Source organism: Bidens hawaiensis, unplaced genomic scaffold, assembly GCF_021521415.1.
Source record: "Bidens hawaiensis isolate Kalapana, Puna unplaced genomic scaffold, B.hawaiensis_p1.1 tig00025558_1, whole genome shotgun sequence".
Lineage (NCBI taxonomy): Eukaryota > Viridiplantae > Streptophyta > Magnoliopsida > Asterales > Asteraceae > Bidens > Bidens hawaiensis.
The window spans coordinates 164,006-236,094 of NW_027494080.1; the positions used below are offsets into that span (position 1 = coordinate 164,006).

General features: G+C 35.5%; 1 protein-coding gene across 1 annotated transcript; it reads right to left on the bottom strand.

The window, feature by feature from the left end:
- Positions 1-34,867: 34,867 nt before the first annotated feature.
- On the bottom strand, positions 34,868-35,673 carry LOC143571739 (uncharacterized). The gene is made up of 2 exons (XM_077057080.1): positions 35,364-35,673; positions 34,868-35,253 (listed from the first exon to the last, which is right to left on the bottom strand). The coding sequence occupies exons 1-2, from the start codon at positions 35,671-35,673 to the stop codon at positions 34,868-34,870; spliced, it is 696 nt and encodes a 231-aa protein (XP_076913195.1).
- Positions 35,674-72,089: the final 36,416 nt, after the last annotated feature.

Sequence of the window (72,089 nt, forward strand, 5' to 3'; positions counted from 1 at the left end):
AGGTTGTAGTTAGCCTTGAATAAATGTGATTAAAATTATAAGTTGTAACAACATTAAAAGATAACTTTCAACACTATTTATGCTATTTTAGTTCATGGTTTTTAACATAATTTATTATATGATGTTTCAAGACCATTTATGAGCATTTGTTTTTTTTTTTGATTTTATGGCTTCACATGGATCTTTTAACACCATTAATAATATTTAATTTATTGCTTGGTATGAAGATGTTTATTTCCTAATGTTTCAAGTTTTTTTAAAGAAAATTTTGATTTCATGGCTTGACGTAAATGATCAATGTGAATTATTTTAACCATGTGTTTCAAGTGTTAATTATATTTTTAGTGAAATCAAATAAAGCGCATGATTCACTCTAATAATTGATAAAAGTTGCTTATTTGAATTACATGGCTATCATATAATTGCATGACACATAAGAAATTTAAAGGAAAGTAGCATGCTTATAATGCCTACTTATTTGAAAAATTAAATTCTGGTCAAGGCATGACACTCGACATGTGAGACTCTAACAGTTTCAATAAAACAATTTCCACTGTCAAACCTTAAATCTGCTCTTGAACTAGTAAGATTGTTAAAGAGTATACAAGGTTTGAAACACCCACCATAAAGGTTGTGTGATGATAACACACTCTCTAAAGTGAATGTGATGATAAATGATCAATGTGAAGATCGTGATCATGTACATTTTATAAGAATTATAGTGATGCTATCAATCAAGTTAACTTTCAAGGTTTGTAATCCATTCCGTGAAGTAAATGTGATGATATAATAATCGGTGTAAAGTATGTGATCATGGTTATAATAAATGATGTCTTATATTCTAGAAAATCTTAAAGATACTTACTAAGTTTCAAATATAGTCATATATATGGTTATGACATTAAAATCGTGACAAAAAAAATCTGATATGGAATATCTTCATTGTAATATCCCACTTTCGATGATAATAATAAAAGAATTTCGTTCATTTAACAACGTGTCGTTATTCATTTTAGATCTAATAAAATATTGGAGCGCGGGCTTGGACCTTAAAAGATGAAATAAGGGACGGTGATGGATGGGCTTAAGGGTATATAAACCCCTTAAACCACCCTAAAACCCTCATTCTTATCTCTAAGCTTCCATACACTCTCAAAAACACACACAAACACCTTCCTTTATCTCAGACCAAGATCCGGAGGAAAAGACCCGAGCTTGTGGGTGTTAGAGGGTCGTGACGAGAAAGACATACACCAAGCTTAGATCGTGTTCGTGAAACCGATTCGTTTAAGGTACGTTCTATAACGAAAACTAGTTCGGCTAGTTTAGTGTTCCTAGATCTGTATATACATGGTAAAAATGAATCAAATGCAACGATTCCCGTTGAAGTTCATTAACATCTGTTGGGGTAATTGATCAAACATTGAGTCGTATACTTATATCGATAAAATGCACCATTAAAACATGATGTTTGGATGATTTGGGTTTGTAGGGGCTGGGTATACGAATCCATTGATACCAAATTCGTGTTATTTCGTCAAGATTTGAAGGTTTATTTCAAATCTAATATTGGTTGACTGTTTGGTGTTCTTGACGATTTTGACATTTACAACCTGAGTCAAAGATTGGATAAGTATTGGTATTCTTTCGTTATGAATAGAGAATGACTGATCATTCATTACACAGTCATAACAAATATGTAACATCCTACTTTTGGTTATAATAATAAAATAAATTTCGTCTATTTTATAGCGGGTCGTTATTGGTTTAGATAAATAGGATATGAGTTGGGCTAGTGTTTGGGTTAAATGGATATGGGTTATGGACTTGGGTTATAAGGGAAAGAAGGAAAGACCATGGGCTTAAGCCCATGATCCATAATTATATGAGCCTTAATTACCCATTTAATCATTCATTTCTCACATATTCCTTACACCACCAAAACACACGCTTAAGATCTCTCTCTAGTTCTCTTCTTTCCTAAGCCGAAATCAAGAAGAAAACCGAACACCGACCCGAGGTAATAATAATATGATGTTTATAAACTTAAAACCGTTAGATTTAGTCACGAAACGACGAGCCGACACTGTTAAACCGTTAAGTTACGAGATCCGGGTATTATCGGGTATAAACCGAACCTAAGATGAGCTTAGGGGTCACCCTAGCTCAGATCTGGATCAAACGGGATGAAAAACGGTGAAAACGGTGCTGAAACGCGTTTTTCCGGCCACCGCCCGGTTTTCCAGCACGGCGGCGCCGGAAAGACGGCGCCGGAAAGGTGGCTGGGTATTTTAGGATGTCTGACATTCTCTGACAAACCCTACCCTAATTCGTTAACGAACTAAGGGTGATTCGCCAAGTAATTCGTTAAATAAAGCATAGCGAACTAGTTCCAGTTCGTGTTCAATTTGTTAAGGGAAAAATAATGAATCACCCTTGATTCGTTATAGTTATTCGTTAAAGGAGATGACGAATTGGAAGGTCCAATTCGTTATATGGACTGATTCGCTATGTGAACTGATTCGTCAAAGGACCAGTTCGTTATAAGGTCCAGTTCGCTTAATAACCAGTTCGTTAAAGGATTCAATTCGCTACATGGATCAGTTCCTTATGATAACCCAATTCGCTAAGACCAAAGTAACGAACTAGAGAGTTTAATAAAATGACAGAATAGTCCCTGGACTTAGAAAAAGAATGAATTAATTACAATTAAGCCCTTGAACTTCTGAGTTAGCGAATTAAATAATGATTTAAAATCCTAATGGAAAATGTGTCAGCTCGACCCCAGCCAGGGGCTCTGCCCCTTGGACCTGCTAGGGGCTGCCGCCCCTAGACCCCGCTGCCAGGGGCGCTGCCCCCGGACCCCTGTCCGTTGAGGGTTATAATTGGACTAGAAACGTGATATGGGTAGTGATAGATGATTGATATGTGTGATTGTTATACAGTTAGTCGTGCACAACTGAAGAAAGGAATAACTATTAACGGTGAACGTATACTCGATGTGATTAGTTAATACACTTATCCTAAGTGATAAGTGTATGCCATATATGTATTATGTGAAATGTATGAATGATTTCTTGTCGGTACATGAACGATCTTCGGAATTGCATGTACTATCAGGAAATGGTTGATATTATATGTATGATGTTAGATGAAGAATGAATGATGTATGTATGTGCGAAACTTACGATTATGTATATAGAAAGCATGTTAAGGAGGTATTGAAGGAAGGGTATCGGACCCTAATAATATTCGAGGATGGAGGGTACCAGACCCTAATAATATCCGAGGATGAAGGGTGACCGGACCCTAATAATATCCGAGGATGAAGGGTGACCGGACCCTAATAATATCCGAGGATGGAGGGTACCGGACCCTAATAATATCCGAGGTATGTAGGGAGAATGCTCTTTATAACGTAAGGTTAGTTATGATTGTGTATGATGAATGATAGACAGGTTAAGTATGTAATACGCACCTTCGGGCACGTTTATGTGTATGTAAAGTAAGTCTTGTGATTAACTAGAACTCACTCAGCTGACTTTTAGTATGCACGCAGGCAAATAGGTTGAGGCAGCTCGCATGATTGAAGACACATGGCATGGAATCGAAGATATTGGCATCTCGAAGAAATGTTATGATGTTTTTAAAGACTATGTTTTATGTTTAAATAACTACGGATGTTCGTTAAGACAAGATTTGACAGCTATGTAATATGTTATGGTTGAAGTTTTCTATTCCGCGTAAAGTTTTAATTAACTATGATATTTAGAAAGTAGGGTTACCGGTAACGGGGCCTTACAAAATAGGATACATTCGCGTATCTTTATAACGAATAAACCTCCCATTCGTCTTACAGAATTAACAAATGGCATTCGTCATTCGTTATTCATTCATTCGCCATGAGGATACATCAAATAGACCATTCTTTATAGATACATTTGTGTGCTCATGTAATGAATGAGCCTTTCATTCGTCTTAAAGAAATCACGAATGGCCTAATTCATTCGTTACTCATTCATTCGTCTAAGATCAAACCATTCGTCATCACGAATGTGATAACCAATAAGGCTTAACCCGAGGCTATTCGTTATAACGAATGGAATAACGAATAAAATATTTATTTAAGAATTTTAATGGAATTTTTGTTAAGGACTGTTAAATGGCTCTACCAAAGGCCATTCGACCCCAGCCATGGGCTCTGCCCCTTGGACCCTGCTAGGGGTTGCCTCCCTTAGACCCTGCTGCCAGGGGCGCTGCCCCGGACCCCTGTTCGTTGAGGATTATATTAAACTAGATATACAATATGGGTGGTGATAGTTAATTGATACGTGTAATTGTATACAGTTAGATGCGCCCAGTTAAAGTGTAACACCCTGGCTAAAACGGAATACACCCGAGTGTGATGTACAGATTGCTCAAAAACACATGTGACACTATTAAGTGACAATATTATCATTAATTAATTTAAAATCAAGTACACAAGTTTGTAACTAAAACTACAAAGAAAATACAAGAACAATTAACAACTTGTCCATTTATTAGTATAACCTAAGTGCTAGTGACTTCATCTGTTTCATCCTCTAATAAAGGTACCTGTAACATATATATAAAATAATGTCAACTAACTTAATAGTTGGTGAGTTCACACAGTTTAAATAATATATAAAAACCATACAATTCCATGAAAACTTGTGAAAAACACATAAGGGTTCTTTACACTAGAATCAATGGTACATGAGTGTAAAGAATAAATGAAGGTCTTTTCCAGTTGGGATTGCGCACCAACGTACTCAGATCGGAGTCCCTTTTCCACTAGAAACAATGGTCCATGAGTGCAAAGGGGGGGCGTATGATCATACTTATCGAAGAAATCCATACACGTAGTATTTGAGCAAGTAACAAGTAAACACACATGTCCATGATGCGAATTGTAGTTTGTAAATAATAAATAAACGAAATTGAATCTTTGATAGGATATATATGCTACCCCCAAAATAGTTAAAAAAAGGGTAAAAATGGGGTGTGAGAAACTCACCTTTGAATTGGAATGACAAACTTGAAAAATGAAATGGAAAGCGCGTTATATGAAACCGAAGGATCGAATCTCGCGAGCTAAAATTATAAACACGATAATTACTAACTAAGTAATGGAAAATAAAAGGTTGGTTTTAAGGTTCGTGGACTTTTGTTTATGTATATATTTTTACTTATTTTATAGTATTGTAATATTAAGGTTTAACGGATTTTAACGATTTATTATTATAATATTATTTATAAGTTTTATACTAAATTTGTATATAATAATGTTACAGAATTTTAGCGTACCGGTATGATTATTAGTATAAGTGTTTGTTGATTTAGAACTTATGAAGTTACAACGACACTATATATGTTATCTATATAATTATTTAACGAGTTTTAACGAGCGTATTGGGTTTGTAAAAGTTGATATGTGAAAGAAAATGCTAACGGAAATTAAACAAATTTTATTTATTCATAAAACTAATTTTATTTATTTTGTATGATATATATTTAATTTATTATAACTAATAAAAATAGTTTTCAAAATAAAATAGAATGGGCCTGTTGTGACCCGGGTTCGAACCCGGGTCTCCATGACCACACATAACATACCCAACCACCGGACCAAACAGATTTTGTTGTTAAAAGATGAAATCAAATAGTTATAAACACAAACCCAACTTCATCTTCTTCACATAAACCCTAGGTTTTCAAATCTCCAAAACTATTCCAAATTTGATTGATTTAGGTTAGGGGTTTTGTTAGACGGCCAAAAACAATACTAATACATATTAAAATTACCTTCCAAGGTTATTATTTGACAGAGAACCATATTTTACACTCGGAGTGTGATGATAAGAACGAATTGATGATATAAACGAGTTTGTTAGTGTAAAATTATGTCTGTAGCACGTTTACAGGAGATTAGGGTGCTATTTATAGCCTCAACTAATCCGTTGGGTGATTAAATCGAGTTATTGAGATTTTAATATTATTCGACTGTTTGGGATTAAATACGAGTTAATTAGTTTGTAAATGACGAAATAAATCACAAGTTAATGTTTATAATTATTGGAGAGATCGTTTGGGATGATTAACGGATCAATACGAAGGTCAAACGTGGCTTTTAGAAGGTCACCGAAAATATTACGCCGCCACCGGCGGTGCCCCTGCCGGTAAAACGTGGGAAAGAAGGGGGAAGGGGCTGGGTCTTTTATAATTATTATTATTATTTTATATTTTGAATTAGTTATACATTCAGCCCCTGGAGTTTTACATTTCTTTTTAAGTCATAACTAAACTATTGTATAACTAAACTATTGTTACCATTTGAACCTTTAACTTTAGAATGCTATAACAATGACAAAGAAGTTTATAAGCTTAAGTATTTTTCGTATTATGCCTGAATAGTTCGGGACTCGTTTAAGTAAAACTTTAAATATCGGAGTCTTGTAAATTAAAAGAAACGAATAGTAAAGGATTGAATTATAACTTGAATTATCGAGAATATTGTATAGATAATAAACAAATTATACAAATACATCGAGACATCATAAGACGAAAATTGAAATCTATATTTATGTAAATACATATATCTATAAATAAAAACCGAAATTTAAAACGGGTCGGATTTTCGGGTTGAAAAGTAACAAATGTTACAGGACGTACTACTTTTAGAAATTTCGTCCTGAAATTAAAATCAAAATAAAATTTAAAAGCGAAACAACTATAATACGGAGTTGTTAGAAGTTTTAACAATTTTATATATTAAAATAAAGTAACGCCGATCTTTGAATGACCCGAAAGAACGTTGTCTGAACCAGGTAAACGATGTTGAAAACAAAATAAACAAGGTAATGAAATTTAAAGAATGAAAACATTTGAATTATGAACATCATAATATTTAATTGAAATAATGGGGTTGAGAATCACGTGGTAGGTAAACGTAGAATTTAACCAACGAAATATGATCATGTAAATTGATAACACATTGGGTTTGAGATAGCTTAGATAAACGAAACTTTTAAGTATCATAATATAATGATGTTTAACAAATGAAAATCCCCAATAAAACATCGACGTAACCAATGGCAACGTTGAGATGAATAAACAATTATATCTTACCAACATGTAAATTAATATTAACTTGAAATAAAATGGATAAACGAAATTTTAATATTAAAATATTAAAACCAATTAAGTTTGTGAAAATAAACATTCCAGTAGTAACCTTGAGTTTATCAAAGTAAATACTTGAAATTTCGAAATCAATATAAAGCGTTTGTTCCAGATTGATGAAATTAAGAACAACAAAATGGTTTAAATAAAACTTGAAGTGAACCATAAATACACGAATAAACAAAATAATTTGTGTAAAAATATAACATAATATAAACTCGGCATGTAAATGGGACAAAGTCCCGATTATAAGTAAACGAATTCGTTTAGAGAGAACTGGTCACCGATAGTAAAGTGTAGAAATAAAATGAAAATACGGTTTCTATTAAGTAACTATGTACACATACATGTTCATAGTCCCAATTTCCACTTAACGTTGATGCGAAATTGGCCATAGATCACAAGATTTGAAATAACAAACGTAAATCGATTTAGCAAAGCAAATAAGTATGATGTACGAATATGGATCCAAGATCAATGGACAATCAAAATAAACTACGTAAACAATATTCTAAAGAAGTGGATGTAAAACTCACTTTGGGTAAGTTCGAAACATACGTGAAAGAGAAAATAAAGAAAAGTAAACGTAGCTTGCGATGGTTGTCTTCTCAAATGTAGGTTTGTTTGTGGCATGAAGGTTGACGTAAGAGATGGTGCCATGATTTCTTAGCCGAAACACACTGGCGTTAACGAAGGGGAAAGTAGGGAAGGGATGCATCATATATTTTAATTTATGAACATCGGTTGTAAATCGTGGTGTTTTTATATCTCATGGTGAAATAAGATTATTCTATTTTAGTTAAGCAAAACGTTTTTAACTAGCGCTAAAACTTGAGAATTTTATGAAATCCTTAACATAAAAATAAATGTTTTCTTTTGGCCAGCGGCCTAGGAAAAAGATTGTCAGATAACCTGACTTGTTGAATAAAATATAGCCTCAAAAGGGCTTAAGATTTGTTTAAAACAAAAAGTTTACTTTAAATACGGTTTGAAATAATAATTACATTATTATTAGAGGTGACGATAATACTAGTAATAATAATATTACTAATCATAATAATAGTAAAAATATTATTGAATAAAAAAATACTTTCAAAAGGGCTCAAAACTTATTTGAAGAAAATATTTTACTTTAAATATTATTATATAATAGTAGTGACGATGATACTAGTAATAATAATATCCTAATACCAATAATAATAAAAAAAATATTAACAATTGTAGGTTCCCAGCCGGATCTACACAGGAGTATCTCGTAACACGAGGGTGCGGAATCCCCTACGTATACGATACGAGTGCTAACACGATGAACACGTAAATCACACGTAAACACACGAATATAAAGGAATACTTGTTATATTGCAATGACAATAACCCCATACGTCAAAACACGTAACACCTAGGTTACAAAATACCGCCATCAAAAAGTCTTGTCTAAATGAGCCGAAGTTAGGGTACGTACATATAACACGACAACTTCTCCTAACATGCTAGGCGAAGTCGTCCTAACTTCGCTATCCCAAGTTCGCTAAACACTAAAGCAAACTAACACGTTCAACACAAAACGAACAATGTAACGATTACAGACACAAATAAAACACGAGATAATGAACTACTGGCATTATGCACCAACATACTCCCCCTTGGCAGTAGCTTCATATCTCTATCATCTTTCTCGTGTCTTGTAATCCAAAAAGGATGCACCGTCCGTCTTCAAGCATGAACTCCCTATCTCACACAGACAGAGACTACCCTCTGGTACTTCTTTGCTTCGTCTTTCCACGCAGGTATATAAAAAATCTTCTTGTCGTTTAGTACCTGCAAGTCAGCTTGAGACAAATTAACCAAGTGCATTGGATCATACACTCTCAAGATCTCTTATTCGTCTTCATCTTCCATCACAGCTTTAGTAATTTGGCAGTCAACAAACCACCACTTGAGATCCTTCAACACATCCTGGGGCATAAGCTTCATAGGAACATCTTTCAAACACCGAATTGGCTTGTATTTCATCACCATCCAGGGCTTACCATCAGCCCGCATACCACGTTCCTTGTCTTCAATCAGCTTCCCCTTCTGAGGCTTCAAAAGCTCAAACTTTTTCTCCTTAATGCTCTCCTTCTACACGATCTTCCCAACCCATCTCGCAAAATCATCATCACTTCTATTTACCAATCTCAACCGAGCCAAATCTTTCACCTCGCACTCAGGAAAGGTGTTGAGCGATCTCAATGCCTTATTAAAATACTGAACCCCATCATATCGCTTAATCACAAACAATTTTAGCTGTTCATCATACAACCAGCAAATAATACCTTTCTTCGATTCAGCATAGCCCTTGATATTGTAACTTTTCTTGAACATTGTAGGTACCACTGGCTTCTTTGTCTTGACGAACCATTGAGCACAACCTTCTTTCCATCTTGGCTGCTCTTCCCATTCAGAATCTCCTGACACATTTTCTTCTTGAACTACATTTTCTTGATCAACACCTGGAATATCGTGCTCAACCTTATCATCAATTATCTCTCCTTCCTCTAACCCACTGTATATCTCTATCTGTTCACCAATTCTCTAAATCTCACTAGCCGTCAGCACATCATCACCCAACTCATCCTCATTATCCACAACCACCACTGTGTCACCACCTGTACTGCCTGATGGACCAGCAGACTCCCCCCCTGAGATGTGAAAGTCCAAAGATTTTGTTAAGTTCTTGGCAACTCACCACCTGCATCTTTCGATGCATTGGGATCATCGTCTCTGTCTTGTCTCTTCTTTGTTCTCAGCTCATCACCTTTACAACTAGTCTCCCCCTGAGATGTTAAGAACTGTTTGAGAGCATCAAAAATTTTACCCTGTTCGATAAAAAGTGAAGATTGAATCTGATTCTCAGCCAGGAGCCATTGAATAGCTTGTGTCTGAATGAGATTTATCCTCGACTGCTCAGCAACAACTCTTTCAAGTGCTGCAATCCTCTCAGAGTCAGACAGGGTGGCATCAAAATCAAACCGCATGTGAGAGATATCTTGAGCATAATGCGGTGGAATTCCCAAGCTTGCTGGAATATCAAATGTAGATTGAATAGAAACCGTGGGTGGCAAAGAGACGGATAACCCAACAGTCGCTACCAGCGTGGATTCAACAAATCTAGCAACCACCTCTGATGGAGTAAGAGTAGGAGGTGGTAAAGAAAAAATCTCTGGTGTAGACATCTGTACCGTAGAAGGAGCTATACTAGATGGTGTAGACACGACCATCATTGGTACACTCGAGGATACTGGCAGTTGATCTGACGAAGAGGGAGGTAGCATAGACATACCCGATAGCAATGGTGGTGCAAAATGGACAACACTTGAACTTTCTCCAGCTTTGGCCCTCTTTGATCTACGTACAAAGCAATACAGCTCATCCTCATAATCTGACTCACTATCATCAGAATCCTTCTTTCGTTTTCCTTGGATCCTTTCTTGAGCAACAAGAACACGATGTGCTTCCACCGCGTCATCAGTGGAAGAATCAGATAATGTTTCCTCTGAATCCTCCACGGAAGCAATAGACGGTCCCACAGATGGACGAACTGTAGAATCATGCATAGCAGTAACATCACCCATCGAGGCTTGAATTTCAGCAGGATCAAACCTATCCATATCAAAGAAACCTTGCCCTCCAAAGACAATCTCAAGATCAACCTGTTCTGCTGGGGCTGCAACAGGATCAACAATAAGAATTTCTTGAATAAAAGGTAGTGGTTGAACCACAGGAGGTGGTTGATGAATATGAACTTCTTGAGGTGCTCAATCATTAAATCCATCCTCGGTGGAGCCACGTAATCCGGTTTGATAAGGTACCCACATAAAGCAGTATGTCTCGGACGTAGCTCAGGCTTGCTACGTGCACTAGATGACCGACATTGTGCAAAAATTCTCTTATTGATGCTCTCCACGTAAGAGATAGGACGATGTTGTGGCAGATTGGGAGCAACATGATTGAGAATCATCTGTAGGAATCTTGGGTACATCAAAAACCGTTCCCGTGCCACTGCGCGTCGCTAACGATCGATCTCATAAAATACCATCTGACTGAAACTGTAAGGCATGTTGTAAGTCAATGCAGCCATTGCAGATTGCATCGTCGCACCCATACCATCTAAACCAGCCTTGCGACCAGACATGCACACAATCATCACGTACATCAAGAGCCGCACTGATCTAACAAAAACCCCTTTCGCCTTTGAGAATCTTCCAAAGGACCTGAATACCCCATACGAAGAAACGCTCCATTTATGAAAGTAGCTGAAAACTCAGTAGGGTCCCAAGTCGTTTCAACCCCGAACTGTAAAGCTTCCTTGATCTGATTAGCCGAGAATTGTACCACTTGATTGTTCACAGTAGCACGCATAACTGGAGGTTCAACCCAACAGTCATATTCAACTGTCCTTCGAAAGTCTTCAATATTCGGTAGAGATATCGGTAGAGTAGTTGTAATGGCATGAAATATACGTGAGTGAATGAGAAACGAGATGATCTCACGAAAGTCATCAGCTCCTCGACCATCCAGATCCAAAGTGATATACATGTTGTGACCCGGAAAGAACTGTCTCTTATCACCGTCACCTTCGTCACCACCTGTACCACCAGCACCAGCCACAACAGCCAACAAAACGAGCTAAGTTTGGTAATTGATGCATACAGCTTAGAACTTCGCTGAATGACATGGGCGAAGTTGTGGTATTGGCGAAGTTATTATTTTCGCTGTGAATATATCTTCGCTGTATGCAACACTTCATATTATTCAGGTAACATATAATAAACTAATTAGAGCCTCAACACACAAGTACAGCAGCGAAGATAGACTGAAAGGCAGGTGACAGTGCAGCGAAGTTGTCTTAATGGCGAAGTTACGTTTAACTTCGCAGCTTAACTAGATTAAATCCAGATCCTTGTTATATGGACAATCAGGCAATGATCGCTTATATACGACAATGCGATTTAGGTTCCGAACAAACATTTATCCTCAAAACAATCTTTAATCAATTAGAAATCGTGTCATTAGGGTATGTTAATAAAGCTGATTAAAACATAACATTGTGGAACAGATTAACAACCAAAAGATATGAATTATGACACAATAGATGCCAACGAACCTTAATATCAGACGAGAAACTGATAAAAAAGAATTTTGAGTATAGGGTAAGTTCGCCGAGGGTTTAAGAAATAATGGTTTGACTGATTTTGACCTAAAGTTCGCCTTTTATAGTTTAAGAAAAACCCAGAGGCGAAGTTAAGTTAACTTCGCCCTCTTGTTAAGTTCTCTAGGAACATAAGTTCTCCCTAATCAACTTCGCGATAGTGAAGTTAATTTTTAACAAATCGATTAAAAACGAGTAACCAAGATTTTAAAGAAGATAAACCATAAAACAAACTTCATAACAAATATTAAAAGAACGGGATCAAATTTCATTCTTGTAGAAACCGGCATGCTTTTAGAAAAGATCCGAACAGGAATCATACTGATTAAGAGGCTGTCACACAGATCCATGTTCAGCGGTATTATGACATAGAGAGACAGGTTGTAGGCAGGTATAAAACTTAGTATGGTTTTCATTGCTTCTGTGATACGGATTAAGTTCAATTAAGCTCAAAATTTAGATGGACATCACTTGAGAAATTGTGATGCCTCCTATCTATTCTCAAGGCGTATTTGGCTTTCCCCAGATCACCCCGATTTGACTTCGACCCGTAGTGTCTGATCAATCAATATTCACGTATTGGCTTTCCGATCTTTCTGATACTTTGAATTTGCTTTCTTTATAGTTAGTCGCTGCCTCTTCCTTAATATTTGACAATGAATAATATTCGTAGGCTTAACGATACTAATAAGGTTTTTTTTAATGGAATACTACTGCAAGTCCCGAATCTGGATCACTGCAGAAACAAAATACTATCTTCGCGAGGATCAAGACACTCACGGGCTCGTGTATGACTGGGTAATCACTTTTCTGCCTATCATTCGGAGAGATATATGTGGAGACATGTACATTTCAAAATGACTCTCCACAGTAAATCGAGTAGATTTAGTTTGTATCACTTCTACTTTTACGCACCATAGAAAGCTCCCATAACATACAATGACTGTTCTAGAGTCTTTTAGGCCTAATTACTTCACCGGTTAGGCACACAAAAACAATTTATCTATCACTTTCCAAGGTTGGATCAATTTTCACATTTAACATCAATATTGAAACTTCTTGCGAAGTTATTGACTGAAAAAGTATATCATTTCCCCCAAAAAAAATGTTAAATTCAAACGCACTGAGCAATTCAAAGTCTTTAGGTAAACGGCTATCCTGAAGTTCCAGTGGATCAGCAGGACCAACAACATACGAATATGTGTCCCTTCAACTCAGTATGATCGACATAATTCTCAGCGAAGGAATAAAAACTCATCATTAACCGCCCGGTCGCTTTCAGTTATTAGGTTAATGGCTATCCTCATAGTCTACACGTAGATGTAAGGACCAAACATATTCATTCATATGTCCTTCAAACTTGAGCCACCGACATAGTTTTCAGCGATAGTTATGTTTTTTTTAATAAAAACAAATGGAAAACAAGGTTACTCGGGATTGATCATCCAATTAAGCTCAACAAGGTTTTGAAAACGGGATCGGTCAAACGCTTTTGTAAAAAGATCGGAAAAATTATCCAGTGAATCAACCTTTTCAAGCACAATTAATTTCTTCTCAGCACAATCCCGTATGAAATGATGACGAATGTCGATATGTTTAGTTTTACTATGTTTAACGGGATTGTTAGTTACTGAGATTGCAGCAGTGTTATCAATGCAAATAGGAGTTTGAGTGAAATCCAGACCATAATCGCGCATTTGTTGTTGTATCTATAAAACCTAGGAGCAGCAGTTTGATGCTGCCATGTATTCTGCTTCGCAGGTGGATATGGCTACAGAGGTATGCTTCTTGCACTGCAACGACACCAATCTTCCTCCAAGAAACTGACATCCATCGGTTGTTGACTTCCTGTTCTGATTGCATCCTCCATAGTCAGAGTCGGTGTATCCTTTTGAGTACCAGAGACCCAACTTAGGCTTTCCTTTAAGGTACCGCAAGATCCTCTACACTCCCTTCATGTGCGATTCCTTGGGGTTGGCCTGAAAACGAGCACAAAGACAAACTGCAAACATAATGTCAGGCCTAGAAGCAGTTAGATACATTAAAGAACCTATAATTTCCCGATACTGAGTGGGATCCACATCTTCATCACTGTCGGAATCAGCACCAAGTTTGTGGTTGACGCAGATTGGAGTGTCAAACGGGGTACTATCGTCCATCTTAAAGCGCTTAAGCACATCGTGAACATACTTAGTTTGATGAATGAACATGCAATCCTTCTTCTGATCTACCTGTAATCCCAAAAAGAAAGTTAATTCACCCATGGCGCTCATCTCAAACCTCTTTTTAATGACTTTTTCAAACTCTTGACACATAGAAACTCTTGAGGCAGCAAACATAATGTCGTCCACATAGACCTGGACGAGAAGAAAATCACCCCCTTTTCTCTTTACAAACAAAGTACTGTCGATCTTCCCTCTCTCAAACCCATTCTCTAGAAAGTAATCTGACAGAGTTGCGTACCAGGCTCGTGGTGCCTGATGTAGGCCATATAAAGCTTTGCTGAGCTTGTACACATGGTCAGGAAAGTCTGGGTTAGAGAAACCCGGAGGTTGTTCGACATATACCACTTCATCGACTTTTCCATTAAGAAACGCACTTTTAACATCCAGCTAAAACACTTTCATCTCTTTGTGTGCAACAAATGCCAGGAACAGTCGAATTGCCTCCAATCTTGCCACAAGAGCAAATACTTTGTTGTAGTCGATTCCTTCTTGTTGATTAAACCCTTTGACTACTAATCTTGCCTTGTTGCGAATGATTACTCCTTTCTCATCTCTGTTTCATTTGAATACCCACTTCGTACCGATAGCATTCACATCTTGTGGTTTTTCTACTAACTGCCATACTTCCATTTTGTCAATCTGTGCCAGTTCTTCCTGCATGGCTTCTACCCAGAGCTATCCTTCAGTGCCATTTGATAATTCTTTGGTTCAATCTGGCTAATGAAACATGCATACAAGCATTCATATATAATACCAGTGTCTTTAATGCTTGCATATACACATGTGTTTTCATCCAAACTTCTTCTAGTACGCACACCGTCAGAAGGTTTACCGATCACATTCTCCAAAGGATGATTCTTGTGGATTTTGGTAGTTTGTACAGGACCAACTTCCAGATCATTCTCAAGATTTGAAGAAAGTTCATCTGAGTGGTGTTGAGTGTGAAATGGATTGAAGAAATCATCTTCACTCGGGACAGCTGGAGTTTCAATCGCACTTTACGTGATAGGCTGATTTTCATTATACTGGGGACGTTGCCCAATGGCCTCTTCTTCTTCTAATAGCATCTGAGTGGCCACTTTCTCACCAGTGTCTGCAAAATCCATGTAAGGCATATTAAAAGATTTGAATAGCTTATCATAGTCGAAAGCCTCTGCTGGTCCCATGCTAGGCCTTGGTGATTTGTAACTAGTAATGTCAGTGTTACAGACCACCTCAACTTTGCTGTTCGATAAGTTAGACTCTTCTGTTGGGTGTCCCAACAACATAGCCAACCAAAATACCTTCGTCAGCTTTTTCACCAAACTTTGAGTTAGTATTTAATATCGACCATGGGGATCCGAAAGGTTCAAGACCTTTCAGATTTGGCTTTCTACCATGAATAAGTTAATAACAGGTTTTATTTAATCTTTTAACAGTTAAAACACGATTAAGGATATAACAGGCCGTAGCAACAGCCTCAGCCCAGAACACCACGGGAAGTTTAGCGTCTGCGTCCTGGCGCCTTCGATTAGAGTCCTGTTCTTCCTTTCAGCTACTCCATTTTGTTACGGAGTATATGGTGCGCTATACTGATGTTCAATCCCTTTCTGCAAACAAAACATCTCCATTTGGTAGTTTTTGAACTCCGTTCCATTGTCACTTCTGATGAACTTTACCTTTCTCCCAACAATATTTTCCACTTTGGTAATCAAGTTAATTACCAACTGAACCGTTTCATCTTTTGCCTTCAGAAAATAAACCCATGAGTACCGCGAGTAATCGTCAGTCACTACCAAGAAATACGACGTTCCTCATAGACTCTTGACATTTATGGGACCAAAAAGATCCATGTGGAGCAAATCCAAAGTGCTGACAATTGAGTTAACCCTCTTGGAGTGATGTGGCTTGTTGTGTTGTTTTCCTTTCTTGCATGACAAACATTGGTCTTCAAAATTGAAGTTCTTCAATGGAACCCCAAGCACCAGTCCATTCTTGACAATGTAGTTCATCTTACGAAGATGAATATGACCCATTCTTTGGTGCCACAATTCTAACTCAGACTCTTTTGCTTTTGACAGAAGACACGACTCTTTCGTCGCCATCTCAGTTGACCGCATGTCCGTTACATATGTGTTCTTTTCTCTTGAAGCTTTCATCACAACCCAGGTTTCTGGGATCTTGAAACCAGGATAAAGCACGAGCGCCTCATCTTTTGTGAAATGCACTGTATATTCTTTGTCACATATTTGAGAGACACTTAAAAGATTTTGCTTTAACTCCTCTACAAAATTGACCTTTTCCAACTTGATTCTCCCATTAGTAACAATACCAATGCCAGTAATTTTCCCTTCACTTTCTCCTGCAAAACTAACCCTTCCTACTTGAACAGTCTTCCAATCACGTAACAATTTCTTGTTACCAGTCATGTGCCGGGAACAACCACTATCTACAACCCACAAGTTGTTTACAGTCCTTCTACACTATTCCTGCACAATTAAAGAGAAGAATTAGAAGCGGGGGACCCAACACCTTTTGGTCTTGGGTTGATTAAACCTATTGGAAGACATCCAATACCTTGGTTGTCGAAAGTTCCTTTGAGAAAAGTTTCTGTTTGATCTGAATGGAGCATTTCTAGAACATTTATTATGAGGCCATCCATATATCCTTAAGTTTCTAGCACTAATTGATTCATAGTTACTTGATCTATAATTAGTTTGAGAAAAAACGAGGCTGGTTTCTTTGAAATCTTGGATTATCCCAAGGATTAAAGTTGTTTGTGTTAGTATTTTTACCAGCATCAGACTTAGAGCTTGTTTTATTCTCGTTTGTAGTTGACTTCATATTTCTAGATTTTCTCTGTCTCAGAGGACAGTCATTGACAAAGTGTCCTATCCTGTTGCATCTAAAACAACTGTTGTTCGAATTATTTGTGTTTTTTTGAATGTTTGTATCAAAAGTTGTTTTAGACGATGAGGTTGTGTTCCTATCTGTTTGTCTCACATATGGGGGAACAAATGGGTTTAGCAACGATTTCTTTTTGTCAAACTCATATTCTTCCCCCCGTTTGAGTAACACAACTTCATCCTTCATCTCACCGGACTCAAAGGATTTGTCCACCTTTGATGAAACAGGATTTGTGACATCAGGACTTGTGACAATTGAGCTTGTCTGAACAGTCTCATTCATATCAACATCTGTGGTGTTCGAATGAACCTTAATAGATACTGTCTGACCAGTTTCAACACAAACAGATGTCTGATTGACAGGATTATAAGTATAGTTGTTATTGAAAGGTGGTGGAACATCAGTGTATCCAATTCCCCTTTGTTGTTTGGGGAACGTTGAACACTAAGAATGTGATCAAGAACTACAGAAGAATTTCTAAATTGCTCAATTTTCCTGTTCAGTTCCACCACTTTTACTTGGTAATCAGCTATCTATTTGTCCTTTTCAACTATCAGTTTGGTCTTTTCCTCTACAACTTCATAGCTAAGATCAATTACTTGTATTTTTCCAGCTAGGGTGGCCTTAAGGCTTCTTATATCTTTTTCACTAGCTTTTATTTTTACCTAATAGCTATTTTCTTTAGTTTTAGAATAGTGATATTCTTCTTTTAATTTTTTTAATTCAGTATCCAAACTAACAAACTGATCGGTTAAAGTTGTTAATTGATCATAATTTTTTTCACATTGCTCGCAGTGAGTTTCAGAACATACCTCTGATAGCTGATCATCCACTTCTGCCACGTATGCTTGATTCTCCACTGACTCTTTGTCACATCTTTCAGTCTCAATATTTACCAGGTTTGCCTGCTCAATGACCTCCTCAACTTGTATATTCCAGTTATACCCACCGTTCTGTTGAGATACCATAGCCTTGATTTCATTTCCACTTCCATTCGGTTGGGTAGGCCTGTTCTGACTTCGTTCGACTCTCTCATTTGTACACTCTCTAGCAAAGTGGCCATTCTGTTGACAGTTGTAGCAACGAACCTTTGACTTGTCGAACCCCGGTCTCTCTCCAACGAACTTTCTACCAGTTTTCTTCATAAACCTCTTCACCCTTCTTACAATCATTGCCATTTACCACTGCAGATCCATTTCTTCCATGTCATCGGCGTCTATCTGATCATAGTACTCATCCAAGGTTGCATGATCTACTATCTTTCCCTTGATGTAATTCTCATACGAGGCAATGAAAGTTGCATAAAGAGCAAATTGTTGTTCAGCTGATCTCACACTCATAGGCATTTGTGAGTAATTCTTGCTAGATGCACTGGCTGAGGAATAACCAGCTGAGGACTGAGGTTTTGATGAACTACTTCCACCCGCTACAAAGCATATGTCTCCATCCATATTCATCACTACTTGACCATCTTGAGTAGCGTTTGGTTCACCTCCTGAGTAATACGCAGTCGTTTCGGATTTAGAGCTTGAATTTGGAGACCCTTTTGCACCATACATTCCCGGATCCTGAACCTCATCAGTAGGAGTCTCTTTTCTTATCATATTTAGCTCATAATTACGTAACTTATTGACCACTGTTTCCAACTCGAAAGTTTCAAAATCTTTATCATCTCTTATCAAGACTGTGTATATTTCCCAGTTGGGCGGTAAAGCATCCAGTAGTTTTTCTACAACTTCTGCCTCTGTGTATTTGATGGTGTAGTTGTTCAACTCAGTCATTAGGTGATAATATCTTGTAATTATATCATCGAGAGACTCATTCTTAAGGTACTTGAACACTGAGAATTGAGTTTTCAACAGTTTTGACTTTGAATTTCGAATTCCAACGTTTCCTTCATAGCGATTCTCTAGTGCTTCCCACAAATCTCTAGCGGTCTTGTACTTTTTGAAGGAATGGAGGATCTCTTGAGGTAGTGCCATTGTTATGGCTGCTAGAGCTTTACTTTCTGCTTCATACATTTTCTTTTCATTATCCTCCATCTTATTGTATTTCTTAAGTTGCTCACGACCTTCAAACTCAGTAGTCGGTGGAATGTACCCATCTTGAATGCAGACCTACATCTTTGCATCTTGATATTTCAAATACTGTTCAAACCTATCTTTCCATGCAACGAAATCAGTTCCTTTCAAAAGTTTTGGAGCTTTAGTTGCTGAACCAGTTTCGACCTCCATCTTTACCAGTTCTGTGATGTTTATCGAAGTCATACTTGAACGAAACGAGACCTAGAATCCAAATACAATAAACTGTGAACAGTGAGCAGCGGACTTATTAGAACTTCGCTCCTGACTAACTTCGCCTAGTCCCAACTTCGCTGACCTTGTAACTTCGCTGATCTTACAACTTCGCAGACCTTATAAGTTCGCTGACCTTATAACGTCGCTGATCTTACAACTTCGCAGACCTTATAAGTTTGCTGAAACCCTATATCTTGGATAAAACCCTAGTTCGTTTGACGGCAACTTCGCCAATAGAACTGCTTAGATTAGCAGGTTTGATACGTATGATTTGGGGTAGCGAAGAGAGACGGAAAGGTACGATTGATGAGTATTGAAGAGAAACTAACAAAGGAGCTGTGTTTCAACGTAAAACAGTTCCGTGAATGGTCTAACGGAACAATTTTAACACTCGTGTGATAATCCTGAACCACACAATCACGAGCAAAAGCTCTGATACCAATTGTAGGTTCCCATCCGGATCTACACACGAGTATCTCGTAACACGAGGGTGCGGAATCCCCTACGTATACGATACGAGTGCTAACACGATGAACACGTAAATCACACGTAAACACACGAATATTAAGGAATACTTGTTATATTGCAATGACAATAACCCCAGACGTCAAAACACGTAACACCAAGGTTACAAAATACTGCCGTCAAAAAGTCTTGTCTAAATGAGCCGAAGTTAGGGTACATATAACATGACAACTTCGCCTAACATGCTAGGCGAAGTTGTCCTAACTTCGCTATCCCAATTTCGCTAAACACTAAAGCAAACTAACACGTTCAACACAAAACGAACAATGTAACGATTACAAACACAAATAAAACACGAGATAATGAATTACTGGCATTATGCACCAACAAATAATAATAATAACAATTCTAATAATAGCCATATTGATAATTACCGTAATAATAATGATGATGATGACGGTGATGGTACTAATAATAATATAGTAGTAATATTAATAATGATGGTAATAATAATAATAATAATAATAATAATAATAATAATAATAATAATAATAATAATAGAAGTAATAAATTCTTTTTAAAGAAAATCCATTTGACTGAAGGTTAAAATAACTAAGGATTTGGGATTAGGCGCGAAGTGTTAGTAAAAGAAATAAAATGTAGAAAAGTATGCAAAAGAAAATATAAACGAGTTTGACGAGTTTTGTAAAATTCTAAGTATTGAAACCGAAAAATCGTATAAGGTCGAAAAAGGATGCGGGGTTAGGATATTGCATGGCGGAAACAAGTTAGGCCTTCCAAAGTATGGCGAGTGTGCTAAGGTCACCACATTGTTAGTAGGCTTGAAGCATGAGGTTAAACTTGTGATTGAGACAAATGGTTAGGTAAAGGTCTTGCTGATGGGGGCGTTGAGTTTGGGTAGGTATTAGAACTAAGTGATAACTGAATTAACTATTGCGATGAAGGTAGGTGCGGTCAAACGTGGGGTGATCGGGATCGCGAAGGCCGTTACTTGATAACTGGATTGTCATTTCGCCAGTTGTGTGCGACAACTAGGAAAACGAGAAGGCGTGATACGAAACGTGAAGAATTTGCGTGACTTGGGACGTAAGTATGTAAACGAATAATAGATACATCAATGAAAAAAAGTAAAGAAAAGAAATCACATGAAACAAATTTGAAATCAAAATTGGAATTCCCATGAAACGTTATGAGTTTTCACCTTTCAATAAACAAAAACCTCATAAATTATTGAATAATCATATGGAAAAAGTATTATACTTAACAATAAATAGTGAAATCGAATTGAAAATCTAGTGTTCATGAACCACCATGACTTTTTAAATTTTCACTTCTAAGACACAAGGGTAAATGAATATGGAAATAAGATAATCGAATTGAAATTCGACCATTCATTTATCACCATGACCTTTCGAATTTTCAATTCTAAAACGTAGTAGTAAATAAATAAAATAATATAGTAATCAAATCGAAATTCAACCATTTATGTATCACCATAACTTTTTGAATTTTCAATTCTAAAACATAATAGTAAAAAACAAAGGAATCGTTTGAAATTCGGTTATTACTTTGCAAACTTTAAAAAGTTTAAGCCGTAAATGAGCGTATAAATAAAGAAAACGTGTCACAATTTATTTTTTAAAAGTTAACTATTCTTGAATAAAAATGCGTAAATAAATCGAACCGAAAGCTGGGCATTCTTCTACAGACTTCCAGTTAAAACACATTGTAAAACATAGAGGAGTGCAACCATATTCTTTTCACAAAGAGAACATGGTCGCTTTTGAAAACTTAAAGTTGTGATTCATATGGCATTGAGAGTGGTATGCTTTGGCTTAATAGAGTTCATGCTCTTTCCTAACTCTCCAGGTAAGCAACTGGGTCCCGCGTCTGATTGGGATTTATACGCATTGCTTATCCTTAGGTTTCAATAACCTTGGTGTCAAGAGTTTCGTAAAACAGGCACGTCCCCCGTACAGTTTACTGCATACCCGGCATATAGAACCATCTTTAAAAAGAATAAAAATCGGAACACAATAAAAATCAATTATTGAAAATGTTGGAAAAGTCTTTGTTTTTAGGCATAAACCTTGGACTTGTGTGTGCTTTGTGTACATGAGGCGTAAATAAATTGACAATAAAATGTTAAGCAAGTGCATTGAAAAATCACATAAGGCCCACATATTTTTCTAATCATGCAACCTAAATAAATAAGCAAATAAACTATAACTAACTAGAACACTACGTCTAAAGAAAAATGAAGGTCTTTTCCAGTTGGGATTGTGCACCAACGTATTCAGATCAGAGTCCCTTTTCCACTAGAAACAATGGTCCATGAGTGCAAAGGGGGGCATATGATCATACTTATCGAAGAAATCTATGCACGTAGTATTTGAGCAAGTAACAAGTAAACACACAAGTCCATGATGCGAATTGTAGTTTGTAAATAATAAATAAATGAAATTGAATCTTTGATAGGATATATATGTTACCCCCAAAATAGTAAAAAAGGGTAAAAAGGGGGTGTGAGAAACTTACCTTTGAATTGGAATGACAAACTTGAAAAATGAAATGGAAAGCGCGTTATATAAAACCAAAGGATCGAATCTCGCAAGCTAAAATTATAAACACGATAATTACTAACTAAATAAATGGAAAATAAAAGGTTGGTTTTAAGGTTCGTGGACTTTTGTTTATGTATATATTTTTACTTATTTTATAGTATTGTAATATTAAGGTTTAACGGATTTTAACGATTTATTATTATAATATTATTTATAAGTTTTATACTAAATTTGTATATAATAATGTTACGGAATTTTAGCGTACCGGTATGATTATTAGTATAAGTGTTTGTTGATTTAAAACTTATGAAGTTACAACGACACTATATATGTTATCTATATAATTATTTAACGAGTTTTAACGAGCGTATTGGGTTTGTAAAAGTTGATACGTGAAAGAAAATGCTAACGGAAATTAAACAACTTTTATTTATTTATAAACTAATTTTATTTATTTTGTATGATATATATTTAATTTATTATAACTAATAAAAATAGTTTTCAAAATAAAATAGAATGGGCCTGTTGTGACCCGGGTTCGAACCCGGGTCTCCATGACCACACATAACATACCCAACCACCGGACCAAACAGATTTTGTTGTTAAAAGATGAAAGCAAATAGTTATAAACACAAACCCAACTTCATCTTCTTCACATAAACCCTAGGTTTTCGAATCTCCAAAACTATTCCAAATTTGATTGATTTAGGTTAGGGGTTTTGTTAGACGGCCAAAAACAATACTAATACATATTACAATTACCTTCCAAGGTTATTATTTGACAGAGAACCGTATTTTACACTCGGAGTGTGATGATAAGAACGAATTGATGATATAAACGAGTTTGTTAGTGTAAAATTATGTCTGTAGCACGTTTAGAAGGAGATTAGGGTGCTATTTATAGCCTCAATTGATCCGTTGGGTGATTAAATCGAGTTATTGAGATTTTAATATTATTCGACGGTTTGGGATTAAATACGAGTTAATTAGTTTGTAAATGACGAAATAAATCACGAGTTAATGTTTATAATTATAGGAGAGATCGTTTGGGATGATTAACGGATTAAAACGAAGGTCAAATGTGGCTTTTAAAAGGTCGCCAGAAATATTACGCCGCCGCCGACGTTGCCCCCGCTGGAAAAAACGTAGGAAAGAAGGGGGAAGGGGCTGGGTCTTTTATAATTATTATTATATTATATTTTGAATAATTTACACATTCATCCCCTGGAGTTTTACATTTTTTTAAGTCATAACTAAACTATTGTTACCATTTGAACCTTTAACTTTAGAATGTTATAACAATGACAAAGAAGTTTATAAGCTTAAGTATTTTTCGTATTATGCCCGAATAGTTCGGGACTCATTTAAGTAAAACTTTAAATATCGGTGTCTTGTAAATTAAAAGAAACGAATAGTAAACGATTGAATTATAACTTGAATTATCGAGATTATTGTATAGATAATAAACAAAATATACAAATACATCGAGACATCATAAGATGAAAATTGAAATCTATATTTATGTACATACATATATCTATAAATAAAAACCGAAATTTAAAACGGGTCAGATTTTCGGGTTTGAAAAGTAACGAATGTTACATAAAGAGAGGAGTTACCATTAACTCAGAAAGGAACCGAGCTCACCTGAGTTTCTAGACCCACTTCCTTGTTATGTTTTCGGGGCTCTGTGGATACTCGATGTAATTAGTTAATATACTTACCTTAAGTGGTAAGTGTATGCTATGTGAATATTTATGAATGATGTATGTATGATATATGAATGTCTATGAATGATGTATGTATGATATGTGAATGATGTAGAAAAGATTAAGAGTATGTATGAAAGTATATAAATATAAAAGAAAAGGAAGGTATGTATGAATTGAGGTAAGAGGGTGGCAGACCCTAATAATATCTGTGAAAGAGAGTGGCGGACCCTAATAATATCTGTGAAGGAGGGTGGCAGACCCTAATAATATTTGTCAGGTTATAGGGCAAAAGGCTCTTTAAGGGTGGCAGACCCTAATGATATCTGTGAGGTTATAGGGCGAAAGGCTCTTTAAGGTTGGCAAACCCTAATATTATATGTAAGGTTATAGGGCGAAAGGCTCTTTAAAATGTATAGGTATGTATGTAAAGTAAGATAAATTATGAAAGTATGAAAGAGAGAAAGAATGAAGGTATATACTTGTGTATGTACAAAAGAGAGAATGAACAGGTAAAGTAAGTAATATGTATCTTCAGATATGTATAAGTCTACTAGTTGCTCATCCCACTCCACTCCTCAAGTTTATGAATCACATATTGCACTGTTTCTTGCATTCATGGCAAGTCATGAGGAATTGTTGCGTGGAAAACTCCTACCTCCTTCATTCCAACAAGGATACATTCCCGATATTAACAAGAAAGATCTCAAAAAGATGGACATCAAGTACCAGATGGCCATGTATGTTCATCGTGCATCAAAATTTATGAGAAAATATGGGAAAAGCAGTGTTAGAGACTTTGATGGGAAAGGGATTGGGTTTGACAACGACAAAATTCGATGATATAACTGCAATGAAACATGGAACTTTGCGAGAAAGTGCACAAACCCAACCAAACCTGCCATTGATATCAAGATCACTAAAGTTTCTGACTATGAAGGCGTTAAAAGGAGTGACAAAAGGCCGATAGATCAGAATAGCTCTTTGAATCAATGAGTTCCCCGAATGAGTCAAAGCAACTCAACAAAAGGAAACTCTGGCTCAAGCTCAAATTCATGGGTTTTAATCACCCAGCTTACCGCAACAACAAAGACAAATTGGAAAGACGATCAATTCTGTAAGCTGATAAACCAACTCACATTTGCTGGGAAGGCCTTTGTGAATGAAGATCAACCTTCTTCAAGTTCTGCTTTAGAGGGAAACCAAGCCACCTCTAGCATTCTCGAGGTAACCAAACTCTATTATCAAGATTGTATTGAAAAAGTAGAGAGTATAGAACTCATAATGCGGCACTGATAAATGAAATTCTAGGCATTAAAAGTCAGAACAATGAATACAAAAAGGTTGAAGAGATATTCACTACTAGAATTAAAACTCATAGCAATGACATAGAAAAATTACGTAAGAAACTGCTTCAGTCTAATAAGCTAGATGAATTTCATGAAAGAAGAATACTTGAATAAAATGCTAAAATTGAAGAACTAGAATTAGACCTTGTCCAAAGAAAAATAACTATGGATAGGTTTGAAACGTCATCTGATAATCCAAATGGTATTATTGGAGCACGGATGCGGTCGAATAAAAGACGAGATTAGGCTATAAATATACTGCACTCCCTCCACTATTCAATGAGAACTACACTAGGTTAACCCACTTTAGTTTCAATACCCCACATGAGGATCAAATGGTCTATGGAGTTGATCCCATCCTTATATCAGTTAGTTCTAACAGTAATTTATGTTTTGTAGAAGAAAGTGAGTGTGTGGAAAAGAACATGAGTTGTGGAAAGAAAAGTGTTCTAAATTCACTTTTTGATTCCAATGTAGATCAAAAACAATTAAATGTCAACTCTGTTTGGAATAATAATATACTTGGATCCATGAAAAGTACATTGACATCATCTTCGAATGATTATTTAATTTGTGAGAGTGTTGATTTTGACACTTCTTAATATGTTTCAAATAAAAATGATGCTTTTGTTTCAAATAGTGATTGTGAAACTGTTTATGATGAAATTCATGTCTAAAATGATGTTAATTAGAATATAGTTAATGAGATGAACATATCTAGTTGTTCATCAACAAGTTGTAAAGTTGAGGATAACTTAATCGAAAGAAATGTTTTTGAAAGTGAAAAGGAGAGTACTTCAAGTAAATATATTCCACCACAGGAAAACTCATATTCTCAAACAATTAATCATTTGAAGAATCCTCAATACCAAACTTTTCCGATGACAATTACTAGGTTCTCATCAGCAAAATTACGTTGATGCATTTTACACAAATGCTTTTGATGATAGAGGTAAAAGATCAGATGGTTTTTATAGTCATGTTTCTTTCCAAGCATCACCTTTTTTACCACATCAATCATATTACAGTTCTGATGAATTCTATAAGTTCACTAGGAGAAAATTTTGTTTTGTTTGAGGTAACCCTTCTCACCTTGCAATACATTGCAAGAACTGGCGCAAACAACAAAAAGAAATAAACAATCAGTTTAATCGGTCCCGGTCCAAAACTTCCAGCAATATGAGATCAAGGACTGATCGAATTGAAAGTTCTGCCAGTAAAATAGACATGAGATCCAACTATCGTAGGAAAACCTTATTGGATAACCAAAAAGGAAAGATTGAAAAGGGGTTCAGGGGTTGAAAAATCTAAAAACCCACTAAAACAAGTGAAAAGAGGAATCCAAAGATTGAGAGACCAGAGGATTTTATTTTGAAAACAAGAAGAAGATTAAATCTTCTAAAATCAGGAAACATGATTCTGCATGGATTCCTAAGGACCGTTCTTTCGATTCACACTCACCACAATACTTCATTTTTAAGAAAAACAAGATAAAGTTTGGTGATTTCATGGACGATCTTCCTGAGACAAATGTCTCAGGAAACCGTGTCTAATTAACTGCTGATGTGTGTACGGTGAGTCATGAAGAATTGTCAATAGTATTTGGTACTTAGAGAGTTGCTGCACCGACACATGACTGGAGACGAGTCCTTGTTGTTTAACGCACAACCGTTTTATAGGGTGGTCACGTTTCTTTTGCTGGAGACATGGGAAGGAATATAACAAAAAGAGGAAAGGTTTTAGACGACACCCTAACCTTTGATGACGTCAACCTTTTAGAGCAACGTAATCATAATATTTTCGGCTAGGGCTGTTCAATTATTCAGAACCGCGAGAACCGACCGGAACCAGAACCGAAAATGACTGAAATTTAGAATCGGAACCTATTATAGTTAACCGGTAAAATTGGTTCTTGCTAATCGGCATGTGTTCTATTTTATCTTTACTTCCAAATTATTTTCATTTACTTTAGTGTGTTCTATTTTATTTTGTTTTAATTTTATTTTGTTATGTGTTAAATTTTAATAAATTTTTTTTAACGTTATTTCATTTTTTTTTTCAATTTTTGCTTTTTTACTTTTACCTTTATTTTAGCTTTCTCGCTGCTTTATGGTAAGGTCTGTCTTGCAAACGTTGTTAATGAGTGAACCAAAAAAAATATATCTTGTACATATTTGAATGTTTGGATTAGGTGTATAAATATTTTCGGGTTTTATCAATAAGTATTTTTAGAGTGCTGGGGTTCAGAGTGTAAAATCATTTAAAACTCAAGATGTTTTGACCATATCGCGAGATACGATGACCCTATATAAAGGGAAACCAAAAACTCTTTAACTTTATCCACTCACACTTTTTACAAACACTCTCAACTCTTTTGTCTCTCTTCAACCACCGCCAAACATCTCCACTGTTGTCAAAGCACAAACAAACTTTCTCTCAATCTCTTGTTTCACACTTGATAATCATCATGCATGGATCATCAATCAAACTTGTTCTCAATCTCCTTTATCATCTTCTTGTTCTTGACGGTTAAAAATGGAACCGTCGAAGAATCGTATGACCATATAATGTTGTTTGCCCAAATCATTCATATAATCTTATTGTGAACATCATCATAAGCCTTTTGACTGATTTAATTTGAGTTATGTATATATTTGCTTAATTTTTAGGTTTTTATGGTTTCTGGAATTTTACAAGTCCAATTGACTCGCGTAGTGTTTGAGTTTGGACTTGAAAGAGTAAACTTATGTTAATCGGCTCTACGAGAGCCCACAACCAAGTGGAATTGATTTTTGGATAAACTTGATTTTTTGACACAAATCTGGGTTTAAGAATAAACTAAGAAGTGTAAAGGAATCGAATCGATTTTGATTCTAATCGAATCGAATCTGTTTCTAACTGAATCGAATTTGATTTGAATTAAATCGAATATGATTGTTGAATCGAGTTTCTAAACTCGACTCGATTCAAATGAAAATCGATTCGATTCTTTCAAAAGTCAATTCAATTACTTTTTACTTGGAAGATTTTCAAGCTTTGTCTTCATAAAACAAATCAAATCTATTCTCAGTCTTATCGAATTGAAGTTCTTTTGAATCAGATCGAATTTCACAACTCAATTTGATTCATTCACAACTCAATTCAATTCAATCAAAATTCAATTCAATTCAAATCCATAAGTCGATTCGATTAAAATCAAAACACGAATACTTTCTATTTCAAAATCTAAATACTCGACTCGGTTACTTTACGATCATGTAATCTAATCGAATCAACTTTTTACTAATTGAATTGTGTTTTATAAACCATACCCACCCATATAACCCCAACAACATATGTGATTCCAAAATCCTATTTATCCGACTATATACATTCAAACTATACACATCTGATCGAACAACTAAGCTAAACCACCCAAACAATTCAGTTATAACCCATCTCGATTTTTACCACCCGACATGGAAAAATAAGCAATAATCTCAATAATCCTGTAAAAAACAATCAACCTACACTTACCAAACTGTCAGCGATTCAATCTCGAACTAAAGTATAGATATACAAAACACATACCTTGTAAGGCCCCGGTCCCGGTGCCCTACTTTGGCGTTGGGTTTGCATATAAACACAGTTCTAAATATCAGAGTTAATTAAAAAACTTTCGCGGAAATAATAAAACTTAAATCATTCGTTAAAAAACATTCAAACTTGTCTTTAAAATAAAATATAACATAGTTTATTTAAACATCATGACAAATCTTCTCTGGATGCTAGTCCCTTCAAATCATGCCATGTGTATGCCTCTCAAGCCAACTGCTTCAGTCTATTCACCTGTGTGCATACTAAAAGTCAGCTACGCTGAGTGAATTCTAGTTAATCAGACAACATACAATACGTTCACATACTTACATATATAAGTATCCGAAGATACATATTATATGCTTAACTTGTTACCTTTCTTTCATTCATACATACATACTTTCATTCTTTCATACCTTCATACATTCATACTTTCATACTACATGCATAACTATCTTTACCATCTTAGATATAATTAGTAGGGTCTGGTCCCTTTCTTTTCTATCTGAGATATTATTAGGGTCTGATCCCTCATGTCTCAGATATTATTAGAGTTTGGTTCCTTCTATCTCAGATATTATTAGGGTCTGGTCCTTTCTTTCAATACAACCATACATACGTTTCCTTACATACACATTTCATTATATACTTTCATACATACTCATAACCTCTTACATATATTGTTAATACACGTCCGCATATCATACACGTTCATATATCATACACTTACCACTTAAGGTAAGTGTATTAACTATTCACATTGAGTATGCACACATCCCGAAAACATAGCAAGGAAATGGGGCTAGAAACTCACCTGGATCCTGTTTCTTTCTAAGTTTATAGTAATGCCCCTCTTTAGCTGTGCACGGCTAACTGTATAATAATTACAAGTATAAATTAACTATATCATACTTCTAAGTTATTGTTACCCCTCAACGAACGGGGGATCTCGGGCAGCGCCCCAGGCAGCAGGGTTCTAGGGGCGGCAGCCCCTAACGGGGTCCAGGGGCATAGACCCTGGCTGGGTTAACCTTGGCTGGGGTTAACCTTGAAAAATTTTACTTTTCATTAACTGCTCTATACCAAAAGTTCATAAAAAAAATAATTCTAATCAAATCGAATGATTTAGCTCTAATCGAATCGAATGGCTTAGCCCTAATCGAATCGAATGCCTAATCGAATCAAATGATTCAGCTCTAATCGAATCGAATGGCTAATTGAATCGAATGGCTTAGCTGTAATCAAATCAAATGGCTTAGCTCTAATCGAATCCAATGGCTAATCGAATCTAATGGCTCAGCTCTAATCGAATCGAATGGCTCATCCATAATCGAATCGACCTTTTAATTCGAATGGTCCCTTTATTCTAATCAAATGATACAACCTTAATCGAATTGAATGGCTCATCCTTAATCGAATCGAGTAGCTGATCGATTCGAATGATTCAGACATAATCAATTCTGACAGTCCTTTTTAATCTAATCGAATGTTTTTATTCCAATCGAATGGCCTGCAGCTTTCCCCTCTCTCTTTCCTTCCTTTATTTTTTATTTCTTTTATTTCTTCCTTTTATTTCTTTCCCTCTATTCGAATGCTTTCCATTCGAACACATCTCTATTCGAATGCTACTATAGCGTATTAACCTTATCATTATTTATTACTCCATATTTTGCCACCCGTTACTATATTTTACCATTCTTTTGCCTTTTAACCCATACCATTTCCACCCTTGACCAAGATCTAGCTTTCTTAGCAATAAAGTTTAAACCTTTATTGATTATAATCCTGTTTTAGTTTGATCTAGGGTTTCTAAGTGAACTGTACATACTGATGAGTTCAATAAGTACATTTTTAACATCAAGTTTATATTTTTATGGTATAATAATACTCGATTTGCCTTAGTACCAAGTCTTAGGGCAAAATGTTGTAACATCCCAAAATTTCGAATAATAATAATGTATATTGACTCGTTATGACGGAAAAGTTTACTTGAGTTAATAAATAACTAGCAAAATGATAAAAGGGAAAGATAAGTAGGCTAATTAAATGGACATAATCATGGACTAAAAAGGAAAGATGGGCCTTAGGTCCATGGGCTTAAGGGAGTATAAATACCCCCTTAAACCCTAAATCTTTCCATTTCCATCCATCTTATCCATAATATTCCCTAAACACTAAAAAACATACATACACTCCTCCATATACGCCCGCGAGCTAGAGGGGAAGAATCCAAGGCCAATTCAAGCTAAATATTGATAGATCCTTAATATACGAACAACATACACGATTCAAGTCCATAACCAAAGCTAGCCGTGACCTAAAAACCGTATAAAGGTATGTTCTTGATCTTAAAGGTTACGTTTTTATGAACGAATAATCATGAAACTCAAACCTAGAGTAGATCAGGCCTAGATAAATCATAAAGTTGCAAACTTGATGATTAAAATGGACTTAACAAACTTATGGTTATGAAAGGTTCATCAAGAAAACCCTAAATCTAGCTTAATGGACGTTTCTATGCTTAAAGACTCAAGCTTTATGCTAGAAACAGGTTAGGTCTTGGCGAATGGGATGATAACGAACGTAAAACGGTTAAGGGGGTTGGGATTTAGGTGAATAAAAGTGTAGTCATGGACCGATTAACCGTTATGGAGACTAATATGGAATTAAAGATTGAAAATATGAACTGGATCCATCCGACCAATGGTTTTCGGTTAAATTCTCGGCCAACCCGAGTTTTCGGTTGTAAGGGGTTTTCGGTCAAAGTAATGGGTTCTTGGTCAAACCCAAGTTCTCGGTCAAACAAAGGTTCTCGGCCAGAACAGGATTTCGGTCAGATCAAGGTTCTCTGCCTTGAGTTCTCGGCCATCCAGTTCTGTTGGACCTGAACCTAGTTGGTCCTAGATGCAATAGTGGACAGTTGGGCCTGATTTAACTAAGTCCACAAATGTTAAGCCCATATCTAATATAAAGCAAACTGGACCATTATCTTAGGCTTAGCAAATAAGCCCAACTTAGAAATAACTTAAAATGTTAATGGAAAATGTGCTAACACAGCCGCCCCTAGAACTCCGCTGCCAGGGGCGCTGTCCCCGGACCCTGTTTGTTGTGGGTTATATAAAGATAGAAATACGATATGAGTGGTAGTAATTAATAATATATGTAAATATTATACAGTTAGCCGTGCACAGCTCAAGAAGGGAATAACGGTTAACGGAGAGCGTAACAGGATTCGGGTGAGTTTCTAGCCCCATTCCTTGTTATGTTTTTCGGGGCTGTGTGCATACTCGATGTGATTAGTTAATACACTTACCTTAACTGGTAAGTGTATTCCTATTATGATATATGTGAAGATTATGAATGAATGCTTGACGGTACATTAACGATCTTCGGATATTGTATGTACTGTTAAGAGATAGCTTAGTATGTGATTGTTTAAATATGTTGTATGTATGATGTATATTTGTTATATGTTAATGAGTATGTAAGAAAGTATATGATAGTTTTAAAAAGAAAACAAAAGAATGATATGGAGGAATTAACGGTAAAGGTTGGCAGACCCTAATAATATCTATGATGGAGGGTGGCAGACCCTAATAATATCTTTGAGGTTATAGGGCAAAAGGCTCTTTAAAACGTATAAGTATGTATGTAAGGAAAGATAAAATATGAAGTACGAAAGAAAGAAAGTATGAAAGTAAGAATGAAAGTATATGTACTTATGTATGTACGAATGCAAGTAAAGAAGGTTAAGTATGTAATATAAGAACGTATTGTATGTTGTATAATTAACTAGAACTCACTCAGCGTAGCTGACTTTTAGTATGCACGCAGGTGAGTAGGATGAAGCAGTTCGCTTGAGGGGGACACGTGGCATTGAATAAGAGGCTGGCATCTAAAGACTCAAGACGTTTATGTTTAAGGCTTTGTTTATTTTGAAAGACAAGATGTTCGTTTTAATACAAGTTATGGATTAATGTAATCTTTTATGAACGTTTTATATTCCGCGAATGTTTTAATTAACTATGATATAAGGAACTGCGTTAATGAGTAAATCCAACATCCACCTGTAGGGCACCAGTAACGGGGTTTTACAAACGTTCTTAAAAACACAATATTTAAGCTTAAAACGTACCTTTTTGGTTCACGTTGGGTTACGGGTCTGGCTCAATACGTGCTCCTAAACTTGTTTCTTGCTTGTCTAGCCAATACCTATCATGAACTAGGCTCAGTTTGGTTTTGAATCTTGAGCCGTAAGATTAGAGGGTGTTTGTGTTGTGTTTTTGAGTGTGTTATGTAGGCTAGAAGATAAGAATGAGGGTTTTAGGGTTTTAGGGAGGTTTAAGGGGTTTGTATACCCTTAAGCCCATGGACCTAAGGCCTATCACCGTCCCTTATTCTATCTTTTATTAACCAAGCCCACACTCTATTATTGTATTTAACTTAACTAAATCTCAATACACTTTTAAATAAACACAATTCCTTTTATTTATTATTATCAAAAGTAGGATGTTACAAACCCCGAGATGAACTCAGACACAAATATATCAAAGATAATCAGTGGTGGTAGGTAGGTAAGAACTGTGATCATGATGGTGGATTAGAGTGACAGTGTTGGTGTGGTGTTTAAAGCCACGATAATGGTGGCAGTGGGTGATGGTGGTTATCGGTGGTGGGCAATGATTGTCATGTTGAGATGATTCTGATGGTGATGATGAGATAATGAGATGATGACGATGTTGATGGTGGTTATCGATGGTGTACGGGAGAGGATATGAGAGATAATAATGATGATTAAGTGAAGAGGCAGTGGTGGTGGTGACCGCTATATTAAATTTTTTGTTGGATTTGTTTTTACCCATCACGTAACGCGATTGGTATGAGAGAGGTTTGTCACGTAACGCGACCCAAATAAAATCAAATTAGGGTTTTGAACCCACCACGATACGCGATGGGTACTATCCAACATCATCGCGTAGCGCGATGATGTCAGCAATGCCAGAATCTCGTGGTCCATCGCAATATGCGATGGGATATGAAGGATGCCATCGCTTTACGCAATGACGTTATTTGTGATTGAAACTGTCCATCGCGTATCGCGTATCGCAATGAAACTTTTTCATAGATTGTTTTGCCCAAACCTCTGGTCCACACATTTTCAGACCCGACCACTTTTAGACTTCCCAACATCACCCTGAACACGTTTCTGAACTAAAAACATACTTTACGTTCCTGGAAACAACTATAAATGACCAAACTTTTACCAAACTCTATAGTGTGTAGGTTCACAAAAAGCTTCCCACACTTAGTCTTTGAAGCCCCGAGTTGCCTCCCAGTCAGTGCAGAATTTCGTGTCTCCAACTCTACATCACCTCGAGTGTTCAATTATCTTCATAAACTGGGGAGGTTACCAAGAAGCTCACTGATTCCTTATCCATGTTGTGGATATCTTCCAACTCCAAATATGGCTTCAATCTATAGCCATTTACCACTTGCCTTACAAGGTCATCAAAGTCTTCTATTTCGTATTGACCATGGTTTCCAACTCCAACAATCGAGTACGAACCTGTCCCCTTGCTCTTCAAGTTACCCGGAAAGAGTTTCATTCTAGTAATGTAAAACCAAACTCTTTGACCAATTTCAAAGTTATTTAGCTGGATCTTTGCATCACGGACCTTCTTCATCTTCGCCTTGTATGCCAATGCACACTCGTATGCCTCGTCTCTTAGCTCCTTAATCTCGCACAAGGCTAACTTTTTAGCTTTACCTACATCATCATAACTCGTGTTAACTTGTTTGTGGCCGAATAAGCTCTTTGTGAAATTTCAACAGGTAAATGTCATTCCTTATCATACACAAGTCTATAAGGTGTGGTACCAATCGATGTTTTATAAGTTATTCGGGAGGCCCATAAAGCATAGGCCAACTTAGTCGACCAATCCTTACGGTCCATCCGAGCTGTTTCGATACAAATCTGTTTAATTTGCCAATTGAACACTTCAACGTGTCCTCTCATTTGTGGATGGCGAGTAGTTTCAATCCTATGATCAAGCCCATATTGTTTAAGCAACTTACCGAAATTTAAAATTCTTGAAATGGGATTCCCAATAACTAATGATGGTCCTGGGAATTCCAAATCTCGAGTAAATATTGGTTTGCACAAAGTTGCAAACGACAAGGTGATCATTTGTTCTAGTGACTATCGCCTCAATCCATTTAGATACACAGTCGACGGCCGCTAGGATATATAAATTACCATATGAACTCAGGAATGGGTCCATGAAATCGATCCCACAAACACCAAATATGTCAACTACTATGATTAGTTTCAAGGGAATCTCATCCCTCTTAGAAATTATCCCAACTTGTTGACACATTTAACAATGTGTCACAAACTCGTGAGCACCCTTAAACATTGATGGCCGATAAAAGGCACCCGTGAGGACTTTTTTAGGAGTTTTCTGGCCACTAAAATGACCCCCACAAGTGGATGAAAGAACGTGTTCTAACACGGATCGGACGTCCTCCTCGGGAATGCATCGTCTGATCATCTGATCTGCACCAATCTTGAACAAATCTGGGTCATCCCAAATATATTGTTTAGCTTGTGTCTTCATATGTTTCTTTTTTCTCCTTGGACAATGCTCTGGTATATAACCTAAAACTTTAAAGTGAATAATATATGCCAATGAAGGGAAGGACATTATTTCACATGATTCGGGAAGGGCTCGTTAGCAGGCTTGTCCTCGTCCCCATCTTCCACATGATTCGGGACAAGTGATTTGCAACAAGAATTTCCACTACCCTTTTTGTCTAGAATCTCTAAATCAAACTCCTACAGGAGCAAAACACATCTGGTCAAGCTCGGTTTTGCATCTTTCTTATCCATGAGATACCTAACAACATAATGGTTAAAAAAAAAAGGGCTTTACTACCTCGTATGTAAGACCGAAATTTATCTAGAACATATGCTAGTAACTCCTTCATGGTTATGGTATAATTCAATTGAGCATCCGAGAGGGTTTACTTGCGTAGTATATTGCAACGGGTTTCTTTCAACCCGTTGACCCAAAACAGCCCCAACCGCATAATCACTTGCATCACACATTATTTCAAAAGGTAAATTAAAATTACGTGATTGCAAGATTGGTGCTTCAACCAATTTTTGTTTCAAAATGTCAAAAGCCTTAGCACATTCAACATTAAAGTCAAATGTGGCATCCTTTAATAATAAATTATATAATGGTTTGGTGATATCACTAAAACCTTAATTAAATCGTCTATAAAAATCAGTTTGACCCAAAAATGATCTAATGCCTTTGACATTCGTGGAATGAGGTAGAGTTGAGATAACTTTCACTTTAGCACGGTCTACCTCTATCCCATGACTCGATACCACATGGCCCAAAACAATCCCCTCTTGGACCATCAAATGGCTCTTCTCCCATCTAGTATCAAATTCGTTTCGAAACATCTTTTCAAAACCCTTTCAAGCTAATTTAAACATGACTCGAAAGATGTGCCAAAAAATAGAGAAATCATCCAAGAATATTTCCAAAGACTCCCCCACCATATCTGAAAATATAAACATCATACACCTTTAAAAGGTGGTGAGGGCTTTGCATAGTCGAGATGACATTCGCTTCGATACGAATGTGCCATACGGGCAAGTAAACACGGTATTCTCATGATCTTCAAGATGAATGGCTATCTAATTATAACCTTAATAACTGTCTAGAAAACAATAAAACTACTGACTTGATATATTCCCTACAATTTGATTATTAAACGAAAACGAGAATTGATCTTTCGAGGCAGTAGGAGAAATCCGACTCCCGGTTATCGAATAGACCTCATTACCTGAGTCGACCTTGAAGGCTTGGATGCCCGCCTTCTTCGGTAAAGTCTGAGTCGGGCTCACCCACATTTTGTCAGAAATGGCAAATATGATACCTGCATTTAGCCACATCAGCACCTCACTAATCTTCACTACCTCTCGCATATTTGGGTTCAACCTCTTTTGAACATCATGTTCGGGTTTGACATATGGATCCGTGAGAATTTTGTGCATGAAAATTGAGGGACTAATCCATTTCAGATCCACTATGGTCCACCTAATTGCCTCCTTATTCATTCTTACCGAGAAAAACATATTTCAAATGCTTCAGTAGTTCCTTCGCTCTACTTTCGGTGCTTCCTACAATGACGGTCTTAACGTAGTATCTATATTCTCATGTAGTGGGTTCACCTGAACCGACAATGGTGGTTGATCTCCTCTCACAGCTGCAACCTCCAGCTTCCTTTCTTCCTCCTCAAGTTTCTTTTCAGTTGTCAAACATAAAGCACGTCTTTGGTGTGTCATCCGTGTTCACGACAAAGTCGTATAATGAAATGTACTCATCAATATCATATGCCATAAAGAACTCATCATTGACCAGAGAATTATTTACATGTGTGAAAACATATAACCTAAGCTTATGGTTACCCAATGCCATGTCAAATGTACCACTTGCCCAATTAATGTTGGCATTTGCGGTAGCCAAAAGGGCCTACCGAATATATCTTCTAATCGGGGTAACCCAAGAATCTTCATTATCCTCAGAATTCTTGGCTCCCAACTCTTCATCATCTTTTGATATTTCGTTGACATCTTGCTTTTCTATTGTTGGGCTCAGGATATGTATGATTGGGATCTTGACGCCTTCTGGTATCCTGAAGGATGAAGCTAAATATGCTAGGGCGTCTGCTTCAACATTCTCTTCTCTAGGTACCTGTGAAATATCAAACATTTCAAAACACTTTGCTAGTTTTTGGACTAGCTCTAGATATTTCATTAGTCTTTCTCCTCTAACAGTGTAAGAACCATTAAAATTATTAGTTAATAATAATGAATCAACATGTACTTGAATAAAACTGATTTTCATGTCGATTGCTAGTTGTAATCCTGCTATCAAAGCTTCATATTCTGCCTCATTATTTATGGCTTGAAATCCGCAGGATATGGACTGAGGTATAATGTCCCCCTGTGGCGATTTCAGCAGAATCCCGAGACCTGTTCCTCTAACATTTGAAGCACCATCAGTGTATAGAGTCCACTTATCTTTGGTTTCTTCAAGTTGTTGGACTTCCAAGTCTACCTTTTCTTTAAGTTCACTAGTGAAATCAGCCACAAAGTCTGCTAATGCCTGGGATTTGATGGCAGTTCTAGGTTCATATTTTATTTCATATGCACTTAGCTTTACTGCCCATTTTGCCATTCTACCTGACATTTCTGGTTTTCTCAAAACAGACTTAATAGGATAATTAGTTTTACACATATAGGGTGAGTTTCAAAATAGTGTCTAAGTTTAGTAGATGCCATAATAAGTGCTAAAATTAATTTCTCAAGATAAGAATACCTGGTTTCAGCATCCAAAAGACTTTTACTTACATAATATATGGGATGTTGTTGACCTTCGAGATCCTTAGCCAAAACTGCACTTATAGCATTATTTGATACAACTAGATATAGAGATAGGGATTCACCTTCCTCGGGTTTTACCAGTAGAGGAGCAGAAGAAAGATAAGCTTTTAAGGATGCTAAAGCTTCCTCATGCTTACTGGTCCACTCGAATCTTTTGTTTTTCCTCATGATATCATAAAATTCTTTACATTTTTCTAAGGATTTGGATATTAATCTGTTGAGTGCCGCTATCCTGCAAGTTAGCCTTTGAACATCCTTGACTGATGCTGGGGATTTCAGATTCAGGATAGCTTGTATCTGCTCCGGACTCGCCTCTATTTCCCTTTTGGTGACCATGTATCCCAAGAATTTGCCAGCCTTTACTCCGAAATAGCACTTTGAAGGATTCAGCTTCATGTTATATTTGTCGAGGATATCGAATGCGGTCTTAAGATCTTGGAGGTGATCCTCAGCTTTCTTGGACTTCACCACCATATCATCAATAAAGACTTCCATCGTGTCCCCAGTTGCTCTTTGAACATCATGTTAACTAACCTTTGATAGGTTGCACCTGTATTTCTAAGTCCAAAGGACATAGAAATATAACAATAAATACATGTGGGAGTCATGAAGGCCGTATCTTCTTGATCTGAGGGCTCCATCTGGATTTGCTAAAATCCTGAAGATGCGTCCATAAATGTCAGCATCTCGTGGCCAGCTGTAGCGTCTACCATCAAGTCGATATGTGGTAGAGGGAATGGATCTTTAGGATAAGCTTTATTCAAGTATGTGAAATCTACACAAACTCTCCATTTGCCATTCTTTTTCTGTACAACCACCACATTTGCCAACCATCGGGGATATTGAACTTCCCTATTCATATTTGCCTTCAAGAGTCTTTCTACTTCCTCTTGAATGATTATGTTTCTTTTAGGTGCAAACTTTCTTCTCTTTTGATGGATTGGCCTGAAAGAATTATCAATTCCAAGTTTATGTGTTATAATATATTTGGAAATACCTGTCATATCTTCATGTTTCCATGCGAATGTTGACAGCCTTGTCTTGAGGAAATCGAGCAGATTTGATTTAATAAGAAAAAAATGACGTAACGTAGGACCAATAAGATTGAATCCTCTGAGAGAGAATGGATCCTCAGGAATCCTCATTCCTATCAGCACTTTAACTTCAGGATCCTCGGGATAAAGAGGTACTTCTTTAATTTCTTTCCCTGGCCTCCATTACGTCTCATGCTGGCTTCTGTAATTGCTACGCCTGCTGGGGTTTGGCACTACACTTCATGGACGAGGTGTAGCAATTCTTTGCATCTTGTTGGTCACTGATGATTTTGATAACTCCCCACGGACTTGGAAGTTTCACGCATTGGTGATAAGTGGAGGGTACCACTTTCATGTCGTGTATCCAGGGCCTGCCTAATATAATATTGCAACAAGATAAATAGTCAATAATACAAAATTTTTGCATTTTATTTACCCATTCGACATATATTTGGAGCTTAATTTCTCCAATAGTGTTCTTAGTTTCTCCACTGAATCCAACCAATACTGGGGAATTGGGGACGATCTCATCCTCAGGAATATTCATCTTTTTTAGCACGTCTAATTAAATAATGTTGACAGAGCTTCCGCCATCTATGAGGATCCTGCGTTAGCCACATATAAAGTTATTACCAACCTATCATGATGAGGATCCTGAACATCGACTCTATCGCTTTCGTCGAAGGATAAAATCCTCTCTTGAGTGAGAACAGATGTCTTTGTTGGTCTGTCAGCCACTTCTAACTTTCTTTGGTCAGCATTTCTCTATGCAGCAGAATAAGAGGTTCCACAGATGTCGGATCCTCCGGATATGAACATGATTGTTTTTGCATCCGTTGGTGGAGGAGTTGGCTTTTCATGAATTTTCTCGGGATCCTAGCCAAGTAGCTCTTTCAAGTGGCCCTTGCTGAGAAGATAGATGATCTCCCTTCTGAGTGCAATGCAATCATCAGTCAAGTGCCCAAAGTCTTCGTGGAAGGCACACCATTTTGATTTGTCTTTCCAGGCTCCTGGTCTCTCCATTTTCCTTGGCCACCTGGCTTTCTCACCTAAATCGTGCATGGCACACATTAATCCACCAATATCAACAGAAAAACAATATTCAGAGATCTTAGGATATTCTTCATCATTTTCCTCATCTACTGCATTAATCTTGGGGTTATCAGGCTTGTAGTAAGGTTTTGCTCGATATGATTTTCCCGGGGATTCGGATTTCATGTTCGTCTGATCATACTTCGGGATATCGATCTTAGAGTTTCTCTTGTCGTCTTCTAGCCTGATAAACCTCAGAGCTCTGCTTCTTGCTTCATCTAATGACCTGCATGGAGTCATAACGAGATCATCATAGAAAGAGGAGCCTTTTTCTAATCCCAACTTGAGAGCTTCCACTGCTGAAGCTGGGTTTAGATTCGGAATTTCCAGCGACTCCTTACTAAACCTGGTTATAAAATCTCTCAAGGATTCCCCAGGATTCTGGGTAACCCTATAAAGATCACCTGTCATTTTCTCAAAAATTCTACTGCAAGAAAACTGGTTATTAAACATGTTAACTAAATGAGAAAATGAATTGATAGTGTTAGGAGGAATACTCAGTAGCCATTTCATGGCCGCTCCGGTTAAGGTAGACCCAAACCCTTTGCAAAGACATGCTTCTTTGATTTTCATAGGGATTGGATTGATCTCCATACGTTCTCTATATTGTGCGACATGTTCCTTAGGATCCGTTGAGCCATCATATAGTTTCATATTTGGGGTTTGACCCGTTTTGGGATCTGTACGTCGCTAATTGATGGCACAAACCGGGATATCCTTTGGCTATCGGTGGGAACTTCAGATATGGGACGGATTATGCCGAGGACATTCGATATCATGTCCTTAAGCTTCTGCAATTCTCGAGCTAAACTTGAACTTATGCTTGCATCCTGGAAAAATCCTTGATTAACATTAAATGGAATCGTATTGAAAGAGTTACCCTGATTAACATTCTGAAGAACGGTCTGGGCGTTGTAGCTCGTATTTCCAAACATAGTATTTCCAGGGTTGGTAAACGGAGCAGTTGGAGCATTAGCCTGCATCAGGATAAAGTCTCCCTGGTGCACATCAGAAGATCCCGAGGGCTGCTGAGCTTGAGCTAAAACTGAAGATACCGCCTGCTGATAAGGACCAGCCTGATAGAACAATCCTGAGGATCCAGACTGTTGGAACAATCCTGAGGGTCCTCCCGGCTGCATGTTGAAAAGGTCCGGCAGATGACGTATACGGGTATCCTTGAGATCCAGATAAGTGCGGTCCCGCAGACCCCAAATGCTGGAAAGATGGGGGTCCAGAGTTATACATCGTGGTCGGCTCTGGATGCACCAATCCTGAAGATCCTGGAGGAGTGAAATCCAGAGATCTCGAGATTAGTGGAGTGAATTCTTTCGCCGGCTTCTTGGCTTTCTTGAAATCTTCCTGTTCCCTCACGAGCATCTGGTTGGTCTTATTCTGGCGATCCATCTGTTCCAGTAGTCGTCTGTACAGTTACAGAAGGTCGTTGTTGGACACCATGACGGGATCCTGGGGAGATGGTCTTGAACCTGAGAACACAGGAGTAGTAGGTTTCTTCTGAGCATTGTCAGGCTTCTTTGGGATACCACCAGTAGGAGGGAGAGGCATAGGCGGCCTCGCTGAGGATTCTGAGGCTGCGGCAGAAGAGGAAACAATCTTGGGTTGGGAAGACATGTTGTGGATATTGAGAGTAGGGTTTAGTTTGAGAGTGAATAATGATCAAAGCACCGTTTGCCCCACGGTGGGCGCCAAATTGTTTCGGTCAAAAATTGGCAAAGCAACTTTTGATCAAATTAGTGCGTGAGGTGGAGTTCTTGATGATAAAAGGATTGAACACAACGATGTGATTACGAGGGAAAGAGCCCTTGATCATAATAATCTTATGTCGGTCAAAGATTAAGAACGTAATCTTTGGTCGGATTCGTATATGATTATGGTAATCTCCGGCACAAAAACCCCCGAACGGTGAAAACTATCACCGTCGACTTTATTAATAACGAAAATGGATGATTACAAGTAATGTTGCTGATAAGTGATCGAATGCTAAGTGTTACAGTGTATGCTAGTAGCTAGGTAAGTGAATGTGTGTGTTCTAATGATATTATCAGCTCATATATATAATAAAAGATTACAACTGTTATCCCGAATAATCCGGAAACCCTAGACTATTTCTTCCATAATCCGTTGCTTGCCCACGTTCCATTTGACGAAGTTCAAGCACTAGCCGTTGTAAGTCCACGTTCATATTAGCATATTTACCACGTGTTCTTATCTGCAAAACAAACAAGAATAATATAGGACAATTGAATTAGTCAACGTACCTTCCTCAGAATAGCAGCTTGAGTCGTTATCCTTAAATTAGGCCTAATTCCGAGGATGAAAACCCGCACCCAATAGTATGAGTTATGTTTTTTTAGTTACGTGACCTATTATGGTAATACTTTGTTAAAATTGGAATCAAAAACTGATTAGTACTACATAAATTAGAGTCAAATGAGAAAAATGATTATGATTTTAAGTATAAAGATGTAAGGTAGAGCTTTGATATAGAGGTATATTGGTAGGTGATTGCAGCAACGGTAATTGAAAGTATTAAACATGTGTAATATTTAGTATTATATATATGGAATACTATTAGAATTATAGTTTTAAAAATAAAAAAAAAATATTATAATTTTAAGTGGAAAGATGTAAAGAAGAGCTTTGATACAGACATAGATTGGTCGGTGTTTGTAGCAACGGTAATCGAAAGTATTACACATGTGTAATATTTAGTATTACATATATGTTATATTGTTAGTATTATATATTTTTAATAATAAAAAGAAATGTTGTGATTTAAGGAGAAAGAGGTAGATAAGATATATGAGTCAGCAAATTTGTTGTTAAAAATTGTAGTATCCATATCAATTGAGAAATCTAATAGTAGTATGTTTGATATGCTTGTAAGTTTTTGACTAAATGGAGTATTGTGTAATTATATTTATGTTTATTATTTTATTTAATTATGTATGCAGATAAATGACTATATAGATTTTGTTTTCCAGGTGAAAGTGTGGTTGGTGATGATGTTGATCAATACTATGTCCCAAAGGTTTGCTTTGTGTCTTTAAGTTGCAACAATCATTAATTTGATACAACAATTTAGTCATATCAACTTATTTCTTAACTTTAGGGACATTATGAAACGTGTCAGTCATGTTACATATCAACATGATAACTTTTATACAATTAGAGTTAGCTTGGCCCGAAACACATATTTCCCACAACTGTTTTCATACCAAGTTGGTAGGAGTAATACCACAATGTTAAGCAGGTTTGAAAAGATTTATTGTCTATTTATAATTTTTATATACTATATATGACGATAGCTTATTTTTTCTAATACAGGGTGAGGAACTATGCGTCACGCTACAAATACACACAAATGGCGTCATGTCACGTCGGTAATCTAAAGCGTGTTCCCTGGCCAATTAAGGTTTATTAATGATGATATTAGGAAATGGACAACCCTGTATTTTAAATTATGCAGAAGACTTGTGTACATATGTTAACATAGGCGTAAAACTACTAATGTAATTAAACAAGTGTAGTTGATTTTGTTTAGGTTGTTTTGTTTATGCTGGATATGTATAAAATTTATAGATTTTATATAAAGTTGGTTTTTGTTGATTTTTAATAAAATTATTTTTTACTTTTTTGTAATTATAGTCTGGTCTATAATGGAGGGCTAGTTTCATATATTTAAAATCTAGAAAATAATGGGTTGGTTTGGGTTTTTAAACGGGTAATTCGGCCCGGTAGATAGTTTTCATGGGTTTTCAGATTTACCATAAATCTGCAACTAATACACTTTTTAAATCAGGTTTTAAATGGGAATTGCTAACTTGCAATATGTAGCAAGCTGCAAACCCTTACCCACTAACAAGGGGTGTATTACATATAACATTTTAAATTAGTCAAAATTTGTTATGTTTGTTTTGTATATGTCATGAGAAATATAGGTGAAAATTTACCCAATTTAACTTCTTGAAATTTCTAACCTGCCATTTGTAGCAGATTGCATACCTTGACCTAATAAATAGTTACTTTGCAGCAACTAGTAGGCCAATTAACTCCACTTTATGTTCACAAAATTCTTCTGCATCATGAATGTGAATATATGTAAATTTCTAATTTGATGAATGTAAATATATGCAATGTATCTTATCAAAAAAAAATTATGCAGCTTGAGTTACTCAAACTTGAAAATTTCAAGCCATCCATCCAAACTTGAAATATCTAACATTGATGCAAGCAAAACAACATAAAATCCAAACTTAAAAACTGATCCACTGAGCTTTTGATGTTTACGGATGTTGGTTCAATCCCGATTACGCAAACACACCATGAAAAAGAAATTTTTTTTTTGTTTATTCCAACTTCAGTATTACAATTATAAAAGGGTACCAATGAAAGGAACAAGATACTCTATATTTATAATATGAACACATAAAACACATGCTAAATTGACATATTATTCCTCTATTTATTTCAACAACAAACTTCAACTTTCACTTGGTCTCCAACTCTAATGTCACATCCCATATATAATATTTGTTCAACTTGGACTAATTCTATATTCTATAGATATGACCCATAACTACCTGATAGCAACTGCCGATCCGAAGCTGACTTGACTCATAGTCTAATTTAGTTAACCTGACAACGGGTTAACAGTTCCAACATTGTTTTGAGGGGTACGACCTGGACAGACTGCGAACGACATCATGTTGTTTTTCCGATAGCCCTCTAACGCCAACGAACAACTAGCGCGTAGACAATCGTAATTCGTATTTCGTGACACACACATTTTTTTTTCTATTTTTCTCCTTCCCGAGGCTTTCTTTCCACCTATTACAACACCCATAATGCATGTATTTAATATATTAGCAGTGTGTATATGTATAATATATTGTTTACCTGCTATCAATACTCTGTTTCATGCTTGATTTTGCCACAGATTGCTCAAACCCTAGGTTATCGTCTGGTTTGAAGATAATCGCAGAGAAGAAGAAGAGTGTAAATAAAGGGGCGAATTGTTGATTTGTTTTTTCTTCTAATTCCAGATTTACCCTTCACCATTCAAAACCCCGCCTCCTTTTTCCCCCTTTTACCGTTTTAAGCCTTTGATGTGTTAGATCTAAGGGTGTTAATAGGAGTTCTCAAGTTCTCTCTAGATCACATCCGTATATATATATATATATATATCATACATAACAATAAAATAATAATAATCCTCAAACCCTCGTTGGCGACAAAATCCCGTCACAACACCCCCCCCCCCCCCCGTTCGCTCTTCTTATCGCCGGGGGCGGCGTTCCTTTTCTTTTTCGCCCCTTCTCGCCTGGAATTGCTGCCCAATACGTATAGCCTAACGTAAGAGTAACATGTATTGGATAGTTTTGGTTCAGTACTTGTTTGGTTATGATTAGATTATCGAGATTAGTCAGCATACCCGATAAGGCACGATGAATGTGTTTCAAAGCCAATTAGTAACCAGAGATTTGCTCCTTTGTTATCACTGAACATGGTAACTCTCTATTTCTCTTTATAATAAATCATAAGGTTATGTATTTTTGGGGGTTTAATTAACTGAAGTTGAAAGAGTTTGGTTAACAGTAAAAATGCAATTGGGTTAATAATATCAAAATTCCAAGTCAGTTGGAAACTAATGATATTAAATAATATATTATTTAAATATTTAATATAAATTTAAAAATTAATTATTTATTAGTTAATTATGGATAGTTATTTAAGTTTCCAAATAACTATTTTCTACTTTTTTTAAATAATTAACTAAACTTTATTTTTTTTACGTAAGGCTCTTACTTAAGTCTTCAAATATCATCAAGTTTAAAGTTATGTTTGTTAAATTACCTTTTTTTATAAATGAAAGATATTTAATATTGTTGACGGTCAATTAGTAAAGGTAAAGTCCTTAAAACACGAAAAAGGTGGTCCGGTAAAGCTGAAGTCCTTAAATCGCATAAGTGATATTTATCTAATCTAAAACATATATTCAGTCGCCACAATCATAAGATTAGTTAGATGTTTAATTAATTAGTGGTTATGATTATATGCGATTTGGGTTACCTAAGATCAAAGTAACACGCTAGCAATTGGTTTATAAAGGTGAAATATTTGATACACTCAAACTGTTCCATAAAATGCCCAGCTAGTGTAACCTTAGTGTTTAACCTGATAAAATGCTCACTTGAACAGGGCATCTTAGTCGGGTGATTTAGTTGTATGTTGTCACACCCTCAATTTTCGGCTAACGGGGCTTAACCGTGAGCGCGTAACATACCATGATCTAGTCATGTGTCATAACGAACAACCAATTTATAATGGAAAAGATTTAAATTCTATTGCTCACCATAAATGAGGTAAGTACATTTACAATAAAGCTTTTACATTCGCGGAAGCGTATAATTCATGAAAACACTTAAAAACCCAGAGTGCGTGTCAAGACGCCCATACATAACATTTCATTAAAGACTCCCAACATAATTCGTTGCTTAGTGGGATCCATGCATCCTAGACTCATTTCAACTTCGCACGTGCACCTTAAACACCTGAGAAAGACATGCTAAACGGGTCAACACAACGGTTGGTGAGTTCACAGGTTTGAGTTTAAAAACAAGTTAATCAAACAAACCATTTAGTAAGTAAACAACATAAATAATAAAGCATGGATAATGTATGCATTAGTAATACCAAAAGCTTGTATGTTGCATGCTTTCTCCCCAAAAGGAGTAAGTAATACCAAAAGTTTGTATGTTACCGAGCCAATGTACAATTGTTAACGATCCGATGTGCGTGGGGACTTCAGTTTAAGTTCACTATCTACACATGAGGTATTAAAAATTCTACAATTATCCAAAAGTTTGATGTTGCATGCTTTCTCCCCCGAAAGGAGTAAGTAAAAAGAGGGGCAGTGAAACTCACCTCGAATGTGGTTTAAATTGAAAGTCAACTGCTTAAGTCAAAGTTGTTTTAGTGCCTAAATCATACAAGCACTATAAGTATTTGCTAAGCGATTCCTAGAACCCTTAGTATCCAAACAATTCCCTTGTTTATTTGAAGTTTGACCAAAGTTTGACTTTATGTTGACTTTGACCAAAGTTTGATTTTTTGTTTGACTTTTGACCAAAAGGTCCAAGTTGTTGATCGTTGACTAAAAAGTTCAAGTCTCGATGACCTAAGACTAAAATTTGAGTTTTGTTGACCGTTGACCAATATGTTGACCTTTGACCAAAATGTTGACCGACGACCCGTTGGTGACTTTTGACCAATATTCTAGACTTAGAATAATTACATGATGTTCCTAATCACAAATAATCAAGTAATGTACACTTAGCCACTTCTCATACAACCTTATGACTAAGTCCAACTTCTACCACTTCCAAACACTTCACAAGTAAGACTAACCATTTAGTCAAATAGTTCTAAGTTGACCCATAAAGTCAAAATTCAATTTACTACAATCATTCTATTACAAACTACAATTATTTTTACTAACCAATATGCTAATCATCCTTAACAAGTTTTCAATCATCAAACTGATTTATCCAACCAACCAAATCTTGTAACTAAATTACCAAATAATTCACACATATTCTTTCAAGTATTAGGTACAACATATATTTGTCTTGTAATTTTTCAATTCTCACAAACATACAGAATATTCATACACTACAACAACCTATTTTCAATCTCTATTTCAACACAACAGTACACAAATATTTGCCAAACATTTCATATTTGTTCAATTGATGCAAGACCAATTGTATTAGATTCCTACTTCAATTTATAACATTCCAGAAGTGGAATCACACCAATATCTATTTTCAATCTCAAATTATGCAATTTACAACACATCTCATAAAATTAATCTTTCAATCAGGATTGCAACCCGATTTGTAAATTAATAAAAATTAGTCAAACAAAGTCCAAAAATTATCTTAACTTTTTGAAAACTAGATTCAAAGTACTTAATCCTAGTATTAAAAATCAATCACAAATACCATTGTATCAACAAGTTATACAACTAACAATCTAGATCACAAAATCTGTCATCAAGCAGATCCAAATCAAAACTTACAACAATTATGATTTTTATATCTCCATGATCCTAAATCACCAAGGGACCATTTTATATGATTAAAAAAATATTTTCATTGTTCAAACAGATTTTATTACAAATATTTTTAGGGTTTCATATCAAGAAACAAACAAAACAATCTTAACATGTAGATTGTCAGTTTTATGGTATTTCGTTTTCTTATGATTTCATGTGCTTGGATACTTTCATCCCAAAATCCCAAATCAAAGAAAAGTAAACAAAAACATATAAAACATGCTTACTTTCTTGTTTCATCAATGAAGACTCCAAAACCTTGATTCAGGAATCAACAAAACCAATTGTATATGTATGTATGTATGTCTAGAGAGGAGTTGTAAAGAAAGTGTTGCTTAGAAAGAAAAATGTGATGTGTGTGTGTGTAGTGTGGATTTCGGCCAAGGAAGAGAAAATGTTTTCAAATCAAAGGTTGGGTAACCAAAATCTTATTAAAAACATATTAACTCTCATTAACAACAATTTAACTACTATAAATCAATAATAAACGTTAGGTTAAGACTTTTATTTAATAACATGTATCATGTAACATTTTTAATTCAAGTTTACTAGGTATAACATAATCTAAAGTTCATGGTACATTTTAATAATTTACATGTACATGTAATATAAGATGCATGTAACAATCATTCTTGACCATTTTCTTACACATAACATACATATAGACATGTAACATATGACATGTAGCATGTAACATATATTACCATAGTTCATAATATAACATGTGACAAGTTGTGTGTAATATATATCACATTAGTTTATGGTGCAACATGTGACAAGTGGTATGTAATATATATCACACTAGTTTATATAACACGTCACATGTAGCACCTAACATATTGCCTACCATATGCATCATAACATTTGTAACAAGTTATCATATTTCATATAATATGTATCATAACATTTGTAACAAGTTTATTATTTTAATCAATAGCCCTTGTTATTGTTTTTAGGACGCCAACGACTCAGACAAACTTGTGTGTGTGATTATGCGACATGTGACATGCAACACGCATGCTAGTTTTCTGACTGAGTTAACAAAATTATCTTATTTTAGTTAACGGGGTTAACCTACAAATGTCGGGTGTCACATATGTACCTTTTAATCGATCATTCATCTCATAGTATCACATTATCAATGCTAATTACAGTAGTGAAAAAAAATCAACTAATGGAATTTGAACCTGTTTGTGTAGAAACAATTTTTCATTAGAGACTGTAACTGTATTTTTGCATCTCCATTCATTGTAAACATAGAGACTTTTGTACTACTTTTCATATGTTTGTCGATTTTCATTAGAGACTGTAACTGTAGTGTTAACATTTAAATGTGTGTATTCACGTATCATAGATGTCGACCGAAATATAACGTTTTTATGAGGACTTGTAAGCTTTATGAAGATGGTACTGAAATTATATTATTATATTATTATCTGTATATAAATGGTTATATCTCTCTTAATTGACAGCTAAGTAATCTGTGTTGTTCTATATTTTAAAACCACAAAAAGACTGGTTAATTGAAATATTGAATGTAAAATGGATATCATTTTCAGTAAACTAAATCATCAGCCGGATGTATGGTTTCCAGAGGAATACACAAGCCAAACTCTAAAGCAAGTGTAGCCCGGTTAAGACAACATAGTCTGTCCAGAGTGGGACAACAAGGTCCTCCAAGTTGGAGAGTGCAATTACCTAACACATAAGAAAGTCATCGTTCTAAAAAAATAATATTAATTTAATAAGCTATTTGAATATAAAAGTCCCCTTTTTAGGACTCAAACCCATAGCCTCCCGGTAGTGGTAAGGAACACCTACATGACCACAAACATATTAGTATTTATAATGTTAATTGAATATAAAGTTTTTTGATTTTAAGAAATTTTTACACAAATACCTTGGTACCCATCCAGTCAAGAAATGTAGGGTCTCGTTTTTCTATTTTAGTCTTTTGTATTTACTTGATCTATTCACGATGTATACTAGTTAGCTTGTCGGTTCTTTATTGTATGTTTTGGCCCTAGGCCTTGTAATATTGAGCCCATTGGGTCGTGCATTATAAAATGGGGCATGGTGTGCTTCCCCTATAAATAGGGAAGCATACCTACGCAAATACCAGCCTTTTGCAAAATATCAAACTCTTATCTTCTCACCTACTCACCCCTCTCCTCTCAGCCTTTTTTACATTGGGTAATAAACCCAACACTACAAGATCCTATATCTTGGTTAACCACTAGTGACTTCCGATAGCCAGTGGTCCAGATTGATCCAAGAAAACTAGTTTGTTTGTTGTTTGATCCGTCAAAGGGACCTAGAATTGATATAAGAGCTTTCGGCTGTACTAGTTGTGGATCTTGGGTCACAACCTTGTATTTTGGTCTTGTTTGTGTGTTAAAGACTTGTGTTAAAGTGTTTAACTGGGTATACGAGCTCACTTGTTGATATAAGAGTGTTTGCAAGCTTGAAAGAAGGGTGTTCCAAGCATTCGGGTTTTTGAAGTTTGTTTGAGTGTTCTTGTGTATAAGAGTGTTAAAGTTCAATTAAAATTGGTGGCTTTAAGATCTACAAGTGTTCAAGTATTTCAATCGAGTTTCTAAAAATAGATAAAATGTGTAAAGACATTTAAAAGTACAAGCTGTACTTTCCTTAAATCAGATCTAATTGAATTCAATCCATTCGAATCGAGTTTGAAAAACATTCGAATCGAATACAAAGACCATTTGAATCACATGTAGAAACCATACGAATCGAAATTCAAAACCAATCAATTGCTTTTCTAATTCAAGTTGATTCAAATTCTAATTCGATTCGATTGAAACCCTATTCGATTCGTTTATCAATTCGATTCTAATCCTTTCCAATTCTATTAGTTTGTACTTAATGCTTTCAACATAATCTGTTTAAGTGAACTATTTGATCAAAATTGATTTGCATGATGACTACTAAAACCGAGGAGATAAAGAACTTCATATCTTTGAGAATGAGGTTGGAACTACCAACAAACAACCTAATCTACTCAAGTGGGATAATACTTTGAAGAATTCAAGTGGCGTTTCAAGAATTACATAAGAATAAACGATTATGCTCTTTTTAGAGCAATTGAGATTGGTCTTCACATTCCTACCACTGATACTGCTAATGGACCGGTTCCCAAACCTGTGTCAGTCTATAATGATGATGATGATTGAAAGATGTTAAGTGATGATCAAAAGGCCTATGGTGTTCTAAGTGTGTGCATTTCACTTAAAATTGCTCAAATTTTGAGAGAACACACCACTGCTGTCACACCCCAACCTACGTCGGAAATGATGGGGCGTGAACCGATTGTCACAGCTCTTAAGATACTATCATGCAACATTATAAATTTCAATATCTATTTAATAATTTCCATTAAAACAATTATTCATTACAATATCTCAAAAACAAATAAAGCTTCAAACAAATATAAAATCATAAATAATATTGTCTCATTTAAATTTCTTTTAGCATAAATCCCTAAGAGATCTTCAAACTTCAATTACTTCACATCATACGATAACCTGCATATGCGTTGAAAATAAAATAGTTTTGTCAACACAAGGTTGAGTGAGCAACACACCAGTTTAAATGTACATATAGTATGTATAAAAATAAGTAGTCCAACAAGTCATATGAGAATAACAAATTAGCCAAATGAGCAAGTATAACTAAGATGTCGAGAAGCACAAAGCTATAACGACTGGCGTATGATCATACTATTCTGAGATTATGTTGGACCTCTTCGAACGCGGGTTCACGTAAAGCAAATAAGAACATAAACAAGTAAGGTATAAGTTGTTAATACATAAGACAATAGTTGCAGTTTTGTGTATAAGTATAAATGAGAAATACAATTTACGCATATGCCCCCAAAACGTGAGAAAACGAGTAAAACTAGGGGAATGTGGTACTCACCTAATCGGATGAACGAGATATAAGTGATGTTTTGAGAAAGATGAACCCTTCGGGATACACCGACTAGGATTCCTAGTCAGATAATATAACATGAATTAATTATAAAAGGTACAACACGATTTAATGAATTAAGATTTCGATGCAATTTGACTTATGAATGGGATTAAAATATTATAGATTTGAATGATTGATTGATTTCTATTATTAATATTATTTCAAACCATTATTATTGTTATCATTTTAAAGAATTATTACGTTTATTATTTTATAGTATCACCATCACGTATACTTGATAATAATCATATAGTTAAGCCTATAAATACATAATTTAAATAAATAATATTAATATAAATATACTTATAATTATTTGAGGAAATAAAATACTAATTTATAAACAAATAGATAATCATAATAATAATGGGAAATTATTAAAATACAATACGTAATAAGATATAAGTATTTTGCTTAAATCTTTTAAGGAAAATCTATTTACTACGTTTATTAGCTAGATAATATATATATATATATACTTATATACAAATATATATATAATAAATATAAGTAAGTTTATAAAGACGATCAACGAAAAGAATCCTCAACGATGATGGCGGGTTTAAATAAGTTAAAGTTTATTATTAATATATATCTACAATAGTTACAACTATAAAAATAAATAGATACACATACATACGTACATACATACATATATATATATTCAAATACTTTGTATGAGAATGTTTGACAAGAAAACTTTAATCTGAAATATCGAGTTATTAAAATAATGTTTATCTTATATTTAATATTAAATATACTTATTTTATAAATCATTTAACAATTTAAAACAAATAAACAAAAATAGAAAAATATTGACCAAAATCGGCCACTGCCGGATTCGAACCCGGGCAGGTGGCCGGCATAGCCGCTGAACGAACAAACAATACCAAGTGGTCTGAACCTTCTGCTAGTAAGTATACGCAAACAAACTTTCAAATATAGTAACCCGTTTAAACCCCAAATATTGATGAACCCTAGATATCACCATTGGTTAATCTGTAATGTGTTTGATTGATTAATGTTAGGGTTAACGTTACAGAGATAAAAACAAACATGATGCTTGAATCAATTACCTCATACGTTGTTGTATTGATGGTTTATTCGATAACCAACCCGTCGGCCTAAACAAACTCGCGAATGACATTAAACGATGATTGTAACAAAACTGATTATCGGGGTTTGATAAACGATGTATCAAGGGTGGAGCAGACGGAAATAATTGAATTATAACGATCGATTTGGTGTCTAATTAATAACGGGTTAGGTCGGCTAAACAATCTTAGTTAATGCGTATAATAGTTGATATTGTTTCTTAATTACAATTGTCGGTGGGTCGTATATGGTAATAAGATCAAGATGCATAAATCAATTTCATAAATTGGGCGATAATTAAGGTACAAGCAACTTAAACGGGTTACAGATCACATGAAAACGGGTATGGGTAAAGGGTTGAAGGGTTTGGATAAAAGATTATAATTTAATATATGTTTTTATACAGATTTGCAAAAATGGTCCCTCAACCTTATAGATGGAAACATAAAGAGGTAAAACTATAGTTTAGGGTGAATTGTGTATATAAATAAAAGTTATAAATATGTTATAATAATATTATAAAAATTAATCTAACTTGATAAATACGGCGCTTTATTTGATAAAATAACCCGAGCGTAAAAGTGGGTCGGGTATCGAATATAAAACATTAGTTCAAAACCCGAGTTGTTACAACTGCTAAAGGTCTATGGGATGCCCTGTTTAACAAGTTTGAAGGGAATGTTGGGATGAGGAACAACAAGAAAGCCATGTTGAAGGGTGAATTCAATATGTTCAACCATTAACAAGGAGAAACTGTCGGAAATCTTATTCATTGATTTGAAACGTTAATCACCAAGATGAAGAATGCCGACATTTATTATGATCAGATTGAAAACAACGAACTTACATTTCTGATTTGTCATTAGTCATTTGAAGTGGATGACAAACTCAGATTGGGTAACCATGTCAGTTCTCTAAATCATGCTAGAATCTCTACTGGGTTTGGAGTCAGCACAATTTTTTCTTAGCCAAGCACATCCCAGCATTCATTCAGTTGACATGTTAAGATGTTTTCAGCACAACCAACACAGAACTCTGCATTCAAGACTGTTGCAAGTCCACAAGCACCGTCCAAACTCCTTCAAGAAGCGGTGTACAAGGCTGTTGAGCAAGCATTAAAAGCTCATGGAATTAAGAAGCCTGCAAGTAGTTCATCCTACTCCTCAAATTGATGAATCGCATGTTGCATTGTTTCTTGCTTTTATTGAAAGTCATGAGGAGTTACTGCAATGAAAGCATCTACCTCTTTCGTTTCAACAATGAAACATTTCCGAGATCAACGACAAAGATCTCAAGAAAATGGACATAAAGTACCAGATGGCCATGGTTGTTCATCGTACATAAAACTTCAAGAAGAAGTATGAAAGATACAACTTTAAAGATTTAAACGGGAATGGGACTGGAAGGACACACTTTGATGCTACAATTGCAATGAGACCAGGCATTTCGCAAGGGAGTGCACAAACCCATCCAAATCAGCCAACAACATCAAGATTACTGTGGTTTCTGATAGCGAAGGTGGAAGAAGAAGTGACTAAACGCCTCATCAAATCTCTTTTTCAAAACCAATAGTTCCCCGAAATCAGTCAAGGCAATTGAACAAAAGGGAACTCTGGATCAAAGGCCATGATCACTTTGTCAGCTGACGCAACCAAACCAGATTGGGAAGATGGCCAATTCGTTGAGCTGCCCACTGACCTGTGCTGAGATGGCGTTTGTAAATGAAGACCAACCCTCATCGAGCTCTACTGCTGAGGCATACCAAACAGTCTCAGACATTCCCGAGGTACACAAACTATGTTCGCAAGCTTACATTAACATAATAGAGAGCTATAGGACTCATAAAGTTGTCTTGATAGATGAAAATCTAAGCATTAAATGTCAGAATGATGATTGTAGTAAGGATGAGAAGATTTTTGCCACTAGAAATAAAAATCATAATAATGATATGGCTAAATTAAATGAAAAACTGTTTCAGTCTAACAAACTAGCTGAGTTTCATGAACAACTTGTAGTTGAATTAAATGCTAAAATTGAGAATCTAGAGTTAGACTTAGCTCAAAGAAAGATAGCCGTAGAAAGATTTGAATTGGCGTCTGATAAACTTAATGGGATTATTGGGGCACATATCGGGGTGAAACAAAAGACATGTATTTTGTGATTTATCTTCTTCAGCAGGTCATATAGAAGAAAGTGGGTTTGTGAAAAAGGACATGAGTTGTGGAAAGAAAAGAGTTTTAAATTCACTTTCTAATTTCAATGTGAATCTAAAACAATCACTTGTCAACTCGGTTTGTAATAATAATACTTTTGGTTCCATGAAAAAACACTTTATTATCATCTGTAAACGATCATGTAATTTGTGATAGTGTTGATGTTGGCACTTCTCAAAATTATTTTAATGAAAATGATGGTTTTGTTTCAGATAGTGATTGTGAGACTATTTATGATGAAACTTTCGTTAAAAGTAATGTGAATACTAAGGTGGTCGATGAAACGAATATAACTAGTTGTTCATTAAAGGAATGTAAAGTTGAGGATGACATTAATAAAAGAAATATTTTTGAGAATAAAAAAGCAAGTACATCGAGTAAATATATTCCACCTCACAGAAATTCTTTTTCACAAAACACTAATCATTTGAACAATCCTCAACTGTACAATAATTTTAATAACAATTACTAAGGTCCTTATCAACAAAATTATGTTGATTCATATTACAAAAAAATACTTTTGATGATAGAGGTTAAAGATCTGAAAACTTTCATGTTCCTTTCCAAGCATCACCTTTTCCACCACATCATGTATATCATGGCTCTGACGAGTTCTTTAGGATCCCTAGAAGAAAATCTTGTTATGTTTGTGGTAACCCATCTCACCTTGCAAGACATTGCAAGAACTGGCATAAACAACAAAAGGAATGAACAACAAAAGGAAATGAACAATCAGTATAATTAGTCCCATTCTAAAGTTGCACCCAACATAAAGCAAGGACTGATCATTCTGAGTTCCGCCAGTGAAATGGACGTAAGATCCAAAAACAGTGTGAAAACTTGAAAAATTTTTGGATATCCAAAAGGGAAAGATCAAAAAGGGGTTCTAAGACTGAAAAATTCAAAGAACCCACCAAAAAGGAATGAGAAAAGAAGTCCAAAGATCGAAGGATCGGAAGATTTTATGTTGAAAACAAGAAGAAGATGGTTCAAAAAGTATTCTAACAACAGGAAACATGAAAACTGCATGGGTTCCCAAGGACTGTTCTTCTGATTTTGATTCATCTCAAAGCTTCATATTTTCAGAAAATAAAATAAAGTTGGGTGACTTCATGGTTGACCTTCCCGAGACAACTAAGTCTTGGGAACCCGTGTCTAATTAACTGCTAATGTGTGTAGGGCCTAACAACAGTATTTGGTACTTAGAAAGTGGTTGCACCTTACACATGACTAGAGACGAGTCCTTACTATTTGACGTTCAACCATTCGATGGTGGACACGTTTCATTTGCTGGTGACATGGGATGAATATCACGAAGAGAGGAAACGTATCAAACAGGATTTGATGTTTGATGATGTCAATCTGGTGGAGCAGCTCAACCATAATCTACTTAGTGTTTCACAAATATGTGATCGGTAGTACTCCACACTTTTCACAGAAAATGAATGTTTGATCTTAAAACCAGGTTTCAAAGTCCCTGAGGAATGGATTTTGATGCGTACTCTGAGGCATAATGATACTTTTATATTGGACATGAATAGTTCTTACTCACGTAAAACTATTTCATGATTAATATCTAAGGCCTCGGAGAACGACTCATCACTATGGCATAGACGTCTTGGCCATGTAAACTTTAAAAATTTAAACAAACATGTCAAAGGTGAGCATGTGTGGGGCTTGCCTATCAAAACTTCCTCTTGCATTAAAAAATTTCTTTCATGCTCTAAATGCAAGAAACACAAGCTTCCTCACATGCTCAAGTCTGTCAATACCATAGATTTCATTCTTCAGCTGTTATATATGGATTTATTTGGTTCTATTCATCCATTGGCAATCGGCCAAAAAGCCCATTGTCTTGTGATTACTGATTATTTCTCTCATTTCAGTAGGGATTTCCTTTTAGGGCACAAGGATGAAACCGCACAGTTTTTTTATCAAATTCATTAATCTTGAGGATAGGAAATCAGACAAGAAGATGAAGTGCATTAGAAGCAACGGGATTGTGGTTGACTTCTTTCATTCAACCAGAATATATCGCCAGTTCAGTGCCCCTTACACTCTCCAACAATATAGGGTTGCTGAACGTCGCAACAGAACGTTGATCAAAGCTACAAGAACCATGTTGTTAGACTCGAAACTTCCATTATTCTTTTAGGGTGAAGCCATCAATGCCGCAGGCTTCATACAAAACTGTGTGATCATCTACAAACACTTAAAGAAGACTATTTTGAAGTCTACTATAAGAACAAGCCGCAAGTCAACTACTTCAAGACATTTGGGTGCCCATGCACTTTAGTCCATACAGGTGCTCACCAAGATCCAAAATTTGCTGAAAAAGTCGATGAGTGTTACTTCGACGGATATGCAGCTAACAAAACTGCATATCGTGTCTACAACAAGAAGACAAAGGTGATTGTGGAATCCTTCAATGTAGACTGGCAAGATCTTAACTCTATTGATGCTCGCACGGGACTAACTGGTTGTTTGATTATGACTACCTGTTCAATCAATTTCGTGGCATGTCTTACCCACCATCAACAAGCACTCAAGTTCCAACTTCTATACCTGAACCACTGTTCAAGCAAACTCTTGTCAGCAGCTTGTCTGATCAATATGTCTGATGGCCCCTCCAACAGATATATATATTGCTAGTAGTCCCTCCTCCTCATGTCAATAATTCTACTCCTTAAACCATTGATACAACTGATCTGGTAGTTGTTGAAGATGCTTCTAATTCCGACTCAAATAATTCATTCATGTCAGCTGACAATGTGGAACCTATTCAGACAGGACTTGCAACAAACGTTCAAATAATAATATACAAGTTGCTGCTATTGAGCAACCTACTGTTGGTGATTATGACAATACTGCATCTACTCTTGTTCCTGCAATTATTGTTCCATTCATTGAGAATCTCTAGGATGGTCCCATTGCTCAAGAATGTGTGGTTGACCAACCTGATGTTGTTCAACCAGCCAATAATGTTCTTACCAATCCTCCACACATATTCCATCCCATCGAGAGTCTAACAGTTGATCTTCAAGTGGAACCAGTCAACTAACCATTCATCGGTCTCACCAAGCTGAAAACATCATTGGTACTCCCTCAGCTGGAATCTAAACAAGGAGCAAATCTAGTACCATTAACATATGTCTTTTTTGCTTGTTTTATTTCACAGGTCGAACCGAAAGACTACAAGATAGCTCTCAAGGAATGTTCCTGGGTTGAAGCAATGTAAGATGAGTTGTTACAGTTCAAGAAGCTAAATGTATGGAGGCTAGTTAAGATGCCTGAGAACAAAAGGCTGATTGGTACGAGGTGGGTGTTCAGGATTAAGAAGGATGATAAAGGGGTGATCATAAGAAACAAAGCCCAGCTGGTAGTGCAAGGTTTTTCTCAGCGTGAAGGTCTTGATTATGATGAGGTTTATTATCTTGTTGCTAGGTTAGAGGAAATTCGTCTCTTCTTGGCTATGCTTCATAAATGAACTTCAAAGTGTATCAAATGGATGTGAAGACTTCCTTCTTGTATGGGAAATTTAAAGAAGAAATCTATGTCAAGCAACCACTAGTTTTTAGAGATTCTGAGCATCCAAACTATGTTTACCGATTTGATAAAGCTCTCTATGGCCTTCATCAAGCACCTTGTTCTTGGTATAATACCTTAGCAGAACAACTATTAAAGAATGGCTATAGAAGATATGTTATTGATAAAACACTATTTATCAAGAAGGTAACGGATGATCAGATTCTTGTCCAAGTGTACGTTAATGACATTATCTTCGAGGCAACATGTGATAAGCTGTGTAAAGAGTTCGCCAAGGTCATGCAAAGTCGGTTTCAGATGAGCTCGTTGGGGAAATGACTTTCTTTTTGGGCTTTCAAGTTGAACAGAAGTCAGACGGAATTTTGATAAATCAAGATAAATACGTTCGTGAAGTTGTTCAGAAGTTTGGGTTCAAGGACTCCAATTCCTTCCTTACTGTGATTGCTAGTCGACAACTGTTAGCTCCAGATCCATGGGGAAAGCTAGTTGATCAACACCTTTATCGGTCTATGATTAGCTCCCTGATGTATCTTATTGCCAACAAACCATACATTTGTTCTCTTTCTGTCACTATGAAAGATAACAATATGATCTAAAAGAGTCTCACTTAACCGTTGTCAAGTGTATATTTCGGTATCTAAAGGGAAATCCTCGCTTTGGTCTTTGGGACCCAAAGACTCTCCTTAGTATTGCATGTGTACACTGATAGTGATTATGGGGGATGCAATCGTGACAGAAAATCAACATCAAGGGGATGTCAGTTCCTAGGAGATCGGTTAATTTCTTGGAAATGCAAGAAGCAAGTCACTGTATCCACCTCAACTGCTAAAGCTGAATACATTGCTACCTCTGCTTGCTGTTCACAGGTGATATGGATCTAGCATCAGCTACTGGATTACGATTTGAATTTCTTTAATACCCGTATCAAGTGTGATAACGAAGCAACATTTGTTATTGTTAAAAACCCGGTCCAAACACTCTAAGATAAAACATATTGACATCTGAATGCATTTCAATCGTAAATGTTATGATCAGGAAACTTGTCTGCACTAAAGGGTCCACACAAATTACAACTTTGCCGACCTTTTCACTATAGCCTTTGATCATGCCTGATTTCTATATCCCGTAGATTTGTTGGTATGACTTCTTTTGATTAAATTTCGTTTCTTTTTTGTGTGTTTAAAATTGTAAATATTTTAAAAAATGTCACAATTTTAGAGGGAGAAAATGAGTTAAGTTTAACACACCAAAAAGATTTTCATTCTATTTTATATTTTACTTCATATATTTTATTTAGTATTTTACTATATTATTTATGAAAATTTTAAAAATGTTTTACTGTTTATAAGGAGCTCCTGCTTAGACGGAGTCAGATAATATAAAGTTATAAAATTTTGAGAAATCGATCCGACCTTTGAAAATCGATAAGAAATTGTCCTTAATGATCCTAGCACATGAATAGAGTAGATTAAAAGCACACAAGATCATTGCTTGATGTGTAAATAGGCTTGACAAATGAGTAAGTGTCAGAGTGATATAAACTTAAATTCTTGCATTTACTAGTGGTTACAAGTTTATGAAGTGGATATACGAGTAACATGACTCCACGTTAAGTAATATCGATGATGGCAAAAATGTTATTAGTCAGTCATACACGAGCCTGTTAATAATTGATCACAGTAAAAATTGTTCTCACTTTGATATATATTTAAAATCAAAATGAAAAGCCAGAAAACTGAAAAGTGCTTAAAAGAATTTAAATTCAACACAACATGTTGACAATTCTCAACACAAAATGTTGATAATTAGCAAACAAAAAGGGGCATATTAGAACCACGTAACGTGGGGCAAACAAGTAAGTCTTAACACTTTATATGAAGGCATGTGAGTCCGAACTTGGAAAGTAAGTCCATGGTTCAACCTTTATTGTTTGAAAAAGTTTGCAAAAAGTTTAAATGAGTGTAAAATGTTTTGATCAATCATTAGGGGGTCGGAGTCAATTTGGGGTGATCTAGTAAACACAAACTATGCCTGAGGTATGAGGAGTCAGTAACTTGTCGGATTAACGAGGACCACATAAGCATTGTGCTCAATACATACCTTAACATATCATATTGAAACCTAAATACTTTTTAAGTTTAAAGTGGACAAATTATATCTATAATTAACTTTGGTTTTTTCGCATAATAATACTGAAATAGAAGTGTGATCTAGGACATTAACGAATATTGTGATTTTATGTCGTAATCTTTATCACCAAAAATATGTAAACTTCTAATATTTATAATGAGTATATTAGATATAATATAAATTTTATCTTTACTTCACATTGTTTTTGTTTTTTAATGTTTATTTAATTTTTAACTTAAAAATTCCTAAGTATGTATTAATTTATTTTATATTATTATTTATTATTCTTTTTCTTTATTTTCCTTTAAAATTAGTTTTGCTTTTGATTTCATGTAAAGTTTATGGGTGTATGTTAAGGTTCATTGCAAAAGTTGTTAAGTGATTGACCGACAAAAATATATCTCGTATATATTTTAGTGTTTGGATTTGGTGGTTAAATATTTTTTGGGTTTAAATTTGTAAACATTTTCGGAGTTCGGGAGCTGGGAGTGTCAAATCGTTTAAAACTCACGATGTTTTGACCTATCGCGAGATAGGTTGACTCTATAAATAAGGCCGACCAAAATATCTCACATTTCATTCACTCACTTTTTCTTAAACTCTCTAAACTTTATCTCTCTACCTTATCCTTATCCTTCTACCGCCCTTGTTCTTAAAAACCTAGAACAACAAATCTTCTTGTTTTCTTGTAATCTACACTTGATATATCATCAAAATGGATCCTTCACTGACGGTAAAGCACCTTCCATGGTGGAATCCATCTTGTTTTTTACCTTGTTCTTTAGCAGTCCCGTTTGACTATTTCATAAGCTCAAAGGATCTTTATATAATGTTGTTTGCATCCACGGATGTTATGAACTTAACATCGATTTTATGTTGAACATCTGTGTTGATTTAATTGAACATCTATGTGTGTTTGTACAGTTTAAGGATTTTAGGTCTTTTTCGGACTGTTTTTGGTCTAATTGACTTATGCTAAGTGTTTGAACATGTATGAGGACTGCCCAGAAGTCATCATCGGGGTTGCATGAACCCAGAAAATGGGAAAATGAAAGATTTGGACATAGTGTGATTTTTGATTCGAAATAAGAACGATTTGAATGGATTCTTCAACCATTCGAATCGAATTCTAGTTCGATTCGAATCAAATGTAACCATCTGGAGATTTCTCTAAGGAAAAAAGAGACGAATCAAGTTGATAAACAAATCATTCGAATCTAATTTTGTCACACCCCAAATTCGTTAATTTAGCAGCAGAAGACTTAATTAGGCTAATTTGGGCTGTGACACAAGCTGTTTAACCAATAATATTCAAACACGAATATTTAGACAAGTTGGACATTTATTTATAATATTAAATCATTGTACATGAGTTTAGTACACATTTATTTAAAAAATATTTTTGTCCAACTTTTTGGATTCGAACACGACACCCAATTTTCCCACATTCCTTCACGAAGCTTCCATCTCAATTACCTGAGAATCAAGTTTAAATTTTGTCAACAAAAAGGTTTGTGAGTTCTCAAATAAACATTTATTTATATAATTTCATGGTATAATGGTTTAGCGACCATTATACACTAATTTTTTACCATAAGCAACGTTAGTATTTATTCCTATCGTTCTTTAACAATGGTAATTAAAAACCTTTATAATTTACAAATTATTTCTTAAACAAATCGTATTAATTGTAAACTAGCTAAGCTTACAATGCGTGTATGACTATCAAACTGATAACTCGAAACATACCAAACTCAAAATACTCTCACTTTTAATCAAACATGAATGGAAGTGGGGGCGTCACCCCAATAGATCTATCAATATTTCTATGCCTTTATTTATTTCCGTTAACAGTTATTTAACCGATTTAACTCATTCCACTATAATACAGTTTGTAAAATAACATGCATTTAAATATAATAAGTCTTTCCCCAAAAACAATATTTAAAATATTTAAAAACAATGGGCTTTAAGAGAAACTCACATTTAGCGGGTATTACGTTAATAACGTCCAAACACTCTAAAAGTGGCTCTAGATTAACTTTAACACTTAAATTTGGATGGTTTCTAGCATAATATTTTTAGGATGATGAAAAATGAAAAAGATAGGAAGTTTCTGGCGTACGTGTCGTGACTGGCCGAGTTTCTAGGTATGTCAAAACTGCCACCCGAACCTTCTATATATAGTAAATTAAGTGGAGTCATCGGGACACATGTCACATGCAGAAGGGAGGCATGCTCATACGTCGACACTTGTCAAAAATCATGACACTTGTCATGATTATTGCGACACATGGCAACATATGTTACACACATGACACATGTCTAATGAGGTGCCATGCATTCAAGGGTCGTAGGTTCAGGTGTTGACACATGGCACATTGACTCACCACATCTACCGACACATGGCGTTGCATATTCTATATAATATAAATTTTAACTAATGAAATGATTGTCATAAATTCTAATAACTTACTAGTTGAATCGGATATTAAATTCTTTACAACACTAGATAATATTATCAAGTTTTGGTGAACTTTGGATTTGGTGCTATTATGGTGTGCTATACCGGATCCTATGCGTTTACTTTCTAAGTTTCACAAACCAAAGCCTTTATAATAATAATAATAATAATAATAATAATAATAATAATAAGTTATGACCTATTATTAATATTTTTATTAACAATAATAAGTCATTTTTACTTTCTAAGTTTCACAAACCAAAGCCTTTCAATTTTTATCCGTTCGTCACCAACGTTCGTTTCGCGCAGTGTCTGCTACGAGGCAAAGTTTAACTATTTTTTTTAACATAATAAAACATAACTCATATATTCTTGGAGATTTTAGACTAACATAACATTATTTTTAGTAAAAATAAAGTTTTATTATTCATAATCTTTAATTATATTAGTAATGAATTATGCTTAAAATAGCCAGGTGTCACATTCTCCCTTCCTTTAAGAAATTTCGTCCCGAAATTTAGAAGGTAACACTTTTGTTGATTCTACGGGGAAGAGGTGAGAGTATTTTATTTTCATCTAATCTCGTCATTCACATGTTATCACATAGGCCCTGACTCGAATTCAACATGACTTTGACTAGCTCGATTTTGTTTTGCCTGAATTACTGGATTTCGAATCCATGATTTCAGCATGTTTTACAATATATCGAAGTTTTTTTTGTCTAATAGGACTTCGTCAGATGGAATGATCAGTGATTTGTCGATATGTATTTGTTTATATTAGACACATGGAATGTGTCGCTTATTCTACTAACTCTTGGAGGTAATCCGGGTCTACACACAACTGGACTAGGTCGATTGGCGATTTTGAAGGGTATATTATAATGAAGACTCAAATTTCCTCTAGATTAGCTTAGTAATGTGATGATTGACGAATTTTATTTCCGTATAGGACTCCCAATAGTGGGATTGTAACACTGGAAGATAATTGCTTAAAGAAAATAAGCCAATGGTAGGCGAGTATTTCATAGATTCTTGGAGAGTTAACCCAATCGTTGACATAGAAAGCCATATTAGAGTTCAAATGCACATGTAAATTCACAATTATGTTCTAGAACCATAATTGTAAATTTACCTTACAAGATTACTCTAGTATTCTTTTCGTCGGGAATCAATCATTTCTGCATCTTACCTTTTTCCTAATATGCAGAGAATGAACGAATCGATTTACAATTATCAGATAGTGTCGTCCTTACTTGGGTGTTTGTGGGAATTCGTTTATGAAATATATGGAAATAGACTCTCATTTTTATTGAGGAATTTCTTGTTGTTTTATAAGTTCATATGGCTTCTGATATTCTGTCTTAACCCTTGATCATGCTAAACATTCATTGTTATATACTATAATGTCTCTTTTAATATTGGTTTACTAATACGATCTTTGGAGGTTTTTAAAGGTTCTTGATGAATTGAGCATTTAGATTTATGCGTTCGTCTAGTACCAATCTATGCAAGTTCCTATATCAAGGTACCTAAACTTGGTCCAGTCAGTGCAACGTTTCATCAGCCTTTGATGCCATTTCACATTCAATTTGTCTTAGACTTTTAACCTTTGAATTAATCTCTTTAAGGATTTGTATCGAGCATCGCGAATTCAGGTTGTAAGAATTATTCGGATTGTTAATCCTAGTACACATACGTGTAATAGCCTTTTTATTTTCTTTTTACTCAATTATCAACTACACTATTTGTTAACCTGTGTGGTAATGAATATTGCAGTTTTATATCATTAAGTAACTACTCAATATCGTTGTCTCTTGTTGATAATAAGCTAGTGTAAATCATACACTTGGTATCATAAAGATAACATCTCCAAATTTTGTGAGAACAACAGTTCCTAATTCCAAATCATGCGTCGAATAATTCTTTTTATGAAATTTGTGATTTTTTGATGTATAGGCCATCACCTTTGTCTTTCTGCATAAGTATGCATCCAAAACCAAAGCATGAAACGTCATAATAAACTACAAATCCATATGTTCCTTCTAGGAGATACTAAATAGGTTCCCTATATACCTATTGTCTTTACAGCTGAAAGCTTCCTCTTGCTTTTTGGTCTCGTCATACGTCTTATCCTTCTAGGTTAATAGCATCTAGGTTGACCTATCTTAGACAAGTTCTCGGTGAATCCCTGATAATACTCAGTTATATCTAAAAACTGCCGCACTTTGGTTGGAGACCTTGGCAATCCTCAATTGCTTCAATTTTTAATATACCTATGTGTATGCCTTTCTCATTGATTAATGTTCAAGGAAGAAAATTTCTCAAATCCAGAAATCATACTTAGAGAATTTCTACAGACGACTTTTCATTTTTCCATAGCTCAAGAATCAGTTTTAAATGTTGCGTAGGATCTTCTTTGGTTCGTGAGTTAATAAGTATATCGTAGATGAATACTATCACGAATTTATCCAAGTAAGGTTTACATACCATATTCATGAAATCCAAGAACATAGTGGGTGTGCTTGTCAATCTGAGCAGTATGACCAAATACTTATAATGGCCATATTATGTTCTGAAAAATGTCTTTGGAACATAAACGTAAGTCATTCTATGATTAGGAGCTAGCTTCTTGTAACTAATCAAACATATCATTAATTTTTTTATAACGGGTACCAAATTTTAATGGTCACTTTATTTAGTTCTCAAAGTTGATTGGATAGTTTCTACTTTTTTGATGGCGCAAATCTTTACAGAGACCTAGCTATTGGTACAACATCTTGTGCAATATCAAGTCTAAACTTGATTTGTCTCGATGGAAGTAATCTAGGCAAATTTTTAGGGAAAAAAAATTCAAGATAATCTTGAATTATAGGTATATCTCAAGGCACATGGTATCGCTAACGTAATATCTTGCATTAACTTGGTAATGAACTTCAATTTGGTATTACACTAATCACCATGGATTGCTAGAGTATCACCGTTTACGAGTGGTAAACATACTAGCCTTTCCGAACCCACGATCTCAGCATGATTTTCAAATAATAATCCTTAGCTATGCCTATATTGAGACTGTCCGATTCAATAGGTACATAGATCATTAAAGAGGTTATGGTTTTCTAACAGGAGATTACAGTCACGGATTACTATACCGGTTTTGTAACATCCTACTTTCGATAAGAATTTATAAAATAAATTTCATTTATTTTATAGTGTGTCGTTTATCGGTTTAAATAAGAAAACTAATAGAAGGTGGGCTTGGACTTTAGAGATGAAATAAGAAATGGAATGAGCCATAGGTCCATGGGCTTAAGGGAGTATAAATGCCCCTTAAACCCTAATCCTTTCCATTTTTATCCATCTCTACACCATAGCCTACACATTGGAAAAACACACACAAACACTATCCTATAACCCGAACCAAGATGCGAAGACGAAAACCCGAGCTTTGTTGGTGTTGGAACGTCGTGACAAGCCAAATCAACATCAAGACTTGACCGTATTCGTAGTTTGACTCGTTTAAGGTACGTTTATAATTAGAAATCGCTCATTTAGGTTCGAATTTGTTTGGGAAACCTTATATCTGTATGAGAATGACAAAAACGAATTCAACACAACAAATCCTACTGAAATTGGTTAACAGTTGATAGATTAACCGAGGGTAAACAAGCCATAAGTATTTATGTATAATCGCACCATATAAAACGTAGTATTTGGATTATTGAGGGATTGGGGTTTGTAGGCGGGATGAATCCGAGTCCAACGATACCCAATTCGTGTTGTTTCATCGCGAAACGATTAATTGCAGATCTGGAGAAGGTTGACCGCGTATGTTCTTATCGATTTTGACTTTGAAATCTGAGTCAAAGTCTGGATAAGATTGGTGTAATTCGTTAGGAAAAGGTAACGAATTAATTAACCCAATTCGTTATGGCAAGATGACAAATTAGTTCACCAATTCGTTATGTCCAAATAACGAATCAGTTTTCCCAATTCGTTATGATCAGATAACGAATCAAGTGATTCGTTACTCACCCAATTCGTTAAGATAACGAATTAGGCTAGCGAACTAGAATAACGAACCAGCTAACGAATCAGACATGTAAGATAACGAATCAGTTAACGAAGGAGGCGTAATTCGTTATAACGAATGAGCTGGCGAATTAGAAAATAATTTAAATCCTAATGGAAAATGTGTTAAGACAGCTTAACCCCAGCCACGGGCTCTGCCCCTTGACCCCGCTAGAGCTGCCACCCCTAGAACCCCGCTGCCAGGGGGCGCTGCCCTCGACCCCCTGTTCGTTGAGGGTTATAATTAAACTAGAAATAAGATATGAGTAGTGATAGTTAATTGATACATGTAATTATTATACAGTTAGTCGTGCACAACTCAAGAAAGGAATAACCATTAACAGTGAACGTAACCGAGTTCAAGTGAGTTTCTAGCACCATTTCCTTGTTATGTTTTCGGGCCGTGTGCATACTCAATGTGAATGTTAATACACTTACTTTAAATGGTAAGTTTATGTCTCAATGATAAATGTGAAAGTTATATTTAAATTATGAATGTATGCTTGACGGTACGTGAACGACCTTTGGGTATTGCACGTATTGTTAAGGAAAGTGTAGTATAGTAAATATGATATGAGGATGTGAATAAGGAAGTATGTATGACTGGGATATGTATGATGTTATATGTATGAATGTAATAATGGAGATGATATTGAAAGGTAAGGTAAGGTTAAAAGGGTTGCATACCCTTAAAATATATGTGTAGGTTAAAGGGTCGCATACCTTAATAATATATGCGAAGGTAAAAGTATTGCATACCCTAAGAATATATGCGAAGATTAGAGGGTTGCATACACTAATAATATATGAGAAGGTTATAGGGCGTAATGCTCTTTAAAACGTAAGGTGTGAAAATGAAAGAAAGAAAGTATGAAGGTAAGTAAGTATATTATAAACGTAAGTATGAAAGTATGTAATTATGAATGTGTGGTATGTTGTATGATTAACTAGAACTCACTCAGCTACGCTGACTTTTAGTATGCACGCAGGTTAGTAGGATGAAGCAATTAGCTTGAACGGGGCACATGGCAGAAGAATAAGAGTCTGGCATCTGAAGACTCAAGATGTTTTATAATTAATGTTTTTGATTTTGAAAGACAATATGTTTGTTTAAGACAAGTTATGATTAATATGTAAGGTTTTATGAAAGTTTTAATATTCCGCGAATGTTTTAAATAACTTTGATATTTAGAACTGTGTTTATGAGTAAATCTAACGTCCAAAGCAGGGCACCAGGGGCCTTACAGGTTTGTATTTCCATTAAATAATTTTATCAAGTAATCTGTATCTAATGTAAAAAATTCTGCTAAAAAGTGACTCTAATCGCTTAGAGATAAAACTCAAATATGCTCTTGTATCAAAAAGTGAAGAATATAATGGTTATTTATCATAATTGTGATGGTGACATTTTTAGTGAATCATTTGAGCTTTCTTTGATCTTTCTCTAGTATTCTAAGTTTTGAATTTTCGACAATCCTTTTCGATATGTCACTCATCACTATCTTCAAAACAACTTTTATTTCGCTTATCGCCAGCTACCGGTTGTCTTATAGAGAAATTCTTAATAAGATGTCTAACCTATAAAACTTGGTATATCTCGTGCAAACACCAAGATGACTATTTTCACAAATATTTACACGTGGGTACTTAGTATTGGTTCTTAAGCTTTGTCTAAATTAGGTTCAACAGATCCCTTGACAATATAACCCTAAACAACAATCCATTGCGAACGGCATCATAGGGCGGTGATTTTGCCATAGTTCTAGCAATCTGAATTGTTGTTAGATTCGTAGACGTAACCATGTTCTTGATCTATGGTGCTAAACTATATATGCATCTCTTGATTCTGACATATTCAGGTATAATCATGCGTGGAACCATTCTTGCCAGATCGTTAAACGAGAAGTACTGGTTCTAAACTCAACAACTTTCATGGTTAAATTCCAAGAGTCAGTTTCAGTATTCTAAAGCTCATTCCTAGGATGACACTCTTTTGGCAACATCTCCTTGAGATTATTCCAAGTTAACCACAGGTAGCATTTTTTCCCGGATTCTGAACTTGAGTGGTATATTGGAATAAAGCCTCATCATGAAATAAAAATGATGCATACTTTATTCATTGCTTACTCGTACAATCTCCGATCACCATGACTGGCTCTATTTGCTTTATTTATCGGAGGTTATCTAGAAGATATTTAGTTCAGGAGAGTCTTCGAATTACAACTCTGAAAAGTTTTGTAGGTACATCCTTGTAACGGATTCCTTGTTTACCTAGTTTTCAAATCAATATAGGCTATGCATCAAACTAGTTACAATAACTCTTGGAATCATAACAAATTCCTTCAAAGTTTTTGCTTCTTAAAGGATTTCTAATAGTAGCTCCGTTGCTAGTACCATTACTTGTACCACATCCTTGACCTTGTTCAGTATCTTAGTAAACATTATGTGGCTCCAAAGCAGTCTTAACATGATGTGTGATCAGTTGTGCCAAATTTTCAAAGGAAGTAGGAAACTTAAGTTTTCTAATGGCAAGAGTTTGTCTTGTTTTGGGTGGTAAATTATCATTTCTATTATTTTCGGATAACGGAAGTGAAACAATATTCATTAATAATTATTAAATACGTGTGAATAAATATAGGAAATAGACACAACCGCATAATAATTAACAAATAAACCTAAAAGATTATTATGGCATTTTAAATAAGAAAATTATATTACTTGTTTAAAAGTTAATAAAATAACTACTAAAATTGGTATGGATACGATTCAGTACCAATCACAAGTTTACGATGTCTACCGAGAGCAAGAAGATATAATTACTGAAGCTCGAGTACCCCAAAACGGGTTCTAACACTTGAGTTGTAACTGAAGCACCATCCATAGCGGAGTTACACGATCTCAAGAATCGGAAGATATAGGGTCAAATCGTCATCATTTATCCACTTATTGCTTGTCAGCAGCAATTGTAGAAGGTTCTTGCATAGGAAGATGACAAGTAGTCTAAGGTTAGTGGATGGACATCCTTATGGAAATGTGGGTACATTCGCTGCAATAACAGAGGTAAGTGGAAGTCGTCCCCCAACGCATTGTCCGCGCTACGAATCTCGGTTTTAGTGTGTGAATTTAGGCATTTGTGACATAATCCGTACTAAGTAATCACAAAAAAAAATATATCTAACATGTAATATTTATCATTTTAGTTTAATAAAACTATTTCTTGTTTTTCCTTATAAAGTTTTTTACTTTTCTTTTCATTATTATATTTTTCTACCTTGCTTCGTGAAGTGGGAAAAATATTTGTTTTGAATATTAATTCGGGTTATAGTCTAAAAATTTTTCATTAAAATTTCTAGTTCGCTATAACTATTGTCT

Bases quoted from the DNA above. Each gene is read 5' to 3' on its own strand.
- LOC143571739 (XM_077057080.1), bottom strand. From the start codon at position 35,673: ATGATCACCTTGTCGTTTGCAACTTTGTGCAAACCAATATTTACTCGA. The intron at 35,254-35,363 runs GTACCACACCTT...ATGATGATGTAG, and splicing joins AACTTATAAAACATCGATTG to GTAAAGCTAAAAAGTTAGCC.